This window comes from Heterodontus francisci, chromosome 29 (genome assembly GCF_036365525.1).
Source record: "Heterodontus francisci isolate sHetFra1 chromosome 29, sHetFra1.hap1, whole genome shotgun sequence".
NCBI classification, from domain to species: domain Eukaryota; kingdom Metazoa; phylum Chordata; class Chondrichthyes; order Heterodontiformes; family Heterodontidae; genus Heterodontus; species Heterodontus francisci.
The window spans coordinates 59,163,039-59,234,545 of record NC_090399.1 but is presented as its reverse complement, the minus strand read 5'-3'; the positions used below and the strand labels follow the sequence as shown (position 1 = coordinate 59,234,545).

At 46.0% G+C, this 71,507-nt stretch overlaps 1 protein-coding gene across 9 annotated transcripts; it reads left to right on the top strand.

The window, feature by feature from the left end:
* The first annotated feature begins 20,279 nt into the window (after positions 1–20,279).
* LOC137345640 (class I histocompatibility antigen, F10 alpha chain-like) lies at positions 20,280–52,748 on the top strand. Of its 9 annotated transcripts, none has more exons than XR_010968578.1 (8): positions 20,280–20,574; positions 27,575–27,847; positions 28,396–28,671; positions 36,641–36,766; positions 37,683–37,718; positions 38,101–38,148; positions 43,989–44,051; positions 52,560–52,748. XR_010968578.1 is itself a non-coding variant. In XM_068008868.1 (7 exons), exons 1-6 carry the CDS (start codon positions 20,295–20,297, stop codon positions 38,145–38,147), a joined length of 1,038 nt encoding a protein of 345 aa, XP_067864969.1. In that variant the 5' UTR covers positions 20,280–20,294; the 3' UTR covers position 38,148; positions 40,023–41,825. The 9 variants fall into 9 exon arrangements, 5 of the variants coding, with proteins under 5 accessions (XP_067864969.1, XP_067864972.1, XP_067864971.1 ...); XR_010968579.1 differs by having other exon boundaries at positions 43,989–44,096; XR_010968580.1 differs by lacking the exon at positions 37,683–37,718.
* The last annotated feature ends 18,759 nt before the right edge of the window (positions 52,749–71,507 follow it).

The following is a 71,507-nucleotide window of genomic DNA, read 5'->3' as shown; positions in this document are numbered from 1 at the left end:
CCTCCCTAACCCATCATATTGGACCCTCACTCTCAACTGTGAAGAGCCCACTCCCTCCTCCCCAACCTATCACATCGGACCCTCACTCCAACTGTGGGGAGACCACTCCCTCCTCCCTAACCCATCACATCGGACACTCACTCCAACTGTGGGGAGCCCACTCCCTCCTCCCTAACCCATCATATTGGACCCTCACTCTCAACTGTGAAGAGCCCACTCCCTCCTCCCCAACCTATCACATCGGACCCTCACTCCAACTGTGGGGAGATCACTCCCTCCTCCCTAACCCATCACATCGGACCCTCACTCCAACTGTGGGGAGACCACTCCCTCCTCCCTAACCCATCACATCGGACCCTCACTCTCAACTGTGGGAAGACCAGTCCCTCCTCCCTAACCCATCACATTGGACCCTCACTCTCAACTGTGGGGAGACCACTCCCTCCTCCCTAACCCATCACATTGGACCCTCACTCCTGACTATGAGGAGGCCTCTCCTTCTCTATTGGGATTCTCTGTTGGCCATGCCTCCTTCTGTTGATCTTGACTGTAGGGTAATGGGAGGCCCTCAGCTTGCTGCAGCCACTCTCTCAGTAATCTTCTCCATGTTCAGCAGAGTTTCTAATCGCTCAATCTGTTGTCCAAAGCAGTGAATGTGATCACTTTCTCCTCCATCTCCTCCCTAGGGAGCTCGTCCAAAGTGTGGACCCCCTTTCTCTCCCAGATCTCCAATTCCTGTCCACATGACCTGGTTTATCACAGTTCGAGTAGTTCAGACTGTGTGTGGCTCGCTTGTGGACTGGCTCAGTCCCAGTCTCTGTCCCTAGTGGGACAAGGCTCGTCCACAGCTGAGACTTGCCTTTTCTGAGTCTCCGCTGCTCAAACTCACTCACCTGCTGGATGATCCCAACCTGGTGTCACCTCTTATATAGCTTGTTCCCAGTCCAATCCTGTGTGGACCGACACTCCCACCTTCTCCTTTAGAATGAGAGATAATCAAACAAGGAATAAGGATTTAAATCTGGGGTCTGTCATGGCTGGTGCTCACTTCCCTTCTCCTCCTGTCACCCCTACTCCCAAGATATAAATGTTAAAGATGCTCTAGAATGTTTCAGGGCTCCTTGTCTTACTCCACCCGCCTGTGCTAATAGTTAGGCAGGGTCCATCCCTAAGATAGTCAGTATTGCCCTTGTCAGCAGGAACATCTCAATCGGTTGCATCTTCCAGCCCCTCCTGGACCATTCGCCGTTCCACCACACTTCTACATGTCTACTTTAAACCTGAGCAAACACGAGTTCCTGTTGACACTATTTGTGGTTTCCTGTATCTGGGGTTGACTTGGTCTGTGGTGCAGCCTTTAATGTTGCCTGTGTATCCTTTAGGTTACTTTTACAGCTACCTTCTCCCTTAACCCATTGTTTATCTTACAGTTTCCAATATCCCCTCCACACTGATTTGCCATCCTGCTTATTGACATTGGAGTGTCACTGGTCTTCCTTGGAGGTAGACTCACTCTGCAAACCTTTCCCTTTTTCAATTCACAGCTCCTGGTTTCTAAATCTTTTTCGCCCAGAGACTACTGTAGTTTTATTCTGATTGGACACAAATATGCCAACGAACCAATCAGTATGCAGCAGTCTGAATAACCAACAACATCTTCTGATTTAATGCAATCAGCACTGGGCACAGCTCACAGACCCAGAACACGGGGCAGAGGAATCACACAGTCTGAACTGGACACAGCTCACAGACCCAGAACACGGGGCAGAGGAATCACACAGTCTGAACTGGACACAGCTCACAGAGCCCGAGACAGTATTTGGGAAAAGGATTCCCCACAAACTGTTCATCCCAGACTGTTGAGGGAAGCAACAATGATTGGAGTGATAGAACTGGTCCTCCTGTGTGGAGGAGTCTCTGCAGGTGAGTAATGGGGACTGAGAGGGTCTCAGTGCCAGGCTGGGTACTGGGGCATTAACCCTTGGTCAGTGGGTAATGGGCTCTGAGAGGACTCAGTGCCAGGCTGGGTACTGGGGCATTAACCCTTGGTCAGTGAGTAATGGGCTCTGAGAGGGTTTCAGTGCTAGACTGGGCACTGGGACTGGAGAATGGAGAGAGACTTTAGGGGGAGTGAGGGACATGGGATTGCAGAATGGAGATAGAGAGAGAGAACGATAGCAACAGCATTTGTATTTGATCATAATTGATTTGTACCTCAACTTCATTTACCATTTCCACCTCTGTAATATCACCCTCTCTCAGCTCTTCTGCTGCTGAAACCTCATCCATGTCTTTGTTACTTTCAGACATCACTATTCTAACACACTCCTGACTTGCCTCTCACATTCTACCCTCTGTAACCTTGCGGTCATCCAAAACCTTGCTGCCCATTTCCTAACTTGCACCAAATCCCATTCACCCATCACCCCTGTGCTCACTGACCTACACTCGCACCCAGTTAAACAAATATCAATTTGAAAATTCTCATCCATATTTTCAAATCCCTCCATGGCCTCGTCCCTTCCAACCTCTGTAACACCCTCCGGTTCCACAACCCTCTGAGATATCTGTACTGCTCTAATTCTGGCCTCTGGAACATCCCTGATTTTAAACGTTCCACCATTGGTGCCCTTACCTTTGATTGACAAGGCCTCAGGCTCTGGAATTCCCTCCCTACACCTCTCCACCTCTCTCACTCACTTTCCTCCTTTAAGACACACCTGAAAACCTACCTCTTTAACCAAGCTTTTGATCCGCTGTTCTAATATCTCCTGATGTGGCCCTCTGTCATATTTTGTTTTGTAATGCCCCTGTGAAGCACTTTGGGATATTGTGTAATGTCACAGGCACTATATAAATACAAGTTCTTGTTGTTTCCCAGCTTTGCTCCATTATCCCTTGATACCCTTAGTGAACAAATATCTCTCATTTTGAAAACTCCAATTGATCCCCAGCATCCAGAGCCTTTTGATCGAGCGATTTCCAAATTTCCACTGGCCTTTGTGTGAAGAAGTCTTTCTTGACATCACCCCTGAACGGCATAGCTCCAATGTGAAGACTATATCCCCATATTCGTCATTCCCCCAATCAGGAAGTAGTTTTGCTGTATCTATTCTATCAAATTCTTGTAACATTTTAATCACTTCAATAATTCACCCTTTAATCTTCTAAACTCGAGAGAATATGAGCCAAATCTAAGCAATTTGTCCTGAACCCAAACAATCTGCCCTGTACCCACTCCAAGCACAAATAGATCATTCCAGAGGTGCAGTGTTCAGAACTAAACACAGCTCTCCAGATGTGCTCTAGCCAAAGCTCTGTTCAGCTGGAGCATAAATCCACCCCTATGGATAACAGGGGCTCTGTATTGTGTTGTGTTGTGTTGTGTTGGGGTTTATTTACAGGCCCTCTGTGATGTGTACTGGTTTATTTACAGAGGCTCTGAGTTATATTGGGTTTTATTTACAGGATGCTCTGTTGTGTTGAGGTTTAGTTACAGGGACCATGTGTTGTGTTGGTGTTTATTTACAGGGGCTCTGTGTTGTGTTGGGGTTTATTTATAGGGGCTCTGTGTTGTGTTGGTGTTCATTTCCAGGGGCTCTGTGTTGTGTTGGTGTTTATTTATAGGGGCTCTGTGTTGTGTTGGTGTTCATTTCCAGGGGCTCTGTGTTGTGTTGGTGTTTATTTCCAGGGGCTCTGTGTTATGTTGGGGTTTATTTATAGGGGCTCTGTGTTGTGCTGGGGTTTATTTATAGGGGCTCTGTGTTGTGTTGGGGTTTATTTCCAGGGGCTCTGTGTTGTGTTGGTGTTTATTTCCTGGGGCTCTTTGTTATGTTGGTGTTTATTTACAGGGGCTCTGTGTTGTGTTGGGATTTATTTACAGAGGCTCTGTGTTGTGTTGGGGTTTATTTACAGGGGCTCTGTGTTGTGCTGGGGTTTATTTACAGGGGCTCTGTGTTGTGTTGGTGTTTATTTACAGAGGCTCTGTGTTGTGTTGGGGTTTATTTACAGGGGCTCTGTGTTGTGCTGGGGTTTATTTCCAGGGGCTCTGTGTTGTGTTGGTGTTTATTTACAGGGGCTCCGTGTTGTGTTGTGTTTATTTACAGGGGCTGTGTGTTGTGTTGTGTTTATTTACAGGGGCTCTGTGTTGTGTTGTGTTTATTTACAGGGGCTCTGTGTTGTGTTGTGTTTATTTATAGGGGCTCTGTGTTGTGTTGGGGTTTATTTCCAGGGGCTCTGTTTTGTGTTGGTGTTTATTTCCAGTGGCTCTGTTTTGTGTTGGTGTTTATTTACAGGGGCTCTGTGTTGTGTTGTGTTTATTTCCAGGGGCTCTGTGTTGTGCTGGGGTTTATTTATAGGGGCTCTGTGTTGTGTTGGGGTTTATTTATAGGGGCTCTGTGTTTTATTGGGGTTTATTTACAGGGGCTCTGTGTTGTGCTGGGGTTTATTTACAGGGGCTCTGTGTTGTGTTGGTGTTTATTTACAGGGGCTCTGTGTTGTGTTGTGTTTATTTACAGGGGCTCTGTGTTGTGTTGTGATAATTTACAGGGGCTCTGTGTTGTATTGGTGTTAATTTCCAGGGGCTCTGTGTTTTATTGGGGTTTATTTACAGGGGCTCTGTGTTGTGCTGGGGTTTATTTACAGGGGCTCTGTGTTGTGTTGGTGTTTATTTATAGGGGCTCTGTGTTGTGCTGGGGTTTATTTACAGGGGCTCTGTTTTGTGTTGGTGTTTATTTACAGGGGCTCTGTGTTGTGTTGTGTTTATTTACAGGGGCTCTGTGTTGTGTTGGGGTTTATTTACAGGGGCTCTGTGTTGTATTGGTGTTAATTTCCAGGGGCTCTGTGTTATGTTGGGGTTTATTTATAGGGGCTCTGTGTTGTGCTGGGGTTTATTTATAAGGGCTCTGTGTTGTGTTGGGGTTTATTTCCAGGGGCTCTGTTTTGTGTTGGTGTTTATTTATAGGGGCTCTGTGTTTTATTGGGGTTTATTTCCAGGGGCTCTGTGTTGTGTTGGTGTTTATTTACAGGGGCTCTGTGTTGCATTGGTGTTAATTTCCAGGGGCTATGTGTTATGTTGGGGTTTATTTATAGGGGCTCTGTGTTGTGTTGGGGTATAATTACAGGGGCTCTGTGTAGTGCTGGGGTTTATTTATAGGGGCTCTGTGTTGTGTTGGGGTTTATTTCCAGGGGCTCTGTTTTGTGTTGGTGTTTATTTATAGGGGCTCTGTGTTTTATTGGGATTTATTTACAGGGGCTCTGTGTTGTGTTGGTGTTTATTTACAGGGGCTCTGTGTTGTATTGATGTTAATTTCCAGGGGCTCTGTGTTATGTTGGGGTTTATTTATAGGGGCTCTGTGTTTTATTGGGGTTTATTTACAGGGGCTCTGTGTTGTGTTGGTGTTTATTTACAGGGGCTCTGTGTTGTGTTGGTGTTTATTTATAGGGGCTCTGTGTTGTGTTGGTGTTTATTTCCAGGGGCTCTGTGTTGTGTTGGTGTTTATTTACAGGGGCTCTATGTTGTGTTGTGTGGGTGTTTATTTCCAGGGGCTCTGTGTTGTGTTGGGGTTTATTTACAGGGCCTCTATGTTGTGTTGTGTCGGTGTTTATTTCCAGGGGCTCTGTGTTGTGTTGGGGTTTATTTACAGGGGCTCTGTGTTGTGTTGGTGTTTATTTCCAGGGGCTCGGTGTTGTGTTGGGGTTTATTTACAGGGGCTCTGTGTTGTGTTGGTGTTTATTCATATGGGCTCTATTTTGTGTTGCTTGGATGCATCTTTGGGTTCATATACTGTCACTGTGGGTTTTGTGTTTGGGCTTCTTGCCCTGATGTCACTCTCTATATATGTATGGCATTGCTGTTTTAGGCTTTATGCTCTGATATCTGTGGGAGATGGGGTGTCTGTGTGTGCGCGCAGTTGAGGATTTGGGGTTCATCTCCTGATGTCCCTCTGTCGCTCTCTGTGGCCTTGATGTTTTGGGGTTCATGCCCTGATGTCTCTCTCTCTCTCTCTCTCTCTCTCTGGGGTTGGTGTTTTGAGGTTCATGCCCTGATGTCTCTCTCTCTCTCTGTGGGGTTGATGTTTTGGGGTTCATGCCCTGATGTCTCTCTCTCTCTGGGGTTGATGTTTTGGGGTTCATGTCCTGATGTCTCTCTCTCTCTCTCTGTGGGGTTGATGTTTTGGGGTTCGTGCCCTGATGTCTCTCTCTCTCTCTGTGGGGTTGATGTTTTGGGGTTCATGCCCTGATGTCTCTCTCTCTCTCTCTCTCTGGGGTTGATGTTTTGGGGTTCATGCCCTGATGTCTCTCTCTCTCTGTGGGGTTGATGTTTTGGGGTTCATGCCCTGATGTGTCTCTCTCTCTCTCTGTGGGGTTGATGTTTTGGGGTTCATGCCCTGATGTCTCTCTCTCTCTCTGTGGGGTTGGTGTTATGGGGTTCATGCCCTGATGTCTCTCTCTCTCTCTCTGTGGGGTTGATGTTTTGGGGTTCATGCCCTGATGTCTCTCTCTGTGGGGTTGGTGTTTTGGGGTTCATGCCCTGATCTCTCTCTCTCTCTCTCTGTGGGGTTGGTGTTTTGGGGTTCATGCCCTGATCTCTCTCTCTCTCTGTGGGGTTGGTGATTTGGGGTTCATGCCCTGATGTCTCTCTCTCTCTCTGTGGGGTTGATGTTTTGGGGTTCATGCCCTGATCTCTCTCTCTCTCTCTCTCTGTGGGGTTGTTGTTTTGGGGTTCATGCCCTGATGTCTCTCTCTCTCTCTGTGGGGTTGATGTTTTGGGGTTCATGCCCTGATGTCTATCTCTCTCTGTGGGGTTGGTGTTTTGGGGTTCATGCCCTGATGTCTTTCTCTCTCTGTGGGGTTGATGTTTTGGGGTTCATGCCCTGATCTCTATCTCTCTCTCTCTGTGGGGTTGTTGTTTTGGGGTTCATGCCCTGATGTCTCTCTCTCTCTCTGGGGTTGGTGTTTTAGGGTTCATGCCCTGATGTCTCTCTCTCTCTCTGTGGGGTTGATGTTTTGGGGTTCATGCCCTGATGTCTCTCTCTCTCTCTCTGTGGGGTTGATGTTTTGGGGTTCATGCCCTGATGTCTATCTCTCTCTCTGGGGTTGGTGTTTTAGGGTTCATGCCCTGATGTCTCTCTCTCTCTCTGTGGGGTTGATGTTTTGGGGTTCATGCCCTGATGTCTATCTCTCTCTCTGGGGTCGGTGTTTTAGGGTTCATGCCCTGATCTCTCTCTCTCTCTCTCTCTCTGTGGGGTTGATGTTTTGGGGTTCATGCCCTGATGTCTATCTCTCTCTCTGGGGTTGGTGTTTTAGGGTTCATGCCCTGATCTCTCTCTCTCTCTCTCTGTGGGGTTGATGTTTTGGGGTTCATGCCCTGATGTCTATCTCTCTCTCTGGGGTTGGTGTTTTAGGGTTCATGCCCTGATGTCTCTCTCTCTCTGTGGGGTTGTTGTTTTGGGGTTCATGCCCTGATGTCTCTCTCTCTCTCTCTGGGGTTGGTGTTTTGGGGTTCATGCCCTGATGTCTCTCTCTCTCTCTCTCTGCGGGGTTGGTGTTTTGGGGTTCATGCCCTGATGTCTCTCTCTCACTCTGTGGGGTTGATGTTTTGGGGTTCATGCCCTGATGTCTCTCTCTCTCTGGGGTTGGCGTTTTGGGGTTCATGCCCTGATGTCTCTCTCTCTCTCTGCGGGGTTTATGTTTTGGGGTTCATGCCCTGATGTCTCTCTCTCTCTCTGTGGGGTTGGTGTTTTGGGGTTCATGCCCTGATGTCTCTCTCTCTGTGGGGTTGATGTTTTGGGGTTCATGCCCTGATCTCTCTCTCTCTCTCTGTGGGGTTGTTGTTTTGGGGTTCATGCCCTGATGTCTCTCTCTCTCTCTCTGTGGGGTTGATGTTTTGGGGTTCATGCCCTGATCTCTCTCTCTCTGTGGGGTTGTTGTTTTGGGGTTCATGCCCTGATGTCTCTCTCTCTCTCTCTGGGGTTGGTGTTTTAGGGTTCATGCCCTGATGTCTCTCTCTCTCTCTCTGTGGGGTTGATGTTTTGGGGTTCATGCCCTGATGTCTCTCTCTCTCTCTGTGGGGTTGATGTTTTGGGGTTCATGCCCTGATGTCTCTCTCTCTCTCTCTGTGGGGTTGATGTTTTGGGGTTCATGCCCTGATGTCTATCTCTCTCTCTGGGGTTGGTGTTTTAGGGTTCATGCCCTGATGTCTCTCTCTCTCTCTGTGGGGTTGATGTTTTGGGGTTCATGCCCTGATGTCTCTCTCTCTCTCTCTGTGGGGTTGATGTTTTGGGGTTCGTGCCCTGATGTCTCTCTCTCTCTCTGTGGGGTTGATGTTTTGGGGTTCATGCCCTGATGTCTCTCTCTCTCTCTCTCTCTGGGGTTGATGTTTTGGGGTTCATGCCCTGATGTCTCTCTCTCTCTGTGGGGTTGATGTTTTGGGGTTCATGCCCTGATGTGTCTCTCTCTCTCTCTGTGGGGTTGATGTTTTGGGGTTCATGCCCTGATGTCTCTCTGTCTCTCTGTGGGGTTGGTGTTTTGGGGATCATGCCCTGATGTCTCTCTCTCTCTCTCTGTGGGGTTGATGTTTTGGGGTTCATGCCCTGATGTCTCTCTCTGTGGGGTTGGTGTTTTGGGGTTCATGCCCTGATCTCTCTCTCTCTCTGTGGGGTTGGTGATTTGGGGTTCATGCCCTGATGTCTCTCTCTCTCTCTGTGGGGTTGATGTTTTGGGGTTCATGCCCTGATGTCTCTCTCTCTCTCTGTGGGGTTGGTGTTTTGGGGTTCATGCCCTGATCTCTCTCTCTCTCTCTCTGTGGGGTTGTTGTTTTGGGGTTCCTGCCCTGATGTCTCTCTCTCTCTCTGTGGGGTTGATGTTTTGGGGTTCATGCCCTGATGTCTATCTCTCTCTCTGTGGGGTTGGTGTTTTGGGGTTCATGCCCTGATGTCTCTCTCTCTCTGTGGGGTTGATGTTTTGGGGTTCATGCCCTGATGTCTATCTCTCTCTCTGTGGGGTTGGTGTTTTGGGGTTCATGCCCTGATGTCTTTCTCTCTCTGTGGGGTTGATGTTTTGGGGTTCATGCCCTGATCTCTCTCTCTCTCTGTGGGGTTGTTGTTTTGGGGTTCATGCCCTGATGTCTCTCTCTCTCTCTGGGGTTGGTGTTTTAGGGTTCATGCCCTGATGTCTCTCTCTCTCTCTGTGGGGTTGATGTTTTGGGGTTCATGCCCTGATGTCTATCTCTCTCTCTGGGGTTGGTGTTTTAGGGTTCATGCCCTGATGTCTCTCTCTCTCTCTGTGGGGTTGATGTTTTGGGGTTCATGCCCTGATGTCTCTCTCTCTCTCTCTGTGGGGCTGATGTTTTGGGGTTCATGCCCTGATGTCTATCTCTCTCTCTGGGGTTGGTGTTTTAGGGTTCATGCCCTGATCTCTCTCTCTCTCTCTCTGTGGGGTTGATGTTTTGGGGTTCATGCCCTGATGTCTATCTCTCTCTCTGGGGTTGGTGTTTTAGGGTTCATGCCCTGATGTCTCTCTCTCTCTCTGTGGGGTTGTTGTTTTGGGGTTCATGCCCTGATGTCTCTCTTTCTCTCTCTGGGGTTGGTGTTTTAGGGTTCATGCCCTGATGTCTCTCTCTCTCTCTGTGGGGTTGTTGTTTTGGGGTTCATGCCCTGATGTCTCTCTCTCTCTCTCTGGGGTTGGTGTTTTGGGGTTCATGCCCTGATGTCTCTCTCTCTCTCTCTGCGGGGTTGGTGTTTTGGGGTTCATGCCCTGATGTCTCTCTCTCTCTCTGTGGGGTTGATGTTTTGGGGTTCATGCCCTGATGTCTCTCTCTCTCTCTCTGGGGTTGGTGTTTTGGGGTTCATGCCCTGATGTCTCTCTCTCTCTCTGTGGGGTTGGTGTTTTGGGGTTCATGCCCTGATGTCTCTCTCTCTGTGGGGTTGATGTTTTGGGGTTCATGCCCTGATGTCTCTCTTTCTCTGTGGGGTTGGTATTTTGGGGTTCATGCCCTGATGTCTCTTTCTCTCTCTGTGGGGTTGGTGTTTTGGGGTTCATGCCCTGATGTCTCTCTCTCTGTGGGGTTGATGTTTTGGGGTTCATGCCCTGATGTCTCTCTTTCTCTGTGGGGTTGGTGATTTGGGGTTCACGCCCTGATGTCTCTCTCTCTGTGGGGTTGATGTTTTGGGGTTCATGCCCTGATGTCTCTCTTTCTCTGTGGGGTTGGTATTTTGGGGTTCATGCCCTGATGTCTTTCTCTCTCTCTCTTTGTGGGGTTGGTGTTTCGGGGTTCATGCCCTGATGTCTCTCTCTCTCTCTGGGGTTGGTGTTTTAGGGTTCATGCCCTGATGTCTCTCTCTCTCTCTGTGGGGTTGATGTTTTGGGGTTCATGCCCTGATGTCTCTCTCTCTCTCTCTGTGGGGTTGATGTTTTGGGGTTCATGCCCTGATGTCTATCTCTCTCTCTGGGGTTGGTGTTTTAGGGTTCATGCCCTGATGTCTCTCTCTCTCTCTGTGGGGTTGATGTTTTGGGGTTCATGCCCTGATGTCTATCTCTCTCTCTGGGGTCGGTGTTTTAGGGTTCATGCCCTGATCTCTCTCTCTCTCTCTCTGTGGGGTTGATGTTTTGGGGTTCATGCCCTGATGTCTATCTCTCTCTCTGGGGTTGGTGTTTTAGGGTTCATGCCCTGATCTCTCTCTCTCTCTCTCTGTGGGGTTGATGTTTTGGGGTTCATGCCCTGATGTCTATCTCTCTCTCTGGGGTTGGTGTTTTAGGGTTCATGCCCTGATGTCTCTCTCTCTCTGTGGGGTTGTTGTTTTGGGGTTCATGCCCTGATGTCTCTCTCTCTCTCTCTGGGGTTGGTGTTTTGGGGTTCATGCCCTGATGTCTCTCTCTCTCTGCGGGGTTGGTGTTTTGGGGTTCATGCCCTGATGTCTCTCTCTCACTCTGTGGGGTTGATGTTTTGGGGTTCATGCCCTGATGTCTCTCTCTCTCTGGGGTTGGTGTTTTGGGGTTCATGCCCTGATGTCTCTCTCTCTCTCTGCGGGGTTTATGTTTTGGGGTTCATGCCCTGATGTCTCTCTCTCTCTCTGTGGGGTTGGTGTTTTGGGGTTCATGCCCTGATGTCTCTCTCTCTGTGGGGTTGATGTTTTGGGGTTCATGCCCTGATCTCTCTCTCTCTCTCTGTGGGGTTGTTGTTTTGGGGTTCATGCCCTGATGTCTCTCTCTCTCTCTCTGTGGGGTTGATGTTTTGGGGTTCATGCCCTGATCTCTCTCTCTCTGTGGGGTTGTTGTTTTGGGGTTCATGCCCTGATGTCTCTCTCTCTCTCTCTGGGGTTGGTGTTTTAGGGTTCATGCCCTGATGTCTCTCTCTCTCTCTCTGTGGGGTTGATGTTTTGGGGTTCATGCCCTGATGTCTCTCTCTCTCTCTGTGGGGTTGATGTTTTGGGGTTCATGCCCTGATGTCTCTCTCTCTCTCTCTGTGGGGTTGATGTTTTGGGGTTCATGCCCTGATGTCTATCTCTCTCTCTGGGGTTGGTGTTTTAGGGTTCATGCCCTGATGTCTCTCTCTCTCTCTGTGGGGTTGATGTTTTGGGGTTCATGCCCTGATGTCTCTCTCTCTCTCTCTGTGGGGTTGATGTTTTGGGGTTCGTGCCCTGATGTCTCTCTCTCTCTCTGTGGGGTTGATGTTTTGGGGTTCATGCCCTGATGTCTCTCTCTCTCTCTCTGGGGTTGATGTTTTGGGGTTCATGCCCTGATGTCTCTCTCTCTCTGTGGGGTTGATGTTTTGGGGTTCATGCCCTGATGTGTCTCTCTCTCTCTCTGTGGGGTTGATGTTTTGGGGTTCATGCCCTGATGTCTCTCTCTCTCTCTGTGGGGTTGGTGTTTTGGGGATCATGCCCTGATGTCTCTCTCTCTCTCTCTGTGGGGTTGATGTTTTGGGGTTCATGCCCTGATGTCTCTCTCTGTGGGGTTGGTGTTTTGGGGTTCATGCCCTGATCTCTCTCTCTCTCTGTGGGGTTGGTGATTTGGGGTTCATGCCCTGATGTCTCTCTCTTTCTCTGTGGGGTTGATGTTTTGGGGTTCATGCCCTGATGTCTCTCTCTCTCTCTGTGGGGTTGGTGTTTTGGGGTTCATGCCCTGATCTCTCTCTCTCTCTCTCTGTGGGGTTGTTGTTTTGGGGTTCCTGCCCTGATGTCTCTCTCTCTCTCTGTGGGGTTGATGTTTTGGGGTTCATGCCCTGATGTCTATCTCTCTCTCTGTGGGGTTGGTGTTTTGGGGTTCATGCCCTGATGTCTCTCTCTCTCTGTGGGGTTGATGTTTTGGGGTTCATGCCCTGATGTCTATCTCTCTCTCTGTGGGGTTGGTGTTTTGGGGTTCATGCCCTGATGTCTTTCTCTCTCTGTGGGGTTGATGTTTTGGGGTTCATGCCCTGATCTCTCTCTCTCTCTGTGGGGTTGTTGTTTTGGGGTTCATGCCCTGATGTCTCTCTCTCTCTCTGGGGTTGGTGTTTTAGGGTTCATGCCCTGATGTCTCTCTCTCTCTCTGTGGGGTTGATGTTTTGGGGTTCATGCCCTGATGTCTATCTCTCTCTCTGGGGTTGGTGTTTTAGGGTTCATGCCCTGATGTCTCTCTCTCTCTCTCTCTGTGGGGTTGATGTTTTGGGGTTCATGCCCTGATGTCTATCTCTCTCTCTGGGGTTGGTGTTTTAGGGTTCATGCCCTGATCTCTCTCTCTCTCTCTCTGTGGGGTTGATGTTTTGGGGTTCATGCCCTGATGTCTATCTCTCTCTCTGGGGTTGGTGTTTTAGGGTTCATGCCCTGATGTCTCTCTCTCTCTCTGTGGGGTTGTTGTTTTGGGGTTCATGCCCTGATGTCTCTCTTTCTCTCTCTGGGGTTGGTGTTTTAGGGTTCATGCCCTGATGTCTCTCTCTCTCTCTGTGGGGTTGTTGTTTTGGGGTTCATGCCCTGATGTCTCTCTCTCTCTCTCTGGGGTTGGTGTTTTGGGGTTCATGCCCTGATGTCTCTCTCTCTCTCTCTGCGGGGTTGGTGTTTTGGGGTTCATGCCCTGATGTCTCTCTCTCTCTCTGTGGGGTTGATGTTTTGGGGTTCATGCCCTGATGTCTCTCTCTCTCTCTCTGGGGTTGGTGTTTTGGGGTTCATGCCCTGATGTCTCTCTCTCTCTCTGTGGGGTTGGTGTTTTGGGGTTCATGCCCTGATGTCTCTCTCTCTGTGGGGTTGATGTTTTGGGGTTCATGCCCTGATGTCTCTCTTTCTCTGTGGGGTTGGTATTTTGGGGTTCATGCCCTGATGTCTCTTTCTCTCTGTGGGGTTGGTGTTTTGGGGTTCATGCCCTGATGTCTCTCTCTCTGTGGGGTTGATGTTTTGGGGTTCATGCCCTGATGTCTCTCTTTCTCTGTGGGGTTGGTGATTTGGGGTTCACGCCCTGATGTCTTTCTCTCTCTCTCTTTGTGGGGTTGGTGTTTCGGGGTTCATGCCCTGATGTCTCTCTCTCTCTCTGGGGTTGGTGTTTTAGGGTTCATGCCCTGATGTCTCTCTCTCTCTCTGTGGGGTTGATGTTTTGGGGTTCATGCCCTGATGTCTCTCTCTCTCTCTCTGTGGGGTTGATGTTTTGGGGTTCATGCCCTGATGTCTATCTCTCTCTCTGGGGTTGGTGTTTTAGGGTTCATGCCCTGATGTCTCTCTCTCTCTCTGTGGGGTTGATGTTTTGGGGTTCATGCCCTGATGTCTATCTCTCTCTCTGGGGTCGGTGTTTTAGGGTTCATGCCCTGATCTCTCTCTCTCTCTCTCTGTGGGGTTGATGTTTTGGGGTTCATGCCCTGATGTCTATCTCTCTCTCTGGGGTTGGTGTTTTAGGGTTCATGCCCTGATCTCTCTCTCTCTCTCTCTGTGGGGTTGATGTTTTGGGGTTCATGCCCTGATGTCTATCTCTCTCTCTGGGGTTGGTGTTTTAGGGTTCATGCCCTGATGTCTCTCTTTCTCTGTGGGGTTGTTGTTTTGGGGTTCATGCCCTGATGTCTCTCTCTCTCTCTCTGGGGTTGGTGTTTTGGGGTTCATGCCCTGATGTCTCTCTCTCTCTCTCTCTGCGGGGTTGGTGTTTTGGGGTTCATGCCCTGATGTCTCTCTCTCACTCTGTGGGGTTGATGTTTTGGGGTTCATGCCCTGATGTCTCTCTCTCTCTGGGGTTGGTGTTTTGGGGTTCATGCCCTGATGTCTCTCTCTCTCTCTGCGGGGTTTATGTTTTGGGGTTCATGCCCTGATGTCTCTCTCTCTCTCTGTGGGGTTGGTGTTTTGGGGTTCATGCCCTGATGTCTCTCTCTCTGTGGGGTTGATGTTTTGGGGTTCATGCCCTGATCTCTCTCTCTCTCTCTGTGGGGTTGTTGTTTTGGGGTTCATGCCCTGATGTCTCTCTCTCTCTCTCTGTGGGGTTGATGTTTTGGGGTTCATGCCCTGATCTCTCTCTCTCTGTGGGGTTGTTGTTTTGGGGTTCATGCCCTGATGTCTCTCTCTCTCTCTCTGGGGTTGGTGTTTTAGGGTTCATGCCCTGATGTCTCTCTCTCTCTCTCTGTGGGGCTGATGTTTTGGGGTTCATGCCCTGATGTCTCTCTCTCTCTCTGTGGGGTTGATGTTTTGGGGTTCATGCCCTGATGTCTCTCTCTCTCTCTCTGTGGGGTTGATGTTTTGGGGTTCATGCCCTGATGTCTATCTCTCTCTCTGGGGTTGGTGTTTTAGGGTTCATGCCCTGATGTCTCTCTCTCTCTCTGTGGGGTTGATGTTTTGGGGTTCATGCCCTGATGTCTCTCTCTCTCTCTCTGTGGGGTTGATGTTTTGGGGTTCGTGCCCTGATGTCTCTCTCTCTCTCTGTGGGGTTGATGTTTTGGGGTTCATGCCCTGATGTCTCTCTCTCTCTCTCTCTCTGGGGTTGATGTTTTGGGGTTCATGCCCTGATGTCTCTCTCTCTCTGTGGGGTTGATGTTTTGGGGTTCATGCCCTGATGTGTCTCTCTCTCTCTCTGTGGGGTTGATGTTTTGGGGTTCATGCCCTGATGTCTCTCTCTCTCTCTGTGGGGTTGGTGTTTTGGGGATCATGCCCTGATGTCTCTCTCTCTCTCTCTGTGGGGTTGATGTTTTGGGGTTCATGCCCTGATGTCTCTCTCTGTGGGGTTGGTGTTTTGGGGTTCATGCCCTGATCTCTCTCTCTCTCTGTGGGGTTGGTGATTTGGGGTTCATGCCCTGATGTCTCTCTCTTTCTCTGTGGGGTTGATGTTTTGGGGTTCATGCCCTGATGTCTCTCTCTCTCTCTGTGGGGTTGGTGTTTTGGGGTTCATGCCCTGATCTCTCTCTCTCTCTCTCTGTGGGGTTGTTGTTTTGGGGTTCCTGCCCTGATGTCTCTCTCTCTCTCTGTGGGGTTGATGTTTTGGGGTTCATGCCCTGATGTCTATCTCTCTCTCTGTGGGGTTGGTGTTTTGGGGTTCATGCCCTGATGTCTCTCTCTCTCTGTGGGGTTGATGTTTTGGGGTTCATGCCCTGATGTCTATCTCTCTCTCTGTGGGGTTGGTGTTTTGGGGTTCATGCCCTGATGTCTTTCTCTCTCTGTGGGGTTGATGTTTTGGGGTTCATGCCCTGATCTCTCTCTCTCTCTGTGGGGTTGTTGTTTTGGGGTTCATGCCCTGATGTCTCTCTCTCTCTCTGGGGTTGGTGTTTTAGGGTTCATGCCCTGATGTCTCTCTCTCTCTCTGTGGGGTTGATGTTTTGGGGTTCATGCCCTGATGTCTATCTCTCTCTCTGGGGTTGGTGTTTTAGGGTTCATGCCCTGATGTCTCTCTCTCTCTCTCTGTGGGGTTGATGTTTTGGGGTTCATGCCCTGATGTCTATCTCTCTCTCTGGGGTTGGTGTTTTAGGGTTCATGCCCTGATCTCTCTCTCTCTCTCTCTGTGGGGTTGATGTTTTGGGGTTCATGCCCTGATGTCTATCTCTCTCTCTGGGGTTGGTGTTTTAGGGTTCATGCCCTGATGTCTCTCTCTCTCTCTGTGGGGTTGTTGTTTTGGGGTTCATGCCCTGATGTCTCTCTTTCTCTCTCTGGGGTTGGTGTTTTAGGGTTCATGCCCTGATGTCTCTCTCTCTCTCTGTGGGGTTGTTGTTTTGGGGTTCATGCCCTGATGTCTCTCTCTCTCTCTCTGGGGTTGGTGTTTTGGGGTTCATGCCCTGATGTCTCTCTCTCTCTCTCTCTGCGGGGTTGGTGTTTTGGGGTTCATGCCCTGATGTCTCTCTCTCTCTCTGTGGGGTTGATGTTTTGGGGTTCATGCCCTGATGTCTCTCTCTCTCTCTCTGGGGTTGGTGTTTTGGGGTTCATGCCCTGATGTCTCTCTGTCTCTCTGTGGGGTTGGTGTTTTGGGGTTCATGCCCTGATGTCTCTCTCTCTGTGGGGTTGATGTTTTGGGGTTCATGCCCTGATGTCTCTCTTTCTCTGTGGGGTCGGTATTTTGGGGTTCATGCCCTGATGTCTCTTTCTCTCTGTGGGGTTGGTGTTTTGGGGTTCATGCCCTGATGTCTCTCTCTCTGTGGGGTTGATGTTTTGGGGTTCATGCCCTGATGTCTCTCTTTCTCTGTGGGGTTGGTGATTTGGGGTTCACGCCCTGATGTCTCTCTCTCTGTGGGGTTGATGTTTTGGGGTTCATGCCCTGATGTCTCTCTTTCTCTGTGGGGTTGGTATTTTGGGGTTCATGCCCTGATGTCTTTCTCTCTCTCTCTTTGTGGGGTTGGTGTTTCGGGGTTCATGCCCTGATGTCTCTCTCTCTCTGTGGGTTTGGTGATTTGGGATCATGCCCTGATGTCTTTCTCTCTCTGTGGGGTTAATGTTTTGGGGTTCATGCCCTGATGTCTTTCTCTCTCTGTGGGGTTGATGTTTTGGGGTTCATGCCCTGATCTCTCTCTCTCTCTCTGTGGGGTTGTTGTTTTGGGGTTCATGCCCTGATGTCTCTCTCTCTCTCTCTGGGGTTGGTGTTTTGGGGTTCATGCCCTGATGTCTCTCTCTCTCTCTGTGGGGTTGGTGTTTTGGGGTTCATGCCCTGATGTCTCTCTCTCTCTCTCTCTGTGGGGTTGATGTTTTGGGTTTCATGCCCTGATCTCTCTCTCTGTGTGGGGTTGATGTTTTGGGGTTCATGCCCTGATGTCTTTCTCTCTCTGTGGGGTTGATGTTTTGGGGTTCATGCCCTGATCTCTCTTTCTCTGTGGGGTTGTTGTTTTGGGGTTCATGCCCTGATGTCTCTCTCTCTCTCTCTCTGTGGGGTTGGTGTTTTGGGGTTCATGCCCTGATGTCTCTCTCTCTCTCTCTCTCTGTGGGGTTGGTGTTTTGGGGTTCATGCCCTGATGTCTCTCTCTCTCTCTCTGGGGTTGGTGTTTTGGGGTTCATGCCCTGATGTCTCTCTCTCTCTCTCTCTCTGTGGGGTTGATGTTTTGGGGTTCATGCCCTGATGTCTCTCTCTCTCTCTCTCTGTGGGGTTGATGTTTTGGGGTTCATGCCCTGATGTCTCTCTCTCTGTGGGGTTGTTGATTTGGGGTTCATGCCCTGATGTCTTTCTCTCTCTGTGGGGTTGATGTTTTGGGGTTCATGCCCTGATGTCTCTCTCTCTGTGGGGTTGTTGATTTGGGGTTCATGCCCTGATGTCTCTCTCTCTCTCTGTGAGGTTGATGTTTTGGGGTTCCAGCCCTGATGTCTCTCTCTCTGTGGGGTTGTTGATTTGGGGTTCATGCCCTGATTTCTTTCTTTCTCTGTGGGGTTGATGTTTTGGGGTTCATGCCCTGATGTCTCTCTTTCTCTGTGGGGTTGGTGATTTGGGGTTCATGCCCTGATGTCTCTCTTTCTCTGTGGGGTTGGTATTTTGGGGTTCATGCCCTGATGTCTTTCTCTCTCTCTCTTTGTGGGGTTGGTGTTTTGGGGTTCATGCCCTGATGTCTCTCTCTCTCTGTGGGGTTGATGTTTTGGGGTTCGTGCCCTGATGTCTCTCTCTCTCTGTGGGGTTGATGTTTTGGGGTTCATGCCCTGATGTCTCTCTCTCTGTGGGGTTGTTGATTTGGGGTTCATGCCCTGATTTCTTTCTCTCTCTGTGGGGTTGATGTTTTAGGGTTCATGCCCTGATGTCTCTCTCTCTCTGTGGGGTTGATGTTTTGGGGTTCATGCCCTGATTTCTTTCTCTCTCTGTGGGGTTGTTGATTTGGGGTTCATGCCCTGATGTCTCTCTCTCTCTGTGGGGTTGATGTTTTGGGGTTCATGCCCTGATGTCTCTCTCTCTCTCTGTGGGGTTGATGTTTTGGGGTTCATGCCCTGATGTCTATCTCTCTCTCTGGGGTTGGTGTTTTAGGGTTCATGCCCTGATGTCTCTCTCTCTCTCTGTGGGGTTGTTGTTTTGGGGTTCATGCCCTGATGTCTCTCTTTCTCTCTCTGGGGTTGGTGTTTTAGGGTTCATGCCCTGATGTCTCTCTCTCTCTCTGTGGGGTTGTTGTTTTGGGGTTCATGCCCTGATGTCTCTCTCTCTCTCTCTGGGGTTGGTGTTTTGGGGTTCATGCCCTGATGTCTCTCTCTCTCTCTCTGCGGGGTTGGTGTTTTGGGGTTCATGCCCTGATGTCTCTCTCTCTCTCTGTGGGGTTGATGTTTTGGGGTTCATGCCCTGATGTCTCTCTCTCTGGGGTTGGTGTTTTGGGGTTCATGCCCTGATGTCTCTCTCTCTCTCTGCGGGGTTGATGTTTTGGGGTTCATGCTCTGATGTCTCTCTCTCTGTGGGGTTGGTGTTTTGGGGTTCATGCCCTGATGTCTCTCTCTCTGTGGGGTTGGTGTTTTGGGGTTCATGCCCTGATGTCTCTCTTTCTCTGTGGGGTTGGTATTTTGGGGTTCATGCCCTGATGTCTCTTTCTCTCTCTGTGGGGTTGGTGTTTTGGGGTTCATGCCCTGATGTCTCTCTCTCTGTTGGGTTGATGTTTTGGGGTTCATGCCCTGATGTCTCTCTTTCTCTGTGGGGTTGGTGATTTGGGGTTCACGCCCTGATGTCTCTCTCTCTGTGGGGTTGATGTTTTGGGGTTCATGCCCTGATGTCTCTCTTTCTCTGTGGGGTTGGTATTTTGGGGTTCATGCCCTGATGTCTTTCTCTCTCTCTCTTTGTGGGGTTGGTGTTTTGGGGTTCATGCCCTGATGTCTCTCTCTCTCTGTGGGTTTGGTGATTTGGGGTTCATGCCCTGATGTCTTTCTCTCTCTGTGGGGTTAATGTTTTGGGGTTCATGCCCTGATCTCTCTCTCTCTCTCTGTGGGGTTGTTGTTTTGGGGTTCATGCCCTGATGTCTTTCTCTCTCTGTGGGGTTGATGTTTTGGGGTTCATGCCCTGATCTCTCTCTCTCTCTCTCTGGGGTTGGTGTTTTGGGGTTCATGCCCTGATGTCTTTCTCTCTCTGTGGGGTTGATGTTTTGGGGTTCATGCCCATATCTCTCTCTCTCTGTGGGGTTGTTGTTTTGGGGTTCATGCCCTGATCTCTCTCTCTCTCTCTGTGGGGTTGTTGTTTTGGGGTTCATGCCCTGATGTCTCTCTCTCTCTCTGTGGGGTTGGTGTTTTGGGGTTCATGCCCTGATGTCTCTCTCTCTCTGTGTGGGGTTGATGTTTTGGGGTTCATGCCCTGATGTCTCTCTCTCTCTCTCTCTCTCTCTGTGGGGTTGATGTTTTGGGGTTCATGCCCTGATGTCTTTCTCTCTCTGTGGGGTTGATGTTTTGGGGTTCATGCCCTGATCTCTCTCTCTCTGTGGGGTTGTTGTTTTGGGGTTCATGCTCTGATGTCTCACTCGCTCTGTGGGGTTGGTGATTTGGGGTTGATGCCCTGATGTCTCTCTCTCTCTCTCTCGCTCTGTGGGGTTGGTGTTTTGGGGTTCATGCCCTGATGTCTCTCTCTCTCTCTCTGTGGGGTTGGTGTTTTGGGGTTCATGCTCTGATGTCTCACTCGCTCTGTGGGGTTGGTGATTTGGGGTTGATGCCCTGATGTCTCTCTCTCTCTCTCTCGCTCTGTGGGGTTGGTGTTTTGGGGTTGATGCCCTGATGTCTCTCTCTCTCTCTCTCTCTCTCTGTTGGGTTTGTGTTTTGGGGTTCATGCTCTGATGTCTCACTCGCTCTGTGGGGTTGGTGATTTGGGGTTGATGCCCTGATGTCTCTCTCTCTCTCTCTCTCTCTCTCTGTGGTGTTGATGTTTTAGTGTTCATGCCCTGATGTCTCTCTCTCTTTCTCTCTGTTGGGTTGGTGTTTTGGGGTTCATGCCTGATGTCTTTCTGTGTTTCAGGATCTCACTCTCTCCGGTATTTCTACACGGCAATGACCCCGATTTCTGGTCTGCCAGAGTTTGTGGCCGTCGGTTATGTGGACGATGCTACGATTGATTACTACGACAGCAATCTTCAGGAAGTAATCTCTCGGCAGCAGTGGATGGCGGAGAGTCAGGGCCCTGAGTACTGGGAACAGCAGACACAGATCCTGCGGAGCTCAGAGCACATTGGACAGACCAATATTCAGACCGCCTTAAACCGGACCAACCAGACGGGTGGTGAGACCTTGCCCTCCCACAATGCTCTCTATTCCCGCACCACTGTTTCTCTCTACATTTTCCTCATGTCTATTTACCGTCTCATATTCCTAAATTCAAGCCTCACTGTGTCTCTCTATTCCCCACCGTTGTGTCTATTTCCCCCTCCCATATTTGTCTATTCCACCACCCTGTCTCTCTATTCCTCTCTCCGTGTCTCTCTATTCCCCCATCTCTCTCTATTCCCCTCCAAGTCTCTCTTTTCCACCAAGGTGTCTCCCTATTGGACCCCCATCTCTCAATTGCCTCCTCCCCCACATCTCTCTCTACACCACTCTGTGCCTCTCTACTCCACCCCAGTGTCTCTCTATTCCCAACCCCCAACCCCTCCACCTCCACCCCCCCCGCCCCCCCAAACCCCATCATGTCTCTCTATTCCCTCCAAGTCTCTCTGTTCCACTATGGTGTCTTTCTATTAGACCCCAGTCTCTCAACTGCCTCCCCCACAATGTTTCTCTATACACCCATCCGTCTCTCTCTCTCTCTATGCCCCCCGTGTCTCTGTATTTCACCCCTTTGCTGCTCTATTTTCACCCCAGTAACTCTCTATATCCCCTCCCATGTCTCTCTATTCCTCCATCTGTCTTTATTCTACCCCCATGTCTCTCTATTCCTCCCTCCCATATCTCTCTATTCCCCCCACATATCTATTTGACACTCCATGCCTTCATAGTGAGAGGATTCGAGTACAGAAGCAGGGATGTCTTGTTGCAATTATACAGGGCCTTGGTGAGGCCACACCTGAAATATTGTGAGCAGTTTTGGTCTCCTTATCTGAGGAAGGATGTTCTTGCTATAGAGGGAGTGCAGCGAAGGTTTAACAGACTGATTCCTGGGATGGCGGGACTGAGGTATGAGGAAAGATTAATTCGCTAAGGATTATATTCGCTGGAGTTCAGAAGAGTGAGGGAGAATCTCATAGAAACCTATAAAATTCTAATAGGACTTGAACCTTTCAGGACTGAGATGTGGAGAACTTTCTTCACCCAGAGAATGGTGAGCCTGTGGAATTCACTACCACAGAAAGCAGTTGAGGCCAAAACATAGTATGTTTTCAAGAAGGAGTTAGATATAGCTCTTGGGTCTAAAGGGATCAAAGGGTATGGGGCGAAAGCGGGACCAGGTTACTGAGTTGGATTTAGATTTAGATTTAGATATACAGCACTGAAACAGGCCCTTCGGCCCACCAAGTCTGTGCCGACCATTAACCACCCATTTATACTAATCCTATACATATTTCTACTACATCCCCCACCTGTCTCTATATTTCCCTACCACCTACCTATACTAGGGGCAATTTATAATGGCCAATTTACCTATCAACCTGCAAGTCTATTGGCTGTGGGAGGAAACCGGAGCACCCGGAGAAAACCCACGCAGACACAGGGAGAACTTGCAAACTTCACACAGGCAGTACCCAGAATTGAACCCAGGTCGCTGGAGCTGTGAGGCTGCGGTGCTAACCACTGCGATCAGCTATGATCATAATGAATGGTGGAGAAGGCTCGAAGGGCCGAATGTCCTACTCCTGCTCCAATTTTCTATGTTTCTATGTATGTTTCTATTCCCCCAACTCCCCTGGTTTTTCTCAACTCCCGTGTCACTATCCCACCACGCACGCCACCCCCCCCCCCCCCCACCGTCTCTCTCTGAACCCTCCCCATGTCTCTCTTTTCCCCTCCTGTGTCTCTCTTTTCCCCTCCTGTGTCTCTCTATCTATTCCCCTCCTGTGTCTCTCGATCTATTCCGCTCCTGTGTCTCACTATTCCCCTCCATATCTATTTCCCGTCCCATTTCTAACTGTTCCCCCACCCTCCCTAGTTTTTCTCTTCTTCCCACACCCTGTTTTTCTCTCTCTCTTTCTCTCTTCACTCCTCATGTCTTTCTGTTCCCCTGGGGAGAATTTTACAGACCCCCTGACATCAGGGGTCGTGATGTGGGGAGTCCGGAAAATGCCTGAGGGACAGGCTCACCACAGACCATGATGCCGGGAAGGCCCGGCCCGATATTGCCGGCGGTGACGAGGCCTCATGGCGGCACTCCCACCGCTTGGCGTCGGGAGCCCAATTTAAATACATAAATTAATTTAAATAAACAAAGAAATTCCCTTTACACTCCCGCCGTCTGTCCTGGTGTGATATTTGTGTCAGTGGCCGGCAATCCCACACCTTCGGATCCCCGTCCAGGGATTAAAGGCGGAACACTGGTGGAGAGGGCGGAGCAGGTGTGTTTCTCTGTGTGGAGAGGAGGGAGTTGGGTCACAGTTATCTCATTGGTGCAGGGGATGGGGGGGAAGGGGTGAAGTGTAAAGTTGATGCACATTGTGGGGGGAAGGTCAGGTGCGCAAGGTAACTGTTTTGTAGGGGGAGAGGGCTGGTAATTTAATCGATGGTTATTGGGGGGGGTTGGTGGGAGAGGGGCAAGATCAATTTATTTAATTTTTAAAAATCAATCGCTCTTTAAATATTTAAATTGAAATCTAGGGTTGGAAGCCCTTTAAAAATGGCCTCAGCGCCTGCACAAAGGTAGCTGACGCTGTTGCCGGGGACGGACAGCCGCCCTCTCCATGTCATCGTGGTGGGCGGTCCGAATCGGCTATTTAAATGAGCCGCCGCACTTAATATCGCGGGGGCTGTGCAATGTGCAGCCCGCCCTGCTTTCGCCCACCGCCGATTATGGTGACGGGACTATAAATTTCAGCCCCCTGTGTCTCTCTACTCCCCCAACTCGTCTCTCTCTGTTCCCCTACCCCTGCTGTGTCTCAAAAGAACGTAAGAAATAGGAGCAGGAATAGACTATTGAGCCTTTTCCAACATTTAAAAGATCATGGCTGATCTTCTATCTCAATTCCACCTTCCTGCACCGTCCTCCCCTCCCTTCATTCCCTTTGCACCCAAAAATCTATCAACCTTTGTCTTGAATCTACTCAATGAGTGAGCATCCACAGTTCTTTAGGGTGGAGAATTCCAAAGATTCACAACCTTCTGCATGAAGACATTTTTTTTTCAACTCATTCTACAATGACCAACACCTTATTCTGAGACTGTGACCCCGTATTCTAGATTCCCCGAACAGGGGAATCAACCTCTCAGTGTCTACTCTGTCAAGCCCCTTCAGAATCTTGTATATTCCAATTAGATCACTTCCCATTCTTCTAAATTCCAGGGAATATAGGTCTACCATACTCAATTTCTTCTTATAGGCCAATTAACTGGAATCAGTCTAGAGAACCTTTGTTATACTCCATCTCGGGCAAGTACGTTCTTTCCTTAAACTGCACACAATATTCCAGGTGTGACCTCAACAATACCCTGTGTAATTGTAGTTATCATATCGAAGGTAGAAAAAGTAACCTCACTATTTAAGAAAGGAGGGAGAGAGAAAATAGGTAACTACAGACATGTTAGCCCGACATTAGTAGGGGAAATGCTAGAATCTATTATAAAGGATGTGATAACTGGTCACTTAGAAAATAATGGTAGGATTGGGCAGAGTCACCATGGATTTATGAAAGGAAAATTATGTTTGACAAACCTGTTGGAATATTTTGAGGATATAATTAGCAGGATAGATGAGGCGGAACCGGAGGATGTGGTGTATTTGGATTGTCAGAAGGCATTCGATAAGGTCCCACACAAGAGTAAGTAAGCAAAATTAGAGCACATGGGATTGGGGGTAATATACTGGCATGGACTGAGAATTGGTTAATGACCAGAAAACATGGAGTAGGAATAAATGGGCCATTTTCAGGTTGGCAGGCTGTGACTAGTGGTGTATGGCAGGAATCAGTGCTTGGATCCCAGCTATTCACAATCTATATCAATGATTTGGATATAGGGACCAAATGTAATATTTCCAATTATGCTGATGACACAAAACTAGGAGGCAATGTGAGTTGTGAGGAGCATACAAAGAGGCTTCAAGGGGATTTAGATAGGCTAAGTGAATGGACAAGAACATGACAGGTGGAATATAATGTGGATCCACTTTGGTAGGAAAAACAGAAATGCAGAGTATTTCTTAAATGGTGAGAGAATGGGAAGTGTTGATGTCCAAAGGGACCTGGGTCTCCTTGTTCATCAGTCACTAAAAAGTAACATGCAGGTGTTTAAAAAAAAACGCCACAGTATACAAGGCGATGGGCCAAGTGCTGGAAAATGGGATTAGAATAGTTAGGTGCTTGATGGCCAGTACGAACACGATGGGCCAAAGGGCCTATTTCTGTGCTGTATAACTCTATGACTGTAGGTGCAGCAAGCAATTAGGAAGGCAAATGGTATGTTGGCCTATATTGCAAGAGGATTTGAGTACAGGAGTAAAGATGTCTTGCTGCAATTTTATAGAGCCTTGGTGAGACCGTACCTGGAGTGTCGAGTATAGTTTTGGTCTCCTTGCCTCTGGAAGGATATACTTGCCATCGAGGGAGTGCAACAAAGGTTCACTAAACTGATTCCTGGGATGGTGGGATTGTCCTATGAGGAGAGATTGAGGAGACTGGGCCTCGATGCACTAGAGTTTGGAAGAATGATCTCTGAAGCATACAAAATTCTTCGAAGTCTCGACAAGGTTGATGCAGGATGGAGGTTTCCCCTGGCTGGGGAGTCTCGAACCAGCGGCCACAGTCTCAGATTAAGGATTAGGCCATTTAGGACTGAGATGAGGATGAATTTCTTCACTCAGAGGGTAGTAAATCTTAGGAATTCTCTAACCCAGCGGGCTGTGGAGGCTCAGTCATTGAGTGTGTTCAAGAGAGAGATTGATAGTTCTCTAGATATTGAAGATATCAATGAGTATGGGGATAGTGCAGGAGGATGCCCTTAGGGTAGAAAATCAGCCATGATCTAGTTAAATGGTGGAGTAGGCTCAAGGGGCTGAATGGCCTACTCTTGCTCCAATTTCCTATGTTCTCTAATCTGATTGATTTAATTTAATTAAATCAGCTCATACACCAAGAGGATGCTGAACGACTTGACCTCTAAAGCTTTGATAAAGTGAATAGTTTGAGCAATGCTGAGAAAGAGAAAGTAAAGCTCAGCCACGTCATTAGCAACCTCCTCATCCCTGAAGCATTTCCATCGTATTTTGGGGCATTCTTGCTCACCTAAACTCTGAAATGATCTTGTTCGAGTTTTCCAGCATTTCCACAATCTGTCAATAGCCAGCAGTAGAAAAAGCCACCTGATCACAACGTGCTTCAACAGATTGCGCTCCTCCACGCCAACAAAGTCACAAAACTCCCTTAAATGCTCTGTTCTGATTGCAGAAGTGTGGAAGTGACCGTATACCTTGAGAATGATGGTTTTTTGTATCAACAGCGAGGTTTCAGATGATGTACCTTGTTGTATTATGCAAAATATGAGCCAAACAGTTGGCTGCAACTATGTCCGTTTGAGAGCCTTTTACTTCTTGGTAAATACTGTTGTGCTTTTCAGAATTAACACTTGTGTTGTCAGCCGAATACACGGAAAGTCTTCATGGGATGAGATCAAAGGCACTGAGTTTGGATCATTTTTCTGTTGCGATTGCTTCCCAGGTTTCCTGGCTATCAGTATAAAAATCCAACAGTAAATGCGGGATCCCCTTCTCGAAATTAAAATATCCCAAACCGAAGGGGAAACATTTTGTTTCACCCTTGTTTGACGCATCAATTGCCAAAGAAAATAAAAAGATCATCTGCTTTAATGCAATCCAAGTACTTCTGCATGAAGCTTCTCGCTCAGTGTTTTTGCCTTTGTTTCCCCACATGTCAGGTCTCTTGGTATGAAGGAGATTTCTTTGTCACCTTGTACTGCAGTCGATATTTCTATAAGACTGGTGATTCTTCACCGAGTGGCAGACATTTGTAGTTCAGCAGCAGTTACTTTATTGTTTTGAGGTGATGCAGATGATTTGAAAAAAAGACCTCAATGATGATGTACTTGCAAATTGGGTGCTCACTTTGTGTTTTTCCAACAAAATGTGTTGATCCACATCTCCCTTTCCTTGGTGGCTGACATTGGTATCACCTTGGTACAAAATGCAGAGTGTTTGATCCTCTCCCTTCCTGATTTTTTTTTTGCTATGAAATCACTTTCTTTTGACCATACTGCGTTGAACAATGTCTTTTGCTTGAGCATTTTGATGAAGAAGACAATGGCTCCACTTTCATCACAGTACAAGCAACAGATATAGCGTTCGGGCGTCTAAAAGACAGGCACATGGTTAGGTCCAATAGGATCTTTGCGGGTACTCACAGGACCAATAGAATTCTGATTTTAAATGACACTGATATTAGCCAATGAAGACGAGAGGCTGGACATTTCCAAAGTAATGGATGCAGACCAAATGGCCACCTTACCACATTGTATTTCATCTGACATGTTCTTGCCTACTCACTCAACCTGCCCTATCCCTCTGTGGAACTTTTTGTGTCTTGGGCCTAAATAGCTGAGACCCAAGTACTGATCCCTGTGGTACCCAACTCATTACAGCCTGCCATCCCGGAGATGACCCGTTTATTCCTACTCTCTGTTTTCTGTCCTTTAACTAATCCTCAAAGCCTTGAGTCCTAATTTAGTGGAAAAAAGCTCTTGGATGGCACCTCATTGAATGCTTTTTGAAAATTCAAATACACTACATCCATTGGTACCCCTTATTCATCTTATCAGTTACTTCTTCAAAAATCTCAAACATATTTTCCAAACACAATTTTTGTTTCATACGCTCCAACCGTAATGGTCTCTCCACTATATAGTAAACAGAAGCCGGGAATTGGGTGGAGTGATGCACTTTGTTGTGGGGCTGAAAGACAGGACCAGCTCTTTACCAACTCCCAATCATTCCCGGCTTTCCCCCACCTCCCCTTCACTCTGCTCCTGGATCTGTTTGGCTGTGTGTGTTTCACTGACAGTTGTGGAAGGCAGTCAGAACTGTTGGCTCTCTGTTATTTGGCTCTGATTGGCTGTGTGTGTTTGATTGACAGGGATCCACACAGTACAGGTGATGTATGGCTGTGAGCTGCAGGATGACGGGAGCACCAGCGGGTTCCATCAGGAAGGCTGGGACGGGCGGGATTACATCAGCTTTGATAAGGATAACATGGTGTGGGTAACACCGGTAAGCTGGGGACTGATTACCAAGAACAAGTGGGACCAGGACAAGGCCAGGAACCAGCAGAGGAAGGGTTACCTGGAGGGGACCTGCATCGAATGGCTGAAGAAGTACCTGAAACTTGGAGAAAAGGAACTGAGACACGGTGAGTGAGTGGGTGGGGGTGGGGGGAGGGGGGAGAGTCAGTGAATGAGGTGGGACTGAGAGTCAGTGAGTGAGGGGGGTCTGAGAGTCAGTTAGTGAGGGGGGGGGGACTGAGAGTCAGTGAGTGAGGGGGGACTGAAAGTCAGCGAGTAAGGTGGGACTGAGACTCAGCGAGTGAGGGGGGGACTGAGACTCTGAGTGAGGGGGGACTGAGACTCTGAGTGAGGGGGTCTGAGACTCTGAGTGAGGGGGGACTGAGAGTTGGTGAGTGAGGGGGGACTGAGAGTCGGTGATTGAGGGGGAAGGGACTGAGTGTTGGTGAGTAAAGGGGGGACTGAGAGTCGGTGAGTCAGAAGAGGTGACTGAGAGTCGGTGGTCTAAACCCCAGTTTAAAGGGGTACGTACTGTTACCTGGAGTCAGGGTGTCTAAACCCCAGTTTAAAGGGGTATGTACCTTTCCCTGGGGTCAGGGGTCTAATCCCCAATTTAAAGGGATATTTACCATTCCCTGTCTCTTACACTGACCTGCCTCTGATCTGTTTTACTCAGTTGCTCCTCAAGTGTTTCTTTCCGCGGACAAGGCATCAGCTGCTAAACCGACACAACTCTGCTGCCTCGTCACAGGATTTTACCCTCGCGATATCGAAGTCACCCTCTTGAGAAATGGCGCACCGATTGCAGACACATGTTCCACTGGCATCCTACCCAACCACGATGGCACCTACCAGCTCAGGAGATGGGTTCAGATCGCACCTGAGAATGGTGCCAACTATTCCTGTCAATATGAGCAAAGCGAAAAAGAAGGAATGGAGATCCTAGACTGGGGTAAGAGGAACAGTGACTGTTTAGAATCACCTCTCCTCATTCTGCCTTCCAAAATCAATCACCTAACACTTCTCTGCATTAAACTGCATTTGTCACGTGTCTGCCCATTTCACCAGTCTGTCTATGTCCTCCTGAAATCTGTTCTAATCCTCTTCATTGGTTACTGCATTTCTGAGTTTTGTGTCATTGCACACCTTGAATTTATGCCCTTATACCCAAGTCCAGATCATTAATATATATCAAAAAGAGATGTGATCCTCATACCAATCCTTCACTTTCTACTTCCTTCCAGTCTGAAAAATAATCATTCACCATTCCTCTCTGATTTCTGTCCCTGATCCAATTCCATATCCACTCTGACACTGTCCCTCTAATCCCATTGGCTTCAATTTTACTAGTAAGTCTATTTTGTGGCACTTTATCAAATGCCTTCTGAAAGCCCATATACACAACATACAGCACACTACCCTCATCAACACTGTCCGTCTATTCATCAGAGAACTTGATCAAGTTTGACAAGTTTGCCTTTGACAATTCTGTGCTCGCTTTCAATTTATTAACCCATGTTTTTCCACCTGACATTAAGTTTGTCCCAGATTGTTACAACATTAACAAGAGAGGATCGAGGTAAGTGAAAGCAATCAATGGAGACTGTGATAAGAATTTTAATGGGAGTTGGCTACAGGCATCCTGATAATACATTCTTCCACTGCATAGCTGTTAATTCAGAGATCAAAGAGACTTGTAGTCAATGAAGAGATGTTTTAATGGGAGACTTTAATTCCCATATAGATTGGGAAGAACAGAGTAGCTCAAGTCAGAAAGCTTGTGAATTTCTTGACTGCATTCAACATAGTTTTCTGGAACCAACAAACAGGCAGGCCACACTAGATCTAGTAGTGAGCCAGACATAGTTAATCTAACGGTAAGGGAACATTTACTTAACTGCGAGCCTGACATGTTTGAAAAGGAAAAACATAATACTGTTATGAAGATCCTCGAATTTGGTAAGGCTAACTTTTAATAGGATGAGACAGAGACTGATGACCGCAAACTGAACAAAACTGTTATTGGGTAAAACTACAGATGAACAGTGGGAGGTGTTCAGAAAAGAATTTAGCTTAATACAGAAACGAGAAGGGCCGAGAGGTCTACTCGAGAAGAAGTGAAAGGTAACCTAAAACTAAAGGATAAAGCAAAGCATAGTATAGATCGAGTGGACTGGGAGAGAGCGAAAGAACATACAGTAAGAGCAGAAATATCAACAGACATTTATGAGGGTATCAAGATTAACACAAAGCTTTTACAATTATGTCAGAAGAAAAAGGCCCATGTGGCCCTTTAAAAATCATTGCGGTCATACTGCAAATGTGAATAAGGAAAGGGTAGGACTTTTAGAATAATACAATAAAAACAGACAATGTTGGAAATACTCAGCAGGTCAGGTAGCATCTGTACAGAGAGCAATAGTGTTAACCTTTCAGATCAGTGACCTCCATTCTGACAAAGTGGTATTGACCTGAAACATTAACTCTGTTGCTCACATCATAGATGCTGCCTGACCTGCTGAGTATTTCTAGAATGTTATGTTTTTATTTCAGATTTCCAGCATCTGCAGTGTTTTATTTTGTTGGAACTTCGTGTCATTGAATCATAGAACCCTACAGCACAGTAGGAGGCCATTTGGCCCATAGAGCCTATGCTGGCTCTTGGGATGAGTAGTCATTCTTAGTCCCATGAGTCTGCTTTTTGTCCCTAAATGTGTCAGCTCATCATCCTCAAATATCTGTACAACACCCTGTTTAAAATTGTTTCTGGAATCAGCTTCCACTTCTTTTCAGGTAGAACATTCCAGATCCCGACAGCTGAGTAAAATAAAATCCTCATTTCCCCTCTCTATCTTTTACCAATGATTTTAAATCTATAACCTCTGGTTATTGACCCACTCACCGGAGGGAATAACTTTCCTCTCTCTACCTTAGCAAAACTGCTCATCATCTTGAAAAAAATCTATTAGGTCACCTCTTAACCTTCTCTATTCCAAGGGGAACAGTCCTAACTTTTCCAACCTCTCCTCATAACTATAGTCTGTTATCTCTGTTAACATCCTGATAAACCTCCTCTGTGCCCTTTCTAAGGCCTTTACATCTTTTCGGAAGTGTGGTGGCCGGAATTGTCCACAATACTCCAACCGAGGCCTAACCAGTGATTTATAAAGTTCTAGCATGATCTCTTTACTTTTATATTCTGTACCTCGATTTATAAATCCATGTAACCCATATACTTTTACAACCACCTTATCAACTTGCTGTGCCATCTTTAAGGATTTGTGCATATGGAAACCAAGGTCTCTTTATTCATCTACACTTTTCAAAATATCATCTACATTCTTTCAACATTAGTCCTTCCAAAGTGCATCACTTCACACTTCCCTACATTGAACTTCACCTGCCATGTCTTTGTCCATTTCACCATCCTGTCACCCTGAAGCCTAGAATGATTGAATCACAGAATCGTTACCGTGCAGGAGAAGGCCATTCAGTCCATCTTGTCTACACTGGCTCTCTGAAAGAGCAATTTCCTCAGTTCCATTCAGCTGCCTTCTCCCTGTAACCCTGCACATTCTTCCTTGTCATATAACTGTCTAATTCCCTTTTGAATGCTTCAATTGAACCTGCCTCCACCACGTTCTCAGGCAGTGCATTCTAAACCATAAGCACTCACTGCATGAAACAGCTTTTCCTCATGTCACTTTTGCTTAACTTTACCAAATACTTGAAATCTGTGCCCTCTCATTCTCGATCCTTTCACGAGTGGGAACAGTTTCTCTCTCTCTACTCTGTTCAGACCCCTCATGATTTTGAATACCTCTATCAAATCACCTCTCAGCGTTCTCTTCTCCAAGGAAAACAGTCTTAACTTCTCCAATCTATCTTCATAACTGAAGTTCTTCATCCCTGGAACCATTCTCATGAATCCTTTCTGTAATCTCTCCAATGCCTTCACATCTTTCCTAAAGTGCAGCCACCAGAACTGGATGCAATGCTCCAGCTGAGGCCAAACTAGTGTCTTATATAAATTCAACATAACTTCCTTGCTCTTGTACTCTATCCCCCTACTAATAAAGCACAGGATACTGTATGCTTTATTAACCTCTCTTTCAACCTGTCCTGCCACCTTCAATGACTTTTGCACATATACACATAGGTCCCTCTGCTCCTGCCCCCACTTCTGAATTGTACCCTTTATTCTATATTGTCTCTCCATGTTCATCCTATCCTCATTACTCCATACTACTTTGCCAAAAGTTTTATCATTTGCAAACTTTATAATGCTGTTCCCTACACCTAAGCCTAAGCCATTTATAAATGTTGCCAAGAGTAATGGACCCAAAACTGACCCTTGGGAAACAACACTGCCCCCCACTTCCCAATCTGAAAAACATCTACCAACATCCTTTGCTTCCAGTCACTGAGCCAGTTTCATATCCCCTTGGTTCCATGGGCTGACATCTCCTTAATAAGCCTCCTGTGCAGCATTTTGCTGAACGCCTTCCAAAAGTCCATATGTGCAACATCTATTGAACTATTTGTCAGTTCCAAAGAAGGGTCACTGACCCGAAACATTAACTCTGCTTCTCTTTTCACAGATGCTGTCAGACCTACTGAGTGGTTCCAGCATTTCTTGTTTTTATATCTATTGAACTATGTTGATCAATCTTCTTCGTTACCTCATCAAAGAATTCAATCAAGTTGGTCAGACACAATTTGCCTTTAACAAACCCATGCTGGCTCTTCTTAATTAACCCATGCCTTTCCAATTGAAAGTTAATTTTGTCCTTGATACTGGATTTGAATAACTTCCCCACTACCAATTATCAGCTGACTGGCCTGTGATTTCCTGGTTTATCCCTCTCCCCTTTCTTTAATAGTGGTATAACATTAGCAACCCTCCAGTTCTCCAATAGCGCTCCTATATCCAATGAAGATTGAAAGATTACATAGGATAAATAGTAGAGAAACTGGCCATTCGGCCCAACCAGTCCATGTTGGTGTTTATGCACCACTCAAGCCTCCTCCCATCTTTCCTCATTTAAAGGGCGGCGCAGTGGTTAGCACCACAGCCTCACAGCTCCAGCGGCCCGGGTTCAATTCTGGGTACTGCCTCTGTGGAGTTTGCAAGTTCTCCCTGTGTCTGCGTGGGTTTCCTCCGGGTGCTCCGGTTTCCTCCCACATGCCAAAGACTTGCAGGTTGACAGGTGAATTGGCCATTAGCAATTGCTCCTAGTATAGGGAGGGAAATATAGGGACAGGTGGGGATGTGGTAGGAAAATGGAATTAGTGTTGGATTAGTATAAATGAGTGGTTGATGGTCAGCACAGACTCGGTGGGCCGAAGGGCCTGTTTCAGTGCTGTATCTCTAAACTAAAAAAAATCTATCATCGTAACTCTGTATTCCCTTCTCCCTCATATGCTTGTCTAGTTTCTCCTTAAATAGATCGATACTATTTGCTTCAATCACTCCCTGTGATAGCGAATTCTGTGTTCACATGGTAGCTATCTGTTATTGATCTCCTCCTGTTATGGTCTTCCCAACAAGTGGAAAATTTCTCTCTCTATCCACTCTGTGAAATCCTGTCAAATTTTAAAGACCTCTTTTCAGTCACAATTCATCCTTGTTTTTAAAGAGAAAAGAGACCCAGCTGTTCATCCTTTCCTGATATGTATACCCATGTATTTCCTGTATTGTCCTTGTAAATCTTCTTTCACTCTCTTGAGTGCTTCTATCTCTTTTTTTATAATATGGCAACTGGGACGTCGCGCGGTTTGATACAGGTTTAACATAATTTCAGTACTTTTCAATTCTATTCCTCTAGAAAGAAAGCCTTGCTAACCTGTAGTGATTGGTGTATTTGTACATTCCTGTACTTTTCATAATCTTCCTGGTTATTAACTGAATCTTGCTAGTGACATCTGTCATAGCCTCCTTTTTTCTCTGCTTTAGTTTAACTTTTACTTCCTTTGTCATCCAGGGCACATTAGCTTTGGATGCTCTGCCCTTTCCCCTTCAAAGGAACATATCTAGTTTATATGTTTCTGTCTGAACTATCTCTTCCCGAATGTTCTCCATTGCTCTGTTACTGCTTTACTTTTTCCAGGCTTCAATCTTCATAGGAATGGGAAAGGATAATATACCTGACATTGCAGGGAAACAAATAATGAACCAATGACAATGTAAGCTGGAAAATAGTATTTAGAAAAATGACTGTAGAGACTGAGAAATGCCCAGGACCTGTTGGTTTCACCCCTGGGTTTTAAAGAAAGTAGGTGAGGAAATTGTAGATAATTTCGCCATAATCTTCCAAAGCTCCCTCGATGCAGGAATTATTCCTATCGATTGGAAAATTGTATACATAACTTCATTATTAAAGAAAGGTGAGAGAGAAACCAAGAAATTATAAATCTGTTAGTCTAACATCTGTTGTGGGGAAGGTTATGGAATCTATCATTAAGACAGAGTGACTGAGTACTTAGAGAAATTTGAGCTGATTGAAGAGAGCCAATGTGGATTTGTAAGGGGGAGGTCATGTCTAATGAAACAAATTGAATTTTTTTGAGGAAGTAACTAAAGTAGTGGATAGGGGAATGTCTATGGATATAGTTTATGTGGACTTGCTGAAGACTTTCGATAAGGTTCCACATAAGAGATTTCTTAAAGCTCTTGGAATTGAAAGCATATTATTGAGCTGATTAGGAAATTGATTTGGCAGTAGACAGACTGTAGGGATAATGGGTATGTATGAATTGGAAGGAAATGACCAGTGTTATCTCACGGGGATCTGTGCTGGGGCCTCAACCATTCAGTATTTAAAGTCTTAAAAAGCACAATAGAGCGACACATATCCAAGTTTACTGATGACACCAGGTTCAGTGGCATAGCAAGCAGAGTAGACAGGAGCATAAAATTACAAGAGACATTGATTGTTTGGGTGGGCAAAATTGTGGCAGATGTATTTCCGTGCAGGCAAACGTGAAGTCATCCATTTTGGATGAAATAAGGGTAGATCAGCGTATTTTCTAAATGGTGGAAAGCCTTGTCTCGGACCAGACCTGGAGAACTGTGTACAGTTCTGGGCACCTCATCTTTAGAAAGGTATAAATATACTGGCCTTGGAAGGAGTGCAGCACAGATTCAACAGAATGTTACTTGGCTACAAAGGTTTAATTATGAGGAGAGATTACACAGACTAGGCTTGTGTTCCCTGGGATAGAGAAGGTTAAAGGACGATTGAGGTTTTCAGGATTTTGGAAGGAATTGAGGGTAAGGTAGATGGAAAGAAACTTTTCTGCTGGTGGTGGAGTCTCGGACAAAGGGGATATAACATTGAAATCAGACCCAGACCATTCAGGAGAGAAGTTAGGAAGCGTTTCTTCAAACAGATGGTGGGAGAAGTGTGTAACTCTGTTCCATAAAAAGCAGTAAATGCTAGCTCAATTAAATTCAGATCTGAGGTCAATAGATTTTTTTGCTAGCTAATCTATTGAGGTATATGGAGTTAGGACACAGATCACCCTCAATATCACTGAATGGCAGAACAGGCTCTAAGGATTGAATGGTCTACTCCTATTCCTGTTGTCTCAACATTCTCGCACCACTGAAGTCAGGCTAACAGTAGTTGCCCAGGTGTGTGTGTGTGTGTGTGTGTGTGTGTGTGTGTGTGTGTGTGTGTGTGTGTGTGTGTGTGTGTGTGTGTGTGTGTGTGTGTGTGTGTGTGTGTGTGTGTGTGTGTGTGTGTGTGTAACATTTGACATTTGCACCTCTCCAGTCCTCTGGCACCATCCCACTACCGAAGGAGGATTGCAAGATTGTGACCACAGCCTCCGATATCTCCACCTTTAATTCCCTCAGTAATCTCAGTGACTTTTCTACTTTCAGCATTGCCAACCTTTTAACTACCTCCTCTTTATCAATTTTTATTCTATTCAGTTTCTCTACTACCTCTTCCTCTACTGTGAAATTAGCAGCACCCTCTTTAGTGATGTTTATCAAACCAATCGACTGCTTTTCAACTCACTGAAATTAGCCCTCCTCCAGTTGAGTAATTTCATGTTCAATTGTTCCATGTCATTTTCCATAACTACTGTAAACCTGATGATATTGTGATCACTGTTTCCCAAATGCACCCCAATTAAAACATGCTCCACTTGCCCTACTTCATTCCCCAGAACTAGATCCAACACTGCCTCCTTCCACATTGAACTGGAAACACAATGATCAATAAAGTTCTCTTGTATACATTTCAGGAATTCCTTTCTGACCTTTGCCTTTACATTGTTACTATCCCAGTCTATATTAGGATGATTGAACTCCCCCATTATCACCATTCTAAAGTTCTTACATCTTTCTGCAATCTACCTGCAGATTTGCTTCTCGACCTCCTTCCCTATATTTGGGGTGACCAATAGTTTACACCCAGCAATGAAATAGCTCCTCTATTGTTCCTTAACTCTACCCAAATAGATTCTGACATTGAATCCTCCAGCATGTCACCCCTTTCCAGTGCTGTAACAGTATCTTTGATCAATATGGCACCCCCTCTTTCCTTTCCCTAGAAACTCCCTACCTCCCATCACTATGCTGCAACAAGCCTATTCTGAGATTGATGTGGGAATTAATCACTTGTTTGGGTGACTGGAAGTGTCTTTGGAATGATGTGGAATTCCAATGTCTGCATTTATTTATCTCCTTTAATGTAGATAAACATCCCAAAGTGCTTCACAGGAGTGTAATCCAAGTCATGCTGAACCTTTCTAACCTACAACATGCTCTGCTCAGAGACTGCCCATTACATCACAGACTTGAATCTCATTCAAACTCAGGCCCCGCTTTGGTACACTTGCTTCTGAATGAGCAGCGATTGTGGTTATTCATTGATCTCCTCCTCATTTCCCCCCTCCCCCCCCCACAGCCAGGATGCTCCCAGTGACTGTAGGATCTTCAGAGGGAACAAATATCAGACTGATTGTTGGAATTGTTGTTGCTGCCATCGCTCTGATTGCTGTTGTCATCGGTGCAGTTGCGTTGAAAAGGAGAGGTAGGAAGTGAGGGCAGGGTCTGTCACTCTCTGGTATCAGCAGTTTTAAAATGTTAAAGCACAAATATCAAAGCATTAGAGACTTTCCTACACATGTGGGAAATGCACACACAGTCCAGTGATGTACAGAGCGTGAGGGGGCTGAGGAACAGGAAGTGAGAGGACCGAGGGCCCATATGGGGAGCTGGGACTGAGGGACTCTTACACGGAGTGAGGGGACTGGGGGTCCCGTACATGGAGTGAGGGGACTGGGGGCCTGTACAGGGAGTGAGGTGACTGAGGGCCTGTACAGGGAGTGAGGGGACTGGGGGCCTGTACAGGGAGTGAGGTGACTGAGGGCCCATATCGGGAGTCAGGGGACTGAGGTCCCGTACAGGGAGTGAGGTGACTGAGGGCCTATATGGGGAGTCAGGGGACTGAGGGACCCTTACATGGAGTGAGGTGACTGAGGTCCCGTACAGGGAGTGAGAGGACTGAGGTCCCGTACAGGGAGTGAGGGGACTGAGATCCCGTACAGGGAGTGAGGTGACTGAGGTCCCGTACAGGGTGTGAGGTGACTGAGGGCCCATATAGGGAGTCAGGGGACTGAGGTCCCCTACAGGGAGTGAGGGGACTGAGATCCCGTACAGGGGGTGAGGGGACTGAGGTCCCGTACAGGGTGTGAGGTGACTGAGGGCCCATATGGGGAGTCAGGGGACTGAGGTCCCCTACAGGGAGTGAGGGGACTGGGGGGCCTGTACAGGGGATGAAGGGACTGGGCTGAATGCAGAGTAAAGGGTTGAGTGAGGAGCAGAGTCTCCTGTAAGTGAGCTCAGGTTAAGCTGGTCATTCCCCCCATGACTACAGTAAGTTTGTGTGGGTGAGGGGTGGGTGGGGGAGCTTTTGTTAACTGAAGTTCTGTTTCTGATCTTTGTAGGAGGAGAATATAAACACAGTTACAGCTCAGCAAATCGTAAGTGTGCAAATATTACAATAGTCTGGTTCAGTTGTTAGCTGCCTTGTCTTCGAGGCAGAACTTTCTGGCATGGACTCGATTGGCTGAACAGCCATTTCTGGTCTGTTAAGACAGTATAGCTCCATTACTTTGTCTCTGTGTGTGTTTACCTCTCTGTTTCTCTCTGTCTCTCTCTCTGTCTCTCTCTCTGTCTCTCTCTCTGTCTCTCTCTCTGTCTCTCTCTCTGTCTCTGTCTCTGTCTCTGTCTCTCTCTGTCTCTGTCTCTGTCTCTCTCTCTGTCTCTCTCTCTGTCTCTCTCTCTGTCTCTCTCTCTGTCTCTATATGGAACATTCACCATGTTGTAAAGTGACTGTGTGACTGAAATCTTTCTTTTTCACAGCTGTAAGAGGAGTGGAATCATCCTCGAACTCATCAGCCCTGGCCTGAGGTATGAATCACTCACTGGAGTTTAACAGCAGCTAAACTAGCATCAAAGCAGTTTATAAACAGCAGTAACTGTGAGCTCAGGGTATCGGAAGGGACTTTACTGAGTTTCACCACTGGCTCGCAGTGTTTTTACTTGTTTACATAAATTTCTCACATAGTGCTGTATCTCTAAATAGAAATAAAAATAAATAAATAAAGTGTAAGTTGAGTTTCATGAGCCAGTCTGTAAGAGACACAAGCTCCAATGGTAAAGTGACTAACTCTGATAGTCGTGGCCTACCATTGATCAACTCTGGTTTAATACACAGGAGTTCCATCAATATCAGCTGGTTTTGTGACAAGGAGCAGTTTTTTTAACCCACCATCAGTATCGAGCAGGCCCAGGTCTGGTCAGGTAGAATGAAGCTTTCCTCCTCAATTTAACCTCGAGTCACCTCCTTTCATTCTCCTACTGCTCTTCACCATTCATTGCTGCTCTTCCCCATCACAAAGATATACTTGTATATTACAAACCACAGGGAGGCCATTCAGCCTCTCTGGCTCCTCCTTGCTCAGACTGCTATGATTCCTCACACTCCCCCATGTCTAACTGCTGTCCACGTCTCTATCCAGAGACCAGTCTAAGTACTGCTGACTTGTTCTGAACTTGTCTTGTTACTTTGTACCCCTGGTCCTGCACTGATGGTGTAACACGAACCTCCTGGGATTCTCTTGTTCTGTTAAATGTGCCTGACCTGCATCCAGTTCCCTTGAGCCAATGAATTAAACGTACAACTGTTTTGGACCAATGGGAGGTCAATATGTTGGGAAGGGAGCAGGTGATTCCAGGAGTGTGACTGGATTGTGCAGGTTAATATTCCAGGCAGCAAAGACATGAATCACACGGAGAACTGGAACTTTCTAAAGCTGGTCTGGTGAGCAACAAACTTCCGGATGCTGTCAGCTGTTTAGTGAGACACTGCAGCTGTTTAATATACTGGAGGATGGGATCTGTCACCTGGAGAGGGGGAGATAGTTGTGCTGTGTACGTGGGGACAGAGATTAGACTTCATTTTGGAGCCTGGGTCTTAGACTGATAGATTGTGCAGTGAGCCTGGTGATCCAGTGCTGGGACACTCGATCTTCACTGAGATATGGTGCTCCTGGAGAAGTTTCAGGGGATGGATTGTGGGTTCAGGCTGGTCAGTCTGGGTTCAGTCATATCACTGCACTCTTTACCTGTGACTGTAGGGAACCTGTCCCATGACACCTGGAACAGCTGCCAATGATGTGTTAAAGGGAGTGGGATTGGGGGGGGAGGGGGGGAAGAAAGAGGTCAGAATTGGAGGTGCGTAGAGATCTCTAAGTTGGGGGGCTACAGAGGTTATGAAGATATGGAGGGATTTGACAATGAGGATGAGAACCTTAAAATCATTTGAGACATTACCGGACCAGGAACCTATGTAGGATAGAGAACGCAGGGGTGATGGTGAATGGGACTTGGTGTGAGTTAGGATTCGGGCAGCAGAGTTTTGGATGACCTGAAGTTTATGGAGGATGAAATATGAGAGGTTGGTCAGCAGTGTCTGGGGGTAATGAAGGTATTGATGAGAGTTTCAGCAGCAGATGAGCTGAGGCAGAGATGGAGTAGGTTAGTGTTACTGCGCTGGATCAAGAGGGGATCTTGGTGATGGAGAGGTTATGGTGTTGGAAGCTCAGCTCAGGAATAAATAGGACACTGAGGTTGTGAACAATCTGGTTCAGTCTGACAGTGACCAGGGAGAGGGATGGAGTAAGTGTCTAAGGAACAGAGTTTCCACATTGATCTTTCTGGGTTCCAACTCCTGTACTGGGTGTGAAGCCTCCATGTGATTCTGTCCATCTCTCATTTGCCAGGTTGATTCCGAATTGAAGATTACTCGAACTAGAGATTGGACTGGCTGTGTCACTGGGAGGATTCATTTAGAAACAATCTGGATGTTTTATCTTTATTTGGCTGTGTTTTATATAGTGAAACAATACATCTATCATTTATTGGAATTCTGAGTTTATTTTCTGCTTGGTAATTTGGTAGAAATCTCCAGTTGAATATTTTGGAGTTTAATATTGAGATGTTTCTAATTGCTGTTGTTGCTTGCATTCCTGCATCTGAGAAATGTTCATTTAAACCAGTAAAGGGAAGGGATCGACAGGCCGTGACCAATCACAGATCACTGAGCACAGGGAGGGATCGACAGGCCGTGACCAATCACAGATCACTGAGCACAGGGAGGGATCGACAGGCCAGTGACCAATCAGAGATCACTGAGCACAGGGAGGGATCGACAGGCAGGTGACCAATCATAGATCACTGAGCACAGGGAGGGATCGACAGGCCGGTGACCAATCATAGATCACTGAGCACAGGGAGGGATCGACAGGCCGGTGACCAATCATAGATCACTGAGCACAGGGAGGGATCGACAGGCTGGTGACGAATCACTGAGCACAGGGAGGGATCGACAGGCAGATGAACAATCACAGATCACTGAGCACAGGGAGGGATCGACAGGCAGGTGACCAATCATAGATCACTGAGCACAGGGAGGGATCGACAGGCCAGTGACCAATCAGAGATCACTGAGCACAGGGAGGGATCGACAGGCAGGTGAACAATCACAGATCACTGAGCACAGGGAGGGATCGACAGGCAGGTGAACAATCACAGATCACTGAGCACAGGGAGGGATCGACAGGCCAGTGACCAATCAGAGATCACTGAGCACAGGGAGGGATCGACAGGCAGATGAACAATCACAGATCACTGAGCACAGGGAGGGATCGACAGGCCGTAACTAATCACAGATCACTGAACACAGGGAGGGATCGACAGGCAGGTGACCAATCATAGATCACTGAGCACAGGGAGGGATCGACAGGCCAGTGACCAATCAGAGATCACTGAGCACAGGGAGGGATCGACAGGCAGGTGACCAATCATAGATCACTGAGCACAGGGAGGGATCGACAGGCCGGTGACCAATCATAGATCACTGAGCACAGGGAGGGATCGACAGGCCGGTGACCAATCATAGATCACTGAGCACAGGGAGGGATCGACAGGCTGGTGACGAATCACTGAGCACAGGGAGGGATCGACAGGCAGATGAACAATCACAGATCACTGAGCACAGGGAGGGATCGACAGGCCGTAACTAATCACAGATCACTGAACACAGGGAGGGATCGACAGGCCGGTGACCGGTCATAGATCACTGAGCACAGGGAGGGATCGACAGGCCACTGACCAATCACAAATCACTGAGCATAGGGAGGGATCGACAGGCCACTGACCAATCACAAATCACTGATTATAGGGAGGGATCAACAGGCCATTGACCAATCACAGATCACTGACTATGTTTCTATCTCTTCCCTCTGGGAGGTTCGACGTTTTAATTCTCTGATCAGTTTAAGTTTCTGTTTTTTAACTGTCCGTCTTCATTGGTGCCTGAGGTTGGATCCTGTGTTTCCCGGGAATGTGGTTTATTAAATGAAATGAACAGCTTCACTTCCCTAAACTCAGTCTGTCACTGGCCTGTTGTGTGAGCCGAGGGTGGGGAATGTAAAATGTTTGGGATTGCACTCTGTACCACTCTACGTACTGGATTAAAGTTTACATTTGTACCTATTGAATAATAAAAACACTTGTTCCACAAACTGTATCTGTGTGTTCACTCTGTCCAGTCCCAGACCCTGACACAAAGAACCAGGATCACTAAGAATCATTTGATCAGGGTTGACTTTGAAACCATCACCCTGACCATCCCTTCCCCCTGCCCCATGACCAGTACAATACTAGACAGGGAATTCCCAGAGCAGCCAGTAATTCTCACTGGCCTTCACCATCCTACCTGGATGAAAGTTCCATGTCTATCCAGAGCTCAGTTACTGCTTTCCCATTACCCTCCTTCCCTCTCTGCTGCCTCTCAGGGAAATCTTGCCTGTCCCTCCTGCTCTACTATCTAGAGTAGGCCAGTGGACTGGTTACACTATGAACAGTTTGAGACAGTTCCCTGTGTCTTTGGACAGACCAGCCTTTCATTCCACCTCCATCACGAGCAGCTTAGCCCCACTACCACAGTCTGCCGTTTGCCTGTATTTGCATTGACCGGACAGTGTTCTCACTTACCCTGCCAACCAAAGACTGGACAATTACTGGCTCCCTGAGGAACTGACTGTCCACTGGCTCCTGGCACTACCCCTGAACGGAGGGAATGTAGGTATAATATTCCTTGAAGGAACAGAAAGCCACAACCAAGAGCTCTCTCCAACCCAGCAGTAAATTAGGAATGGCCTTTGGAGACGTCCCTGTTAACTACTGGCCCAATCCCTCTGTGGCAGCAGTGTGGGATGGCAGATACCAACCTGCTCCTGGTCTCTGACTCTCTCTCTCTCTCATGAAAAGGCCTCAGCAGATGCTGGTTGTGTTCCGACTCTGGCTCCCAATTCCAGGAAGCTTCCACAGGCTGAGCCGACAGGGAAGGTTGATAGGGAGTCCTGGGAGCAGGGATCAAGGCAGCTATCAACTGATGAATACAAGTCATTGGTTAAACCTTCGAGATGTGAACCCCTGCCACTTGGGGGAAGTGGCACTGAGACACATGTACCCTCCCTGGGAGAGGGTGCCCTCGCAATCTGGCTGTCCCTCAGCAGTTAGAGGGAGAGGTTGAAGGTGGCTCCACAGTGATGGTGGGGGAGGCACTGATCTATAAAAAGTTAACAGAGACCTGCGACTGCCCTCACCAAGGTGGAAATCACCCACAACATCGACGATCCTGAGCATAGTTGAGTCCTCAGAGGGTGATGTCCCCAAATGAGCCAGTGTCAACTGGAGACCAATGTCCCAGGGCTGGGTTAGTGGCACCAGAGGGGATGGTAGATGCCTCGGGTGATGGACTCACCGACAGTAGCTGGTGCTGCCTGGGTGAACCAGCCTGACTCTGGCACCATAGACCCACAGAACAATTACAGCACAGAAGGAGGCCATTCAGCCCATTGTGTCTGTGCACAGACACCTCAGAGACGCTGGTGCCCAAAGAGGACCATTTGTCTTCATCCTGGGAGGTCTCAATAGAAGCTGTTAACAGGGCTTCACCTGATGGTGTGGACTGGGATATCAGGGACAGGTTGGTGAGTGGCCATAAGCATCCTGTCCCACTCTGAACCATCAAGACAACAGGAGCCTCCCCATCCTGAGCCTGTCCTGTTCAGTCCCAAGGTGAACCCACAGCTGACATCAGTGGGAGATGACTGTATGGACTTGGCACTAACCAGTTTCAGTGTCATTAACCCCAAGCAATGGTGAAGTGGAGCTGGAGCTGGAGCAGGTTTGCTGCTTGATGCTGATGTGGGGACAGGATGTCTGGATGTGGAGGTCCAGCACAAGGGGAGACGGGGTCAATTTATATATTTAACAATAGAAATCAATGTCAGAATCCCGAAGGTGGAAGTGGTAGGGATGACAGACTCAGTGACCTTACTCTCCAAACTCTGACTCACACACTATAGACAGCCTCTGTGAGCTCTGCAATCTGACCAACCAGTCTCTTTCACTCCTTCAAATATTGATCCAATTTCCCTTTAAAAGATGCAAAGCTCTTTCCATCACCCACTCCCTGTTTGTAGGGCATTCCATGTTCCAAACAACTCAGAAGGAATGTCTCCTATCTTCTCTCCTCACTCAATGAGCATTTTAAATTATTGCCCCCTCTTCAATGGCCCCTAAAACAGAGGAAATCGTATTTCCCAATTCACTTGATCAAAACCCTTCATCATTTGAAAATCCCTCAATGAAATCTCCTCTTGTCTCCTTTGTTCCAGTTGAAACAGTCTGAGCACAGATGGTTGGATGACATTGGAGGATCGGCCTGGAGATGAGGCACTGTAAGGGCACGGAATAAGCTTTCTCTTCTCGATTTTTAATTACAAGTATGCAGCAATAATACGTGTGTAAAAATAAATTACAGTATGCAAATGGTCATGCGAGGTGCAAAAGGATATGTGTCAAATATAAAGCCGACAAAATGCAAAGCTCAGGACAGGTGCATCCTGTTATGAACTGATGAGAAATGAATGTGATATGATGTGAGAAGAGGGGTGGGGGAGGAGCTCTTTGAGCTGTTTCACAGTCGTCCTGGGAGCACATTTCTTTGTGGATATTAACTGTCCAGAAAATAGCTCAAACTGTATGGGAGCCAGATAAGACAAGTAACATTACCTGTAAGCACAGTACAATCCTCCTACAAACACCAACTGCACTTTCCTGTACAAGTAGCAGATGGAATTTACTACAGAGCAATGTGAGATGTTGCATTTTGGCAGAAGAAATAGGAAGAAGCAATAGAGACTTAACAACACAGTTTGCAGGAACAGAGGGACCAGGGTATTCATGTGCGTAGACCTTTGAAGGTGGCAGAACATGTTGAGAGAATAATTAGCAGAGCATGTGGGAACTTGTACTGCATAAATAGATAAATAATTGAATAGAAATTATGCTTTACCATTTTGAAGCTCTGGTTAGGCCACAACTAAAGTATTGCATCCAGTTCTGAACATCACACTTTAGGAAGGTTGTGAGAGTCTTTGAGAGGGTGCAGAGGAGATTTACCAGAATGGTTCCAGGGATGCAGGCTGGAATCGTACGTTGGGCTGGAGGCCCCACCCAATGGCCAAGAATTCGGGGGCGAGCCCGCCTCCATCCCACCTGGAAGCCATGCAGAGATTTTACGGGCCCCTGGCCGTTAATTGTCCTCGGGCAGGAGTTCAACCCCTCTGAGGCAGGAACTCCAACCTCCAGGAGCTGCCAATCAGCGGGCTGTCAGCTCTCAGTCCCAGCAGTGCCACCAGGAGCGGTGGCACGACTGGTACTGCACCCGGCGAGAGGTGCAGCATGGATGCTGGCCTTAGAATGAAGCTAAGTGTGCGGGGCCTCACCGGGGACAATCGGCTGGGCCCTGTCAAGGCAAGCGGAGTCAGTTGTGGGGGCAGAGGGGAGGAATGTGCTGCAGTGGTGGCTGCTAGGTTTTGCCGAGTGGCCTCTTAAGGTCTTGAGCTGCCCACATGCTGCTGGTAATGGACTGGCAGTGATGGGAGGAGGCCCTGAAGTGGCTGTTAATTGGCTACTTAAGGGCTTTAATTGGCCTGAGGCGGGTGGGCCGTTTCTTGCCGCCACCACCGCACGTGAAACTGCAGCGAGTGCTGGAAGGCGACGGGAACGGCACCCCCCCACCTCCCACTCAGTTTTACAACCTCCCTCCTCCACCTCCAGCCCGCTCCTGCAGGGGGTGTAAAATTCCAGCTGCAGGATTTTAGTTACATGGTTAGGTTGGAGAAACTGGGGTTATTCTTCTTGGAGCAAAGGAAGTTGAGGGGAGATTTAACAGAGAGGTACACATTTATGTCAGATTTAGATAAGGTAGACAAAGAAAATCTGTTCCCATTGGCTGATGGTGCAAGGACGAGGGGACACAGATTTAAGGTTTTGGACAAAAGATGCAGGGGAAATATGAAGAAGAATTTTTATATGCAGCGAGTGGTAATGACCTGTAACTCGCTGCCTACGAGGGTGATGGAAGCAGGGCCGATCAATGATTTCAAAAGGAAATTGGATCGACACTTGAGAGAAAGAAACTTTCCGGCCTACGGGGGTAGGGCGAGGGAATGGGACTGACTCTGTATAGGGAGCTGGCATGGACACAATGGGCCAAATGGCTTCAATCTGTGTTGTAATGACTCTATGACCTCCTGCAGGACCCTGGATGCACCTTCAGCTCGATGTTATCAGTTCATTGCCAACTCCTCCAGTTAACCAGTAACATGTGCTACTTATATTAGACAAGTTGATCAAATGGACAGAGGCTTTTCCTTACCATAATAATCGTGCTTTTGTTGAGGCTAAAATACCATTGATTGAGGTGATCTGCAGGTGGGGAGTGCACATACAGGTAGCTAGTGATCAAGGATCACATCTTACAGGAAACGTTTTGACTGAACGACAGAAATTGATGAGGATTAAATACAAATTGCCCATATGTCACCATCCTCAATGATCTGGAGTAGTGGAAAGAGAGAATAGGACTTCAAACAATGTTTAAAAAGTTCTGTGCAGATCACCCCTTTCAATGGGTGAGCATGTTACCAATGTATTTACTGGTGATGTGATCTAGACAGTGTCGTACTACATGAATTTACCCCTATCGGGTAATGACAGGATGTCTGATGTGTATGCCTGGACACCTACTGGTGCCCACAGCAGGTCCTTTGCTTTAAAGCAGTTGTACCACTGAGTGGTTGAAGCAGATGATCCATTACATCGATCAGACGAATCAATTCGTAACATGGAATTTGGGAGAATCCAAGAATCAGGTCTAAAAGTACTTTGACAAATAGGATCATCCATTTGAGTATCAAATTGGAGACTCTGTAATGGTCCTAAATTATGGTAAAAAGGACCATTTTGTTAGAACAAAAACGGCAGGACTATACCCTATCACTGATCAGGCCAGTCCTGCCATGTATATAGTTCAGTTTTTAAGTAAGAAATGTCTGAGTTATATCAAATAGTATCACATTAATCAGCTCAAAACTGTCAAGGAATAAATACTACACCTTGCCGGCAGGTGGAATGTGTTTCTTAGAGTATTAATTGTTCTAGGTCTGGTTACCTACCTTGAGAGGCTACCTACTACTACAGAGATCGTATGGAGAGTCATAGAGTCATATCCAGCACAGAAGGAGGCCATTCGGCCCATCAAGTCCATGCCAGTTCTCCACGGAGCTCCCTAATCAGTCCTACTCCCCCACTCAATCTCCTGAAGATATATTTCCTTCAACTGGCCATCTAATTTCCTTTTGAAGTCATTGATTGCCTCCACTTCCACCACCCTTGTGGGCAGCGAGTTCCAGATCCTTACCACCCGCTGTGGAACAAGTTCTTTCTCATATTCCCACGCTTCTCTTGCCCAAAACCTTCAATCTGTGTCCCCTAGTCCTTGTACCATTAGTTAATCGGTACAGTTTGTCCTTGTCTAGAGTGAGACAGATAAAATGTGTCTGAATGTCACTATGCCACCAAGCTGTAATATAACTGATGTTTGTAGTCACTGTCATATAAACTACCATGGAAAGGGGCACAGTAATGTTAGGCAATAATAAATGGTGCAAAGTAGGGTATAATGTCAGTCAGCACCCATGGAGAGGGATTTGGTCTATGATTATAATTTGTGCTCAGAGAATTGTAATCACTGTACTAATAATCATGATGTATGTTATTTGTGATGCTTAATGAAATGTTTGACAAAATATTTGAGTTTTAAATTGGCTGCATTAATTAAAAACTAATTGTCTAAATGTGAGGAGTTGGATAGGATTCCTTCTCTTCAAGGTGAAGAGTATACATGGGATAAACTTTCTCTTCTCCATTTTTAATAACAAGTATTTAACAAGATGTGTAAGAATAAATTGCAGTATGCAAATTGTCACATAAGGTGTGAAAGGATATGTAAATATTAGCTAAACTGTTGATGCCTTGAAATGCTGAGCTCAGGACAGATGCATCCTGTTGTGACCTAGTGTGAAAAAATAGAAAAGCAGATTATTTTTTAAAAGGTGTGAAACTTCCAAACATTGGTGTTCAGCAGTGCTTAGGTGTACTCATAGAAAGTTAACATGTAGGTACAGCAAGCAATTAGGAAGGCAAATGCAAGGGAATTGGAGTCCAGGAATAAGGAAATCTTGCCACAATTGTACAGGGCTTTGGTGAGACCACATCTGGAATGCTTTGTGCAATTCCAATCACTATACTGAAGGAAAGATCTATTTGCATTGGAGGCTGTACTTTAAAGGTTCACTAGATTGGTTCCTAGGATGAGAGAATTGTCCTATGATAAGAGGCTGAGTAAATTGGGTTCATGTTCTCTGGAGTTTAGAAGAATGAGAGGTGATCTCATTGAAACATATAGCATTCTGAAGATGCTGGATAGGGTAGATACTGAGAGATTGTTTCCACTGATCAGGGAATCTAGAATCCGGGGGCACAGTGTCAGGATACAGGACCGATCATTTAGGAATGAGATGAGGAGAAATTACTTCACTCCAAGCGTTGTGAATCTTTGGAATTCTCTACCCCAGAGGGTTGTGGATGCTCCATCGTTGAATATATTTAAGGCTGAGAGAGACAGGTCACTCAGGGAATCAAGGGATATGGGGAATGGGATGGAAAGTGGAATTGAGGCAGAAGGTCAGCCATGATCAAATTGAAAAGTGGAGCAGGCTTGACGAACCGTATGGTCTACTGCTGCTCCTATTTCTTATATTCTTTTAAATGTCACGTAATGTGGAAAAAGTTGTTATTCCTGATGTTGAATAAGATTATCATGGATTAATTTATTCATATTTGTTTTACTGACTCATTTGCAGATATGTTGTAAAAATAGGATTCTAAGCACAGAAGAAATAGGAGGAGTCGATGATAAGGCCCATCGAACCTTCCCCACCATTCACTATGATCATGGCTCATCTTCTGTCTCAACGGATCAATAGTATAGTAGTAATGTTACTGGACAACTAATCCAGAAGCTCAGACTAATACTCCATAGGCATGAGTTCAAATCCCTCAATTAAAGCTGGTGCAGTTTAAATTCAATTATTTCATAAATAAAATAAAATAAAAAGTATGTCTCAGAAATTGGAATCATCAAGTTACCAGATTGTCATAAAAACCCATCTGGTTCACTGCTGTCCTTCCCTGATCTGACCTACATGTGACTTCAGACTGACTGTAATTTGGTTGACTCTTAACTGCCCTCTGAAATGGCCTAGCAAGCCACTCAATTGTATCAAACCATGACAGAAAAGTCAAAGAATAAAAATAGATAGACCACCCGGCATTGACCTAGACAGCGAAAAAAACAAAGGCTCCACCCTGCCCAGTCGACCCTGCAAAGCTCTCGTCGCTAACATCTGGGGACTTGTGCCGAAATTGGGAGAGCTGCGCCACAGACCAGTCAAAAAAGAGCCTGACATAGTCATACTCACAGAATCATACCTTACAGCCAATGTCCTAGACTCCTCCATCACCATCCCTGGGTATGTCCTGTCCCACCGACAGGACAGAACCACCATTGGTGGCAGCACAGTGGTATACAGTTGGGAGGTAGTTGTCCTGGAAGTCCTCAACATCGACTCCAGACCCCATGATGTCTCATGTCATCAGGTCAAAAATAAACAAGGAAACCTCCTGCTGAATACCACCTACAGCTCCCCCTCAGCTGTTGAATCACTCATCCATGATAAACATCACTTGGAAGAAGCACTGAGGGCAGCAAGGGTACAGAATGTACTCTGGGTAGGGGACTTCAATGTCCATCACCAACAGCAGTTTGGCAGCACCATTACTGACCAAGCTGCCCAAGTCCTGAAGGGCATATCTGCCAGACTGGGCCTGCAGCAGGTGATGAGAGAACCAACAAGAGGGAAAAACATACTTTACCTCACCAACTGCCCATGTCAGTCTTGGTAGGAGTGGCTAGTTCTTGAGCAGATGAAGTTCCATCTTCACACTGAGGAGACCCTCCATCATGTTGCATGGCACTATCACCATGATAAATGGGATAGATTCAAAACAGGTGTGGCAGCTCAAAGCTGGGAATCCATGAGACACTGTGGGCCATCAGCAGCAGCAGAATTATATTCAACCACAATCTGTAACCTCATGGCCTTTCATATCCTCCACTCTACCATTAGCATCAAGCCAGAGGACCTATCCTGGTTCTATGAGGAGTGCAGGAGAGCATGCCAGGAGCAGCACCAGGCATACCTAAAAATGAGGTGCCAACCTGGTGAAGCTACAACACAGGACTACATGTATGATAAGCAGAAGAAGCAGCATGGGATAGAGAGAGCTAATCGATCCCACAACCAACGAATCAGATCCAGGCTCTGCAGTCCTGTCACATCCAGTCAGGAATGGTGGAGAACAATTAAACAACTAACAGGAGGAGGAGGCTTCACAAACAACCCCATCCTCAATGATGGGGGAGCCCAGGATGTCAGTGCAAAAGACAAGTTTGAAATATTTTCAACCATCTCCAGCCATATGTGTGGAGTGCATGATCCATCTTGGCCTCCTACTGAGGACCCCAGCATCATAGATGCCAGTCTTCAGCCAGTTTCACTCCACATGATATCAAGATAGGTAGATAAGGTGGCGAGGAAGGTATATGAGATACTTGCATTTATTAGCCAAGGCATAGAATATAAGAGCAGGGAGGTTATGATGGAGCTGTATAAAATGCTAGTTAGGCCACAGCTGGAGTACTGTGTACAGTTCTGGTCGCCACATTATAGGAAGGATGTGATTGCACTGCAGAGGGTGCAGAGGAAATTGCCTGGGCTGGAGCATTTCAGCTATGAAGAGAGACTGGATAGGCTAGGATTGTTTTCCTTAGAGCAGAGAAGGCTGACGGGAGATCTGACAGAGGAATACAAAATTATGAGGGGCATAGATTGGGTAGATAGGAAGAAACTTTTTCCCTTAGCAGAGGGGTCAATAACCAGGGGGCATAGATTTAAGGGGAGGAGGTTTAGAGGGGATTTGAGGAAAATAAATTTCACCCAGCAGGTGGTTGGAATCTGGAACACACTGCCTGAAGGGGTGGTAGAGGCAGGAACCCTCACAACATTTAAGAAGTATTTAGATGTGCACTTGAAATGCCATAGCATACAAGGCTACGGGCCAAGTGCTGGAAAATGGGATTAGAATAGATAGGCTTGATGGCCGGCGCAGACCACAGTGGGCCAAAGGGCCTGTTTCTGTGCTGTTTAACTCTATGACTCTGAGAAATAGCAGCGCACTGTGGATACAGCAAAGGCTATGGGCCCTGAAAACATCCAAGTTGTAGTACTGAAAATTCGTGCTCCAGAACTAGCTGCACCCCTCGCCAAGCAGTTCCAGTACAGCTACAACACTGGCATCTACTCGACAATGTGGAACATTGCCCAGGTGTGTCCTGTCCACATATAGCAGCCCAATTCAATCCAGACAATTACCGCCCCATCAGTCTACTCTAATCATCAGCAAAGTGAGAGAAGGTGTTGTCGACAGCGCTGTCAAGCGGCACTTACTCAGCAGCAACCTGCTAACCAATGCTCAGTTTGGGTTCCACCAGGGCACTCGGCTCCAGACCTCACTACAGCTTGGATCAAACTTGGACAAAAGAGATGAATTCAAGAAGTGAGGTGAGAGTGACTGCCCTTGACATCAAGGCAGCCTTTGACCGAGTATGACATCAAGGAGCACTCACAAAATTGGAAGTCAATGGGAATCGGGGGAAAACTCTCCACTGGTTGGAATCATACCCAGCACAAAGGGAAGATGGTTGTGGTTAGGAGGCCAATCATCTCTCCCAAGGATATTGCATATTCACTGAGGATGGCACAGTGTTCAGTACCGTGTGCCACTCCTCAGATACTGAAGCAGTCCATGCCCACCTGTAGCAAGATCTGGACAACATTTAACCTTCAGGCTTATGCTGATAAGTGGTAAGTAATATTCATGCCACACAATGCCAGGCAATGACCATCTCCAACAAGAGAGAATCTAACCATCTCCCTTTGACATTCAACAACATTACCGTCACTGAAATACCACGTTCAACATTTGGAGGAAGGCAGTGGGGTTTACCATTGACCAGAAAATTAGCTGAAGCAGCTATATACTGTACCTACAAGAGCAGGTCAGCATCTGGGAATTCTGATGTGAGTAATTCCCCAAATTCTGCTCAATATTTGGAAAGCTTAAGTCAGGTGTGTGATGAAATACTCTCCACTTGCCTGGATGAGTGCAGCTCCAACAACATTCAAGAAGCTCGACACCATCCAGGAAAAATCAACCTCTTGATCTGCACCCATCCACCACCAGTGCACAGTGTAGCAGTGTGTACCATCTACAAGATCCATTGCAACAACTTACCAAGCCTCCTTCAACAGCATTCTCCAAATCCTCAACCTTTACCACCTACAAGGACAAGGACAGCAGACATATGGGAACACCATCACCTGTAAATTCTCCTCCAAGTCACACATCATGCGACTTGAAAGTATATCACTGTTCTTTCACTGTCGCTGGGACAAAATCCTGGTTTCCCTCCCTAACAGCACTGTGGGTGTACCTACACCACACGGGCAGCAGCGGTTCAAGAAGGCAGCTCATTACTACCTTCTCATGGGCAATAAGGGATGGGAAATAAATGCTGTGGCCTTGCCAGTGACTGTCACACCTCATGAATGAATTTAAAAAAAAACAGATCCTTCAATGGCCTTCAACTGGAACTTTATAACTGGTGCTTACTGTACAATCTTAATGCAGTGTCTGTCTCTCTTGTTCTATTGCAGAAAACCAACTGATGAAGGATGATATGGGACCCAAACTTTACTCAGTCTTTACAGTGTGAAACATTACAAGCATATACCTCCTAACTTGACCACACAGTTTCAGTAAGTGTCACTTTATATGTGCTAAAATAAAACTCCAATTAATGCCCTTCACCTGCATATAAATAAACACAATTGATATACAATTAACAGATTCCCTTCTTTCTTTTTAAATAAATCTTAAGAGTTAATATGCACAAATAACATTTCAAAAGAAAATCAGAAACAATTTCCATATTCAGTACAGAGCGTTATATTGCCAGATGCTCCTCCTCGAGGACATGGAGAGTCAAAGAGAGAGAGAGAGAGATACAGCACCGAAACAGGCCCTTCGGCCCAAAGACCCCTAACAAGTTCTTTGTACAAGCATTTCTTTTTGTAAAACAATTCAGATTGTTGGTGACTTGCAGCTACCCATTTAATTTTAGAGATTTCATTTCTCTCCAACATTTGTTTTAAGCCAGTAAAGTCAATCCATATCCTTTTCTCACTCACATGTTTCATAGAGTGTACATTATCCCAAAAGGAACGATTATCTACATGGCATTCAATGGGTATACTATCCCCCCGGCCGCAACTTCAAAGCGCCCGCGGGAGATGGCTCGGAGAGCATCTGCAGCGCACTGTCGGCAATGCTGCATGCCTTTATTTAAACCACTGCAAAAAAAAACCCTTAGCAAATGTAACCACCTCTAAGTCTGCCAAATGATGCTTCACCTCCCGAAGGACGTAGATGAGCTTTCCGGACGTCGATGGTGGGCACTGAGGAATTGGCTTATTACCTGCACCAGATTCCACCCCCCTCCCCCCCCCCCTTTACCCCCCTTCCACCCCCCCCACCCCCCACCTTCCCTGCTCCACCCTCTCAGCTCACCCCCTCACAACCCCGTCCCAGCCCGCCCCCCCCCGCACCATCTTCACCCCGCACCCCCTTCCCCTGCACCCCCCCCCCACCCCCTCCCTCTACCCCTCCCCCTTGCATCCCCTCCTCCCACCGGCACCATCCTACACCTGTGTAGGGGCCCCAACAACCCCACTGCCTTGTGGGCGTCTCGGGAGAGACCAAGGCTAAGGGAGTAAACCCTAACAGAAAAGCCGGAGCGGAACCCCGTAGGCGGTCATGTGTCACCTTTGGCATGTTTCCGGCAGTTCCTGCAGCCATACTGGTGCCAAACGTCGTGTCCTGCACTCCTTTGGACCCCACCAGAAAGGCCGAGAGGGGGGTTTTGACGACTGGGCAACTCTCAACCTCCATAAATTTGCCCAGGCATGCGCCATGGAGAGGTCACTCCATAGTTGCCTCACAGCGACTGAAACAACACGGAAGGCAGCAGTTACGGGTTATAAGTCCAGATAAATTGGCGTAGAAACTGGGCACAAATTTCTCTGCAGCACCTGTGGCAGAGCCTGTCACTCCAGAATTGGCCTTTATAGCCACTCCAGGCGCTGCTTCACAAACCACTGACCACCTCCAGGCGCGTATCCATTGTCTCTCGAGATAAGGAGGCCCAAAAGAAAAAAAAGAACTATCTCCCAGTATGTCCATTGTATAGAATCCTACTTAAAATGTTTGTCAAATAGAATCCCACTGCCTCACAAAAGCCAGTGTTTCTGCACTAAAGTACTTTTAATAGGCCTGCTTTATTTTCTTAGCCTTCCGAACTAAAGGACAACATTTCCCATTTTCACCCATTAGAAATAACATGAAACCAGCTGCACTCTAATACCTATCAGGAAGATTAGCAGGTGAAGCCTCACTAAAAATAACTATTGCATGTTCTTTGGGTCACCTAAGTTGGGAACTTAAGTACACATTTCTCCAGATTTATTTTTTCAACATTTTATTTGCCCTTCAAACCTTTTTGACTTTATGGTGTTTCATCATAGAACTTAACACCAACATATCAAAACTAGAATCTGGTCTAGTCTGAGTGCACAACCAGTTCAAGTGACCGATCAAACTTTGCATGGATGATGTTGCCGTCTTCTGCTCAGATCCGCTGTCAGTTCGCACACTGATGAGCATCTGTGACCACTTTGAACAGGCCTCTAGAGCCAAAGTAAATTGTGGCAAGAAAGAGGCCAAGTTCTTTGGGAATTGTGCCAATCGATCCTTTGTCTCCTTCACTGTCAGGTCAGACTGTCTGAAGGTGCTGGGGATATGGCTCGGAGGGACTGGGGCTGGGGACAAAAACCGGAAGGAGTGAGTAGCCATGGGGAAACAGAAACTGGTCATGTGGGAGTGGCACTCCCTCTATATTGTGGCTAAGAACCTGGTCATCAGGTGTGAGGCGCTCTCAGTGTTGCTGTACATGGCACAGGACGGCCCATATCCACTTCTGCGTCATGGCGGTCACCAGAGCTTTCTTCTACTTTACCTGGAGATTGAAAATGGACCACGTCCGCAGGGACATGATGTTCAAACCTCTAGATAAAGGGGGGGAGGGGAAACGTACCCAACATCACCCTATCACCCTCATCCTGATGGCCACCTTTGTCTGTGGCTGCATCAAGCTGTGCGTAGACCTCGGGTATGCAGACACAAGCTGTCACTATGTGCTGTTGATCTGTCTGTCCTCAGTATTGTGAAGGATGGGTCTGGCTACGTTACCGTGGAACGCTCCATTCAGTTGGACTGTCCAGTACCACCTCTCCCTTGTGGAAATGTTTGTACTGAAAAACATCTTTGACCAGAAGTCCATCAGGCATTGGTCCGCACAGAACGTCCTCAAGGCCCTGCGGGAAAAGGAGATGGTTGATCCTGTCGGATGGTTCCCCGAGCAGACTGTCAGAGTCATTTGGCAGAATGCCTCATTGCCAGAACATTCAAACAAGCACCAAGACATAGCTTGGCTGGCGGTGACAAGGGCCCTCCCCATCAGATCCTTCCTGCATAGCCAGAGTCTCACCACCTCTGCACACTGCCCTCGAGGTGGCTGTGGTGGGGGAGAGACTGTCACCCACCTCCTTCTGGAATGTGCATTTGCAAGGCAGGTCTGTAAAGAGATGCAATGGATTTTGTCGAGGTTCATCCCGAGCAGCTCCATAATGCAAGACTCTGTGCTCTACAGGCTGTTACCAGGGACGCACACTGAGATAATCATCAACCAGATGAAAGACTCACTTTGATCTGCCCAAAACTTGCTGGTCTTCCAGTGCAAAGAGTTGTCCACAACCAAGTGTTGCAGACTGGCACATTCCAAGGTATAGAACTACGTGTTGAGGGATGCATTAAAGCTTGGGGCAGCAAAGGCTCAATGGGGAAAAACCACTATGTAAGGTCCTACTGTCAAAGTGTAACAAGGGTGGAACCCAGGTAAAACCCCTCGGGCTGTATGGCAAGAGTTGTGAGGCACCTCCTGGACCGCATTGAAAGAAACTGAACTTTATTGCACTTGATGAAATATACAATTTGAATTTTGCAGTATACTTTTAAAAATTTTATAAATAAAGCATATCTTTGGGAAAAAAATCAGCTTTGAAATTGTTCTGTCTCTTCTTCAGATATAACATCATCTTTCTCTGATGACCAATTAACCAGGATGGGAGTAACACCTCTCTATTAGGATTGTGATTAAAGTTACTTCAGATCTACTTTGCTTCATATCTAAACCAATATATTTAAAAGTCCCACTGGTCTGACTCCCAATTTTAAATTCTAATCTAATCTGAGAAAGAACACATTTCTCAAATTCTCCAATACCACCCCATAAGAAATCACTAACACGTATCATGAAGATTCCTGAAAGTTTTCCTTTAGGATACAAATAAAACATTGCGGATCTACTTTTAGTTGAACAGAAGCTATTTTCAGCAAAACAGATCTCACTGAAAGATACCACACCCTGGAAGCATCATTCAGGCCATTGATGCATTTGTTTAGTTTCCATAGTTTTCCTTCTGTATCTGCTGCCTCTAGTCAGTTTCAGAAACATTTCACGCTGAAAAGTGTTACCCTGCAGAAATGCAGCTTTTATGTCAATTGACCGACCCTCCAATGACTATGTGGCCAAAAGAGCTCAAAACAGATGTTTAAGATTACTTTTCCAGCTGTGGCAGAGTCCACTCCATCATCTGTATTGCCCAGTCCCTCTTAAAGAAACCCAGCAACAAGCTTCACTTTAGCCTTATAAGTCACATCCGCAACACTTTTTCAGCACAAATCCATTTACGTCACAAGGCTGGCTGTCCCCTATCTGATAGCTCCGAATAACCACCACATTCTCTCCAACTCTCGAACTCCTTTGGTTTTGCCTCTCATTAGTTTATCCTAAAGTTTATTGGCAGCCACTAACACTTGATGGTCATGAGGGTTTCTTTTTTTTTATTCATTCATGGGATGTGGGCGACGCTGGCCAGGCCAGCATTTATTGCCCATCCCTAATTGCCCTTGAGAAGGTGGTGATGAGCTGCCTTCTTCAACCGCTGCAGTCCATGTGGGGTAGGTACACCCACTGAAAGGAAGCGAGTTCCAGGATTTTGGCCCAGCGATAGTGAAGGAACGGCGATATAGTTCCAAGTCAGGATGGTGTGTGACTTGGACGCGAACTTGCAGGTGGTGATGTTCCTATGTATGTGCTGCCCTTGTCCTTCTAGGTGGTAGAGGTCGCGGGTTTGGAAGGTGCTGTCCAAGGAGCCTTGGTGCATTGCTGCAGTGCATCTTCTAGAATGTACACACTGCTGCCACTGTGCGTCGGTGGTGGAGGGAGTGAATGTTTGTAGATGGAGTGCCAATCAAGCGGGCTGCTTTGTCCTGGATGGTGTCGAGCTTCTTCAGTGTTGTTGGAGCTGCACCCATCCAGACAAGTGGAGAGTATTCCATCATACTCCTGACTTGTGCCTTGTAGATGGTGGACAGGCTTTGGGGAGTCAGGAGGAGAGTTACTCGCGAATGTTACTTGCCACTTATCAGCCCAAGCCTGGATATTGTCCAGGTCTTGCTGCATTTCTACACAGACTGCTTCAGTATCTGAGGAGTCACAAATGGTGCTGAACATTGTGTAATCATCAGCGAACATCCCCACTTCTGACCTTATGATTGAAGGAAGATCATTGATGAAGCAGCTAAAGATGGTTGGGCCTAGGAGACTACCCTGAGGAACTCCAGCAGTGATGTCCTGGAGCTCAGATGATTGACCTCCAACAACCACAACCATCTTCCTTTGCCCTAGGTATGACTCCAACCAGCGGAGGGTTTTCCCCCTGATTCCCATTGACCTCAGTTTTGCTCGGGCTCCTTGATGCCATACTCGGTCAAATGCTGCCTTGATGTCAAGGGCAGTCACTCTCACCTCACCTTTTGAGTTCAGCTCTTTTGTCCATGTTTGAACCAAGGCTCTAATGAGGTCAGGAGCTGAGTAGCCCTGGCGCAACCCAAATTGAGCGTCACTGGACAGGTTATTGCTTAGCAAGTGCCGCTTGATGGCACTGTTGATGACCCCTTCCATCACATTACTGATGATAGAGAGTAGGCTGATGGGGCAGTAATTGGCCGGGTTGGATTTGTCCTGTTTTTTGTGTACAGGACATACCTGGGCAATTTTCCACATTGCAGGGTAGATGCCAGTGTTGTAGCTGTACTGGAACAGCTTGGCTAGGGCGCGCGGCAAGTTCTGGAGCACAGATCTTCAGTACTATTGCCGGAATTTTATCAGGGCCGTAGCTTTTGCAGTATCCAGTGTCTTCAGTCTTTTCTTGATATCACGCGGAGTGAATCGAATTGGCTGAAATCAGGCATCTGTGATGCTGGGGACTTCAGGAGGAGGCCGAGATGGATCATCGGCACTTCTGGCTGAAGATTGTTGCAAATGCTTCAGCCTTATCTTTCGCACTGATGTGCTGGGCTCCCCCAACATTGAGGATGGGGATATTTAAGAGCCACCTCCTCCAGTTAGTTGTTTAATTGTCCACCACCATTCACAGCTGGATGTAGCAGGACTGCAGAGCTTAGATCTGATACGTTGGTTATGGGATCACTTAGCTCTGTCTATCGCATGCTGCTTACACAGTTTGGCACGCAGATAGTCCTGTGTTGTAGCTTCACCAGGTTGACACCTCATTTTGAGGTATGCCTGGTGCTGCTCCTGGCATGCCCTCCTGCACTCTTCATTGAACCAGGGTTGGTCTTCTGGCTTGATGGTCATGGTAGAGTGGGGGATATGCCGGGCCATGAAGTTACAGATTGTGGTTGATCACAATTCTGCTGCTGCTGATGACCCACAGCGCCTCATGGATGCCCAGTTTTGCATTGTTAGATCTGTTCGAAATCTATCCCATTTAGCACGGTGATCGTGCCACACAACACGATGGACAGTATCCTCAATGTGAAGGCGGGACCTCACCTCCACAAGGACTGTGAGGTGGTCACTCCTACCAATACAGTCATGGACAGAAGCATTTGCAGCAGGCAGATTGGTGAGGACGAGGTCAAGTAGGTTTTTCCCTTGTGTTGGTTCCCCCACCACCTGCCACAGACCCAGTCTAGCAGCTATGTCCTTTAGGACTCGGCCAGCTCGGTCAGTAGTGGTGCTACCGAGCCACGCTTGGTGATGAACATTGAAGTCCCCCACCCAGAGTACATTCTGTGCCCTTGCCACCCTCAGTGATTCCTCCAAGTGGTGTTCAACATGGTGTAGTACTGAGTCATCAGCTGAGGGAGGGCGGTAGGTGGTAATCAGTAGGAGGTTACCTTGCCCATGTTTGACCTGATGCCATGAGACTTCATGGGGTCCGGATTCAATGTTGAGGACTCCCAGGGCAACTCCCTCCCAACTGTATACCACTGTGCCACCACCTCTGATGGGTCTGTCCTGAAGTGGGACAGGACATACCCAGGGATAGTGATTGTAGTGTCTGGGACATTATCTGTAAGGTATGATTCCGTGAGTATGACTATGCCAGGCAGTTGCTTGACTAGTTTGTGGGACAGCTCTCCCAACTTTGGCACATGCCCCCAGATGTTAGTAAGGAGGACTTTGCAGGGTCGACAGGGTTGGGTTTGCCGTTGTCGTTTCTGGTGCCTAGGTCGATGCCGGGTGGTCCGTCTGGTTTCATTCCTTTTTCTGCTTCTGGTTCTGCTCAAGACTGTTCTGTAGCCCTCATTTCATTGTGTAATCTATTCAAGATATAGCTTGTACTTGCACGTTGATGTTTTTTGGGACTATTGCTGTGAGATCTCTATCTCACACTATAGCATGCTCCTTCTCTGGTATATGACTGTTTTCTGACTAGAGTCACCTTTGAACCCATTTAGAACTTGCACTGCGCTTTCTTACTCTCCATTCATTCACCCAATTCTGCCAGTCCATGGACCTCACTTCTTGACCACCATCCTGAACATTCAACCAATATTTAAACTTGGCCGTAGCTTTTCCTGCATGCCCCCCAATTGTCACATCCCTTCATTTTCCAGACTCCTCTGGAATATAAACACGAGAAACACTGGAAATACTCAGCAGGTCTGGCAGCATCTGTGGAGAGAGAAGTAGAGTTAACGTTTCAGGTCAGTGACCTTTCTTCAGAACCTCTGGAATATACATCACTCATGGACCCACTGTGGACAATTGGTCTTTGGATGTAATAGCTCTGTCCTGTGTTTCATGATCACTCATGTTACCAGTATCCGCCCTTGATCACTGTATTTTGTTCCTCAGGACCTTCTCACAAAACACATGAGCATTTGAGGTACAAGGTGCCTTGTTTCCTTCTATCAGCTGCTCAGATTCTGAGATTTTGTAATCAACTCTGACTAATCATGAAGAATGAAGCTTAACAGTTTGATTGAAATGTTTGATAAGTAGTGTCTTCCCATCACGATCTATTACATTACCAGGGCATTTCCATTTCCTATGACCCTCTCTTTTATAATACACCAAACCTCCTGAATTAAATTCTGTTTAAAATGGCCTTATTTGATGCCTCACAGCTCTTCAAATTTTCTCAGAGAACTCAGTCTTGATGAAAGCCCGTCTCCCTGCATGTAAAGAAGTCAAGTGTGCAGCAAAAATGGAACTAACTGTCGTACCTTCTCGTGTAGGAGGACTATCACACAGCACAGAAAGCAATTTTAGATTTCGCCCATAGACCAATTGAGAGGGACTATATCCCCCAACCATCTGACACGGATTCTTTGCATGAACTGCCCATGCCAGAGCAGTTGCCAACTTGCAGTTTGCTTGATCATCTGGATTTTAAGCAGCATTTCATTGATTGCCGTGTGATTCCTTTCACAGAGTCCATTGCTGAAAGGATATACGAACATACAAATTAGGAGCAGGAGTAGGCCACCTGGCTCCTTGAGCCTACTCCGCCATTCAATAAGATCATGGCTGATCTGATTGTAAGCTCAACTCCACATTCCCACCTTCCCCCAATAACCTTTCACCCCTTGCTTATCAAGAATCAATCTACCTCTGCCTTAAAAATATTAAAAGACTCTGCTTCCATCGCTTTTTGAGGAGGAGAATTCCAAAGACTCACAACCCTCTGAGAGAAAAAAAAATTCTCATCTTTGTCTTAAATGGGTGACCCCTTATTTTAAAACAGTGACCCCTAGTTCTAGACTAGGACTTTCGGCAGTCGAATTCATGACCATAATGTTTATCTTTTCACATATGTGTCTGAACTCATCATTGGCAAATTCCCCTCCATTATCAGTCAGTGCCCCAAGTCCAGTCCCTATCCATTTCTCCATGATTGAATCTATAATCACCCTTTTGTCCTTGCTATGAATTATTATTAAAAGACGGAATCAAATTGTCTGGTCAATAAAATGTAGAATAAAAATATTTCTGTCTTTGTCCCACACCTTTAGATCCAGGACAACTCCCTTGTTAAAGTCACTTGTCAATGGAAGGTTGGCAATAGGCCGCGGCAGTGTCCTTCGATACTTTTTACAGATTTCACAATTCTCACTAATCTCTTCTATTAACCTCATAGAACCTTCATCAACCACACCAGCATCTTTTAACAGGATTTTTAACCATTGACAAGTAGAGTGTGTAAATTGTCTATGTAACTTTAAGACAATTTGTTTGTTTTCCTCTCTGATTCTTATCACCTGATGCCATTAATTCTTGTCTTATACTCTGATGTGAAACATTAGGTTGTGTTAGGGGGGATACAATAATGTCCTGATTGGGTAAACTCCAGATCCACTGCCTTGTTATGTTCCATGTCAAGTTTCATTTGTGCTTTATTCAGCAGCAGAGGTATGTCACTGGAGATTGTATCAGGACTGATAAAGTGGCTTACTCCAGCCGGAAACTCCATCGATCAAACATGATGGACACGGAGCAAACAATCTATTTAGGTGGAGTGTCTTCTTTTGGTGCACCTTTGCTGATGGCTGTGAAGGCCAATCCTTGAGAGGCAGAGCCTACATGTGCCGCACAGGAATGTGATTGACTCTTAAAATGCCCTCTGAAATGGCCTCGAAAGCCATTCAGTTCAAGGGCAATTAGGGACTGGCAACAAATGCTGGCCTTGCCAGTGATGCCCACATCCCATGAATGAATAAAAAAAAAAAATGCCCTTTCGAGGACCCTGCCTCTTTGCTGTGGGCAGTTCATCACATAACAACACTTTGAGTCACACCTGAAACACTTATTAACTGTTCCTTGGCATTCCTGGGATTCACCTATCATTGCTATTCCAATTCTGTCTTCTGCTGTAGTAGCCAAATCTCATGTGGGTCACATGTAGGCCAGACCAGGTAAGGATGACAGATTTCATTCTGTAGAGGACATATGTGAACCAGATGGGTTTTTTGCAATAATCAATGATAGTTTCATAGCACCATTACTGAGACTAGCTCTCAATTCCAGATTTATTATTCATTAATTGAATGTAAATAGCTTTCATGCTCATTCCACCTGTCTGTCATTCTTCCTTTGTCTGCCTGTATCCAATATCTGGACCATTTCAAATCTGGCAATCATTGAGTTTTCTATTCTTTGTGTCACTGCAAAATATTCCATCTGTTCAACAAAGACTGCAGCAAATGACTGTTTCCTCTGGATTTTTTTCAAGGCAGCAGACATCTAATCCAACAGGATTCTCTCTGAGAACCAAAAACCATTTCGAACCAGGAGCCTATCCATATGCAACCTTAGTATAATCCAGCAATTTAAATGCTAGCACTGAACCAGGGATCTCTAAATTGAATTTCCTCAATCTTTATGCAGTCTGTTAGAATCCATGGTATATTCTTCCATTGACTAACTATCTGTCTTCTGAAATCTATCAAATTCTGACCATGCCTCATAGGCATTTAATAGATGATATTTCTTGTAGATTTCATCCAAGAACTCTCATGGAAGATCCAAACCTTCATCAGTATTCAACTGATGAGCACTTCGCTCACAAAATACTTTTCTTCTGATTTTACTTCTTGTAAGAATTGACAATGCCAAGGCCATACCTTGTTTCCTGTTTGGTAGGGGCATAACTCATGTCCACCAATCCACTTCATGCTTCCACTGGTTACATGGCTCACTCTGAGAACATTGGAGGGTAATCAAACCCAGATAATTTACACTCACTTTCTGTCATTTCTCACAATGGCTATTAGGATTGTAGTCTTCTGTCTCATTTTTTTTCTTGCTTTTCTACCTTCACCTTTAGGCAACTATCCTCTGCTACCATATTATATTCCAGGAAGCCAGTTGGTGAAGGAAAGCACTGGAGCCAATCTTTAGTCAATCTCACATTTATTTACAGAGTCAAACATTACATGGACACAGCTCCTAACTCAACCACAGTTTCAGTAAGTGTCTCTTTACATGTGCTCAAGTGAAATCCTAATTAATGCCCTCCACCTGCATATAATTAAACACAATTCATATGCAATTAACACATAGACAGTAATGAGATAACTAGATAAAACAAAGTTAAAGGATGTAAAGATAAGCCCAGCAACTACAGGCCAATCAGTTTAACATTGGTGGTGGGGAAACTTCTAGAAACAATAATTCAGGACAAAATTAATAGTCACATGGACAGATGCGGGTTAATTAAGAAAAGCCAGCATGGATCTGTCTCGGGAAAATCATGTTTAACTAACTTGCTGGAGTTTTGGAAGGGGCAACTGAGATGGTTGATGAGTGCAATGCTGTTGATGTGGTGTACATGGACATCCAAAAGACATTTGATACAGTGACACACAACCGACTTGTGAGCTCAGTCATAGCTCATGGAATAAAAGGGACAGTAGCAACATGGATACGAAATTGGCTGAGTGACAGGAAACAGAGAGTAGTGATTAATGGATGTTTTACGGGCTGGAGGAAGGTTTGTAGTGGAGTTCCCCAGGGGTCAGTGTTAGGGCCTTTGCTCTTCCTAATCTATATTAATGACTTTGACCTTGGTGTACAGGGCACAATTTCAAAATTTGCGGATGATACGAAACTTGGAAACATTGTGAACTATGAGGGGGATAGTGTAGAACTTCAAAAGCACATAGACAAGCTGGTGGAATGGGTGGACAAGTGGCAGAAGAAGTTCAATGCAGAGAAATATGAAATGATTCATTTTGGTAGGAAGAACATGGAGACAATATAAAATAAAGGGTACAATTCTAAAGGGTGGTGCAGGAACAGAGGGACCTGTGAGTATATGTGCATAAGTCATTGAAGATGGCAGGATAGGTTGAGAGTGCGGTCAATAATGTATGCAGTATCCTAGGTTTTATTAATAGGTGCATAGAGTACAAGAGCAAGGAGGTTATGTTGAACTTCTATAAGACACTAGTTTGGCCTCAGCTGGAGTATTGCATCCAGTTCTGGGTGCCACATTTAAGGAAAGACTTGAAGGGATTGGAAAGAATCCGGAAAAGATTCACAAGAATGGTTCCAAGGATAAGAAACTTCATTTACGAGGATAGACTGGAGAAATGTGGACTGTTTTCTTTGGAGAAGAGAAAGCTGAGAGGAGTTTTGATAGAGGTATTCAAAATCATGAGGGATCTGGACAGAATAGAGAAGGAGAAATTCATGAAAGGATCGAGAACGGGAGGGCACAGATTTAAGATAATTGACATAGGAAGCAATGGTGACATGAGGAAAAACCTTTTCACACAGCGAGTGGTTGGGATCTGGAATGCACTGCCTGATAGCGTGGTGGAGGCAGGTTCAAACAAGCCATTCAATAGGGAATTAGTCAGTTACCTGAAAATGAAGAATGCACAGGGTTATGGAGAGAAGGCGGGGGTGGGGGTGGGAACTGCACTAAGCGAATTACTCACTCCGAGAGCTGGTGCAGACATGATGGGCCGAATGGCCTCCTTCTGTGCTGTAACGATTCTGTGATTCTGTGCGGATCTGCTAACATTCTAATGATGCCAACTGAACTGCTTTTAATGTCATTAAATATTGTTTCTTAATGGTCTATACACACAATCAGTTCATATCCAATACAAACAGCTGTTGGCTAAATCAGTATTAGCAGCAGTCACACCATTTCAGACGTTTAACAGACTCAAAGCAGGTTACTTTTTTTTTTAAACATCCTTTAAACAGACGAGTTCCTTTCCCTCTAATTCCATTACCTAGTACTCACTGGAAAGTGACATTCTTGGGATTATTTTACAGAACAGTTCAAACCCAGCCTAGTTTCAGTGTTATTTAACAATGCAAGGGATTTATATATATGGTGGAAGATTTTAGTTCAGCCAACTGACAGAATTTCCATGATTATAAGAATTAAACCAACAAGAGATTAATATCAAGATAAAATGGTGGAAATGCTCAGCAGGCAGGTAGCATTATGTGTTCTGATGAAAGGTCACTGACCTGAAACGTTAACTCTGCTTCTCTCTCCACAGATGCTGCCAGACCTGCTGAGAATTTCCAGCAATTTTTGTTTTCATTTCAGATTTTCAGCATCTGCAGTATTTTGCTTTTATTTTAGCATTATAATGGCACTTGCTAACTGCATGAGTCAAAATTAAATGCACCCGAGAATCACAGCAGAAGCTGGCCTCCCACCTTCACTCCCATTGAAAGTAAATGTGAGGTTCTAACACAAACCACTGTTAATTCATAAAAAGCTGGCGGCTTGCCTTTTTATTGTTCATTCCCTTTCTCCCCCTTCTGTTTTTTCTCTCTCAGTCCCACGCCAGAGATTATGAAGCAAACCCTCTGGAAAGGCAATAGAGACATCCTGCGGTCCAGTGAGCCCCAGTCTGAGGACCACTACTTTATACAGTGAGATTCGGGCTGTGTCTGCCTGTCCCACTCTGGGCTCATGTGGAATAATTTCCTTTTACTGATCCTGTTCATTCTCAATTTGTTCTACACAAAACAGCACAGATTCCTTTCCTACCCTGTACAAGGTCAACTGGAATAAACCCATCCCATTCCATGTCCCTGCACTTTACAATATATACACATTTATCAACCTCCTCTATTTGTGTCTCACTCTGTACCACTGTATTCTGTCTCACCTTTATCAATCACCCTCTGTTTGTGCGTCTCACTCTGTATCACTGTATTCAGTCTTACCTTTATCAATCTCCTCTGTTTGTGTCTCTCTGTATCACTGTATTCAGTCTCAACTTTATCAATCACTCTCTGTTTGTGTCTCACACTGTATCACTGTATTCAGTCTCACCTTTATCAATCACCCTCTGTTTGTGTCTCTCTGTATCACTGTATTCAGTCTCACCTTTATCAATCTCCTCTGTTTGTGCGTCTCACTCTGTATCACTGTATTCATTCTCACCTTTATCAATCACTCTCTGTTTGTGTCTCTCTGTATCACTGTATTCATTCTCACCTTTATCAATCACTCTCTGTTTGTGTTTCTCTGTATCACTGTATTCATTCTCACCTTTATCAATCTCCTCTGTTTGTGTCTCACACTGTATCACTGTATTCAGTCTTACCTTTATCAATCACCCTCTGTTTGTGCGTCTCACTCTGCATCACTGTATTCATTCTCACCTTTATCAATCTCCTCTGTTTGTGTCTCTCTGTATCACTGTATTCAGTCTCACCTTTATCAATCACTCTCTGTTTGTGTCTCACACTGTATCACTGTATTCACTCTCACCTTTATCAATCACTCTCTGTTTGTGTCTCTCTGTATCACTGTATTCATTCTCACCTTTATCAATCACTCTCTGTTTGTGTCTCTCTGTATCACTGTATTCAGTCTCACCTTTATCAATCTCCTCTGTTTGTGTCTCTCTGTATCACTCTATTCAGTCTCACCTTTATCAATCACCCTCTGTTTGTGTCTCTCTGTATCACTGTATTCAGTCTCACCTTTATCAATCACCCTCTGTTTGTGTCTCTCTGTATCACTGTATTCAGTCTCACTTTTATCAATCACTCTCTGTTTGTGTCTCTCTGTATCACTGTATTCAGTCTCACCTTTATCAATCACCCTCTTTTTGTGTCTCTCTGTATCACTGTATTCAGTCTCACCTTTATCAATCACTCTCTGTTTGTGTCTCTCTGTATCACTGTATTCAGTCTCACCTTTATCAATCACCCTCATTTTGTGTCTCTCTGTATCACTGTATTCAGTCTCACCTTTATCAATCACTCTCTGTTTGTGTCTCTCTGGATCACTTTATTCAGTCTCACCTTTATCAATCACCCTCTTTTTGTGTCTCTCTGTATCACTGTATTCAGTCTCACCTTTATCAATCACTCTCTGTTTGTGTCTCTCTGTATCACTGTATTCAGTCTCACCTTTATCAATCACTCTCTGTTTGTGTCTCTCTGGATCACTGTATTCAGTCTCACCTTTATCAATCACCCTCTTTTTGTGTCTTTCTGTATCACTGTATTCAGTCTCACCTTTATCAATCACTCTCTGTTTGTGTCTCTCTGTATCACTGTATTCAGTCTCACCTTTATCAATCATTCTCTGTTTGTGTCTCTCTGTATCACTGTATTCAGTCTCACCTTTATCAATCATTCTCTGTTTGTGACTCTTTGTATCACTGTGTTCAAGTCTCAGCTTTATCAATCACTCTCTGTTTGTGACTCTCTGTATCACTGTATTCAGTCTCACCTTTATCAATCTCCTCTGTTTGTGTCTCTCTGTATCACTGTGTTCAGTCTCACCTTTATCAATCATTCTCTGTTTGTGACTCTTTGTATCACTGTATTCAGTCTCATCTTTATCAATCACCCTCTTTTTGTGTCTTTCTGTATCACTGTATTCAGTCTCACCTTTATCAATCACTCTCTGTTTGTGTCTCTCTGTATCACTGTATTCAGTCTCACCTTTATCAATCATTCTCTGTTTGTGACTCTTTGTATCACTGTATTCAGTCTCATCTTTATCAATCACACTCTTTTTGTGTCTTTCTGTATCACTGTATTCAGTCTCACCTTTATCAATCTCCTCTGTTTGTGTCTCTCTGTATCACTGTATTCAGTCTCACCTTTATCAATCACTCTCTGTTTGTGTCTCTCTGTATCACTGTATTCAGTCTCACCTTTATCAATCTCCTCTGTTTGTGTCTCTCTGTATCACTGCATTCACTCTCACCTTTATCAATCACCCTCTGTTTGTGTGTCTCACTCTGTATCACTGTATTCAGTCTCACCTTTATCAATCACCCTCTGTTTGTGTCTCTCTGTATCACTGTATTCAGTCTCACCTTTATCAATCACTCTCTGTTTGTGTCTCTCTGTATCACTGTATTCAGTCTCACCTTTATCAATCATTCTCTGTTTGTGACTCTTTGTATCACTGCATTCAGTCTCATCTTTATCAATCACCCTCTTTTTGTGTCTCTCTGTATCACTGTATTCAGTCTCACCTTTATCAATCACTCTCTGTTTGTGACTCTCTGTATCACTGTATTCAGTCTCACCTTTATCAATCTCCTCTGTTTGTGTCTCTCTGTATCACTGTATTCAGTCTCACCTTTATCAATCACCCTCTGTTTGTGTCTCTCTGTATCACTGTATTCAGTCTCACCTTTATCAATCACCCTCTGTTTGTGTCTCTCTGTATCACTGTATTCAGTCTCACCTTTATCAATCTCCTCTGTTTGTGTCTCTCTGTATCACTGTATTCAGTCTCACCTTTATCAATCTCCTCTGTTTGTGTCTCTCTGTATCACTGTATTCAGTCTCACCTTTATCAATCACCCTCTGTTTGTGTCTCTCTGTATCACTGTATTCAGTCTCACCTTTATCAATCACTCTCTGTTTGTGTCTCTCTGTATCACTGCATTCACTCTCACCTTTATCAATCACCCTCTGTTTGTGTGTCTCACTCTGTATCACTGTATTCAGTCTCACCTTTATCAATCTCCTCTGTTTGTGTCTCTCTGTATCACTGTATTCATTCTCACCTTTATCAATCTCCTCTGTTTGTGTCTCTCTGTATCACTCTATTCAGTCTCACCTTTATCAATCACCCTCTGTTTGTGTCTCTCTGTATCACTGTATTCAGTCTCACCTTTATCAATCACCCTCTGTTTGTGTCTCTCTGTATCACTGTATTCAGTCTCACCTTTATCAATCACTCTCTGTTTGTGTCTCTCTGTATCACTGTATTCACTCTCACCTTTATCAATCACTCTCTGTTTGTGTCTCTCTGTATCACTGTATTCACTCTCACCTTTATCAATCACTCTCTGTTTGTGTCTCTCTGTATCACTGTATTCAGTCTCACCTTTATCAATCATTCTCTGTTTGTGACTCTTTGTATCACTGTATTCAGTCTCATCTTTATCAATCACCCTCTTTTTGTGTCTTTCTGTATCACTGTATTCAGTCTCACCTTTATCAATCATTCTCTGTTTGTGACTCTTTGTATCACTGTATTCAGTCTCATCTTTATCAATCACCCTCTTTTTGTGTCTTTCTGTATCACTGTATTCATTCTCACCTTTATCAATCTCCTCTGTTTGTGTCTCTCTGTATCACTCTATTCAGTCTCACCTTTATCAATCTCCTCTGTTTGTGTCTCTCTGTATCACTGTATTCAGTCTCACCTTTATCAATCACTCTCTGTTTGTGACTCTCTGTATCACTGTATTCAGTCTCACCTTTATCAATCTCCTCTGCTTGTGTCTCTCTGTATCACTGTATTCAGTCTCACCTTTATCAATCACCCTCTGTTTGTGTCTCTCTGTATCACTGTATTCAGTCTCACCTTTATCAATCACCCTCTGTTTGTGTCTCTCTGTATCACTGTATTCAGTCTCACCTTTATCAATCTCCTCTGTTTGTGTCTCTCTGTATCACTGTATTCAGTCTCACCTTTATCAATCACCCTCTGTTTGTGTCTCTCTGTATCACTGTATTCAGTCTCACCTTTATCAATCTCCTCTGTTTGTGTCTCTCTGTATCACTGCATTCACTCTCACCTTTATCAATCACCCTCTGTTTGTGTGTCTCACTCTGTATCACTGTATTCAGTCTCACCTTTATCAATCACCCTCTGTTTGTGTCTCTCTGTATCACTCTATTCAGTCTCACCTTTATCAATCTCCTCTATTTGTGTCTCTCTGTATCACTGTATTCAGTCTCACCTTTATCAATCACCCTCTGTTTGTGTCTCTCTGTATCACTGTATTCAGTCTCACCTTTATCAATCACCCTCTGTTTGTGTCTCTCTGTATCACTGTATTCAGTCTCACCTTTATCAATCACCCTCTGTTTGTGTCTCTCTGTATCACTGTATTCAGTCTCACCTTTATCAATCTCCTCTGTTTGTGTCTCTCTGTATCACTGTATTCAGTCTCACCTTTATCAATCACCCTCTGTTTGTGTCTCTCTGTATCACTGTATTCAGTCTCACCTTTATCAATCACTCTCTGTTTGTGTCTCTCTGTATCACTGTATTCAGTCTCACCTTTATCAATCTCCTCTGTTTGTGTCTCTCTGTACCACTGCATTCACTCTCACCTTTATCAATCACCCTCTGTTTGTGTGTCTCACTCTGTATCACTGTATTCAGTCTCACCTTTATCAATCACCCTCTGTTTGTGTCTCTCTGTATCACTGTATTCAGTCTCACCTTTATCAATCACTCTCTGTTTGTGTCTCTCTGTATCACTGTATTCAGTCTCACCTTTATCAATCATTCTCTGTTTGTGACTCTTTGTATCACTGCATTCAGTCTCATCTTTATCAATCACCCTCTTTTTGTGTCTCTCTGTATCACTGTATTCAGTCTCACCTTTATCAATCACTCTCTGTTTGTGACTCTCTGTATCACTGTATTCAGTCTCACCTTTATCAATCTCCTCTGTTTGTGTCTCTCTGTATCACTGTATTCAGTCTCACCTTTATCAATCACCCTCTGTTTGTGTCTCTCTGTATCACTGTATTCAGTCTCACCTTTATCAATCACCCTCTGTTTGTGTCTCTCTGTATCACTGTATTCAGTCTCACCTTTATCAATCTCCTCTGTTTGTGTCTCTCTGTATCACTGTATTCAGTCTCACCTTTATCAATCTCCTCTGTTTGTGTCTCTCTGTATCACTGTATTCAGTCTCACCTTTATCAATCACCCTCTGTTTGTGTCTCTCTGTATCACTGTATTCAGTCTCACCTTTATCAATCACTCTCTGTTTGTGTCTCTCTGTATCACTGCATTCACTCTCACCTTTATCAATCACCCTCTGTTTGTGTGTCTCACTCTGTATCACTGTATTCAGTCTCACCTTTATCAATCTCCTCTGTTTGTGTCTCTCTGTATCACTGTATTCATTCTCACCTTTATCAATCTCCTCTGTTTGTGTCTCTCTGTATCACTCTATTCAGTCTCACCTTTATCAATCACCCTCTGTTTGTGTCTCTCTGTATCACTGTATTCAGTCTCACCTTTATCAATCACCCTCTGTTTGTGTCTCTCTGTATCACTGTATTCAGTCTCACCTTTATCAATCACTCTCTGTTTGTGTCTCTCTGTATCACTGTATTCACTCTCACC

What these genes read in the sequence shown, in the direction of transcription:
- LOC137345640 (XM_068008868.1), top strand. Translation starts at nt 20,295, where the DNA reads ATGTCTTTCTGTGTTTCAGGATCTCACTCTCTCCGGTATTTCTACACG. An exon ending in CCGGACCAACCAGACGGGTG is followed by an intron (nt 20,575 to 27,574) that starts GTGAGACCTTGC and finishes TTTGATTGACAG; the next exon opens with GGATCCACACAGTACAGGTG. An exon ending in AGTTGCGTTGAAAAGGAGAG is followed by an intron (nt 36,767 to 37,682) that starts GTAGGAAGTGAG and finishes TGATCTTTGTAG; the next exon opens with GAGGAGAATATAAACACAGT.